Source organism: Vicia villosa, linkage group LG6 (genome assembly GCF_029867415.1).
Source record: "Vicia villosa cultivar HV-30 ecotype Madison, WI linkage group LG6, Vvil1.0, whole genome shotgun sequence".
NCBI classification, from domain to species: domain Eukaryota; kingdom Viridiplantae; phylum Streptophyta; class Magnoliopsida; order Fabales; family Fabaceae; genus Vicia; species Vicia villosa.
This window is the reverse complement of record NC_081185.1, coordinates 7,026,139-7,098,227: the sequence shown is the minus strand read 5'-3', so window position 1 is coordinate 7,098,227 and position 72,089 is coordinate 7,026,139.

Genomic DNA, 72,089 nt, shown 5'->3' with positions numbered 1-72,089 from the left:
TTAATATTATTATTAACAGGTTAATTATTAGGATCAATTTTTATTATTAAAATTTGTGGGGAATTATTGAGTTAAATAGGGCCTCTAAATTCATTCATATTTTTGTCAAGATTTTATTTCTCATTTATTAAATTATTTTTGTTTTTTATAAAATTCAAAGATTAATTATATAAAATATGAAATAAATTAGTCAAAGTGCATGGGCTTGGATTTAGGCTGTGTTTGAAGTCCCAACTATGCTGCAAGAAACGTAAATCGAACCGCGAGCCAATCTTGACAAGATAGGAAAATTTAGACGTGATTTGCAAATAAAATCCCTCCATTATGATTTCGAAGATTCACTTCAATTTGGGCTAACCTAAATTGTCGTGATATATATGTACGCAAGGGTTGCAGATTCGGGGGAACAAGGTTTTGCTGTCATAAACATTCATTATCGAGTGCAAAGTTTCAAGGAAAAACTCAAATTCGAACGTACGGTTTCAGGCCAATTCAAGGGATTTGAAGAGTTCTAACGCATCTCTGGACGTTTTCCTGAAGCAATACAGCCCGTCACAAGGCCGCAGTACTCAGAAACACGCGCCTATATGCTCACGGTTCGGTGTCTACGAGTTGATTCGATTTGATTAATTTGCGCATGATGAATCAATTTTGATTATATATTTACGTTCCTGATGTTGAATCGAAGCTTTCCATGTGGTTTAATTTCTGTTTGAGTCCATGAATCATTATCTACCATTGTTAGGTTATGAAGGTTCGAAATTAGGACTTTGAGATTTAGCCCAAATTGGAAGAAACTGAAGCCACCATCGTGTTCAGAACATGATTTACAATCGATCCATGCTTTTAAAATTTATTTATTGGTGTTATTTTGTGAGATTCGATTTGCAGGGGTGGCCATAGCTTTTCACGTATCTGCAGAAAAGAAGAAAAAAAACCATGCGAGGAAGAAGAACATAGGCCACGCTGACTTTTTGTTTAAAACTGTTAGCGTCATCTAATAGTTTAACTAGGATCCATTTTAATTCATTATCACCAAGCAAAGTTGGTCTAGTGGTAAACGGATCTGTTATAAGGTTTAAAGCGCACAGGCGTCAGTTCGAGCCCCACCTGCGCCATATATTTTCTTTGTTTTTTCTTCTTCTTGATTCTCTTTGCAGGTTCAGATCCAGTGCACGTGGCGCATCCACGCTTAGGATGCATTCTTCGTCATTAGCCTTAGGATCTCCTCAGAATTGGATCCGACGCACACAGGTTTGGAGGCATACGATAGACCTTCAAAGGGTCATCACACTGGATTACTACCAGGTTTTCTCTACATTTTATTATTAAAATGAAATGTTAATTAATTCTATTAGATTTAATTAATTTATTTTAATTAGTTATATTAGATTTAATTAATTTATTTAATTAGGATAATAACATTAGGATTAGGCCAATAACTGATATTAGGATTTTTCCCGATTATTCCGATTAGTCGACTTAATTATTTAATTAATTTTTAATTAATATTAAAAAATAAAAAAAACCCTAGAGAGGTTTACCCGATGCATTAGGGTTTGCCCAATCCCATTACCATTCTGGCAAAAACATCAAACCTTCAATTAATTCTCTCCTCGACCCGACTAAAGCTATTAGTCGCATTAGACGAGAGATAAAAATAATAAAACATTAACATTAATTCTCTTCTCGACCCGACTAAATCTATTAGTCGCATTAGACGAGAGATAAAAATACATAAATTAAAACACAATTAATTTGCTGCCCGCGATGATCGAATCTATCGATCTGAGTAACCAGCAATGCCCATTAATCTGTTAGCTATACTGATCAAATCTATTGATCACCGCATCTAACAGTAACATATTAAATCAGGGTTGTACGCCCAAAACATCTAAAACACTAAACCACGGTACTACGGATTTTCATCCATCCAACTGCGATTTTCAAATCAAATTCAAAACTGCGATAGGCCATTCAAAAAGCCTTCAACCTTCAATTCAATTCAAAGGCGTACAATCCTGTGCCCGAACTACGTTGACTCTGATTCTCCATAAGGAGATACGTAGGCACTTGGATAACCAAGGCGAGTCCCCCACCCTAAAATCTCAATTTTCACCCTATTCACAATTCTGTAGCCTTTAAACTTCTAAATTTTAGCCATAAACCTTTACCTTAGATTCAAAGCCAATAGGAAAGGGTTGAGGGTGCCTAACACCTTCCCTCGACCTGATTATAATAACTTACCCTGAATCTCTTAACTGCGTAGGGTTTCCTATTCGCCCTTCAGAATAGGTGGCGGCTCTATTTTTTAGGCAGGTTGCTACAGCTGGCGACTCTGCTGGGGAAATACACTATAGGTGAATTATTATGCTCCTAAGGCTTGGCAGGGTTTAGGTTTGGTAAATTATTTAGGTTTATGGCTAGCTATTAGGGTTTGGCTAATTTGCCAAAATTAGGGTTGTGGATTAGGTTTTAGGTTTTTTTCATTTCCATTTAAATATTTATTTATTTATTTACAATTTCCATTTACAGTAATTATAACAATTTAAATAAATATTCGTTTACTTTAATATTTGTTGCTGTATTGCAATTTTGGAGCTACAAATGGCAGGATTTGGGGATCAGGTTCTTATAAATATTTAAATTTAATTTTATTTATTTATTTACGGTTTTTTATTTACAGTAATTATTTATAGTAATTTAAATAAATGTTTATTTAAATGATTATTTGTTTTACTGTAAATTTTGGGGATATATAAATTGTTGTTAAACCTAAGCGTGGGAATTATAATAATGACCAGAGGGGAATTACATCGCCTACGAGTCTTGTTAAATTCCACTCAGAGTGGGTTGAATATCCGGAAAGGTCTGATACGAGGCTCGACCTTGTTGAGGGCTGGACTTGGTATTTGGCTGATCTCTCTGGGAACCTACCCCTAAAATTCGAACCTCATGGATAAAATTAGTTGTTCTAAAATCCAAAGAGACAAAAAGTCTCGGCGGCTACGAACGACCCCATGAGACCTTCTAGAACATACCAATGGGAAGGGTAGGCACCCTAAGCCGTTACGTCGGACCTATGAACCTAGGGCTTATGTGCTTATGTGCTTATTATATATGCAATTTATATACTGCGAATGCCTAGCATTTTAATTTTTGCAGGTACTCCTACGCGCCCCCTGGCCTGCCTGGACTCTATTTCTAAGACCATGTCCTTCCTACGAAGGACACTTTCATATATGCGCATTGATTGGTCTCCCGTTGGCCATGAGACCTAGTGACTGTCATGAACGGTCACTCTGCGCCCGCATCTACGCACTCCCTAACTTGTAGGGAGTTTCTTCTTAAATATTTGTATTTTTACAACTATGTGTCCTTCCCACGAAGGACATCTTTGTTAGCATACATCAATTGGCCTCTCGATGGCCATGAGATTCAGTGACTGTATTGAACGGTCACCCCGTGCTTTCTCCTACGAACTCCCTATCCTGTAGGGATTTCCTTCTATGTCCATTTGTTTTTACAATGACTTCGTCCTTCCCCTGAAGGACACCCTCATTAACGCACGTCTATTGGCCTCTCGATGGCCATGAGATCTAGTGACTGTCTTGAACGGTCATCCCGTGCTTATTCCCGCGAACCCTCTAACTTGTAGGGTTTGGATTTCCATTCATGCGTCTTCAATCCCTGGCCTGTAGGGATTTCACTTCATTCGATATCGTCCTTAGATAGGTTGTGTTCCACACAGAGAACCTGTCCACGAGGGACAAATTCATTGGTACACGTCGACTGGCCTCTCGATGGCCATGAGATTTGCGACTGTCTTGAACGGTCCCCAGCCGCTACCTTCTGCATACTCCCTGATCTAAGGGATTTCTATTGGCGTGTCATAGCATCTTTCTTGCAAGGATCTCACTAGGGTCTAATGTCGCCTCTAAGGCTACCCCTAGGATTATACATCATACGTCTACATTGCATACAAGGAGCTATAATATAAGGAGTCTCTCGCATATCCATGCATTCGCATTTTCATGCATTCATACATTTTCATCTACATTCACATTTCTATCTTCACCCACGTCCGCACCTACCGCGCTAGCCGATTTCCCGAGACTCGGACAAAAAATCAAAAGGATTATAAACTATGGAGAAAGGAGGATATAGTATTGAGAATGATCTTAGTCTTACTAAGGAGAAAAGGATGCCTTTCACCATGCCTTCCACATGGCCATACCTTTTCGCAATAGGATTATATAAAGGTTATCATCGAGCAAGGATTAGTTCAACAAAAGAGTTCCCTTATAGATGCACTCAAGGGGTATCTAGTCAAAAGGGGTTCGTCTTAGAACATATCAAACTTTCGAGGACGCTCTACGATAACCTGGGGGCAAGGATTAGTCCAACTGGGGCAATATCCTGAACAAAGAGGCATAACCACGATGGAGGGAACTCGACATATGTCAGCCCCACACCAAGAAAAAGGGTCATAGGTGGTACTATCCTCAGGAGAAGCAAAAGAGGTTCAGTCAAAGGAAACTCATGAAGTTCCGATACGACAAAAACCAACCGCTAACGATTTATTCCCGCCAGTATGACATGTCCGAAGAAAGTTCGAGGCTGCCCTCACGTCTACAAGTTTAAGAACCTAAGGAATGAAACAAGGTCAGTGGATCTACAAAGGAGATTATCCCTAGGATCAATAGGTGTTTACCGTGCTCACAATTTCAACTCTACGACCGCTAAGTGTTTCTCAAGATAAAAGTTGTATCTTCACATTAGTAATTCTAATGGGACAACCAGGCAGGTTTTGGAGTCAATTCATTCACTCACTACTATGACTTTCCAGTCACACACTCCTATTTTTAGGGTTATTAACAAACTTGAGGGAGAATGACGAATACAAATAACTAAGCCTAGCTAAACATATGCTTTCAAAGTGAGACCGAGCCGAGGATGTACAGGCATTGCTTCAATTCCCAAACAGTGGAGATATAAGGATGTTAATCCCTCGTTACCCCCTCGAGCCAGGAGTTGGAGTTTGTTTCTACTTTTCAAAAGAACCTTGATTTTAACCAGGGGCAGGGTAGATGTCAACTAATTCAATGATGTATTTTGGTTGCCAAGAGAATCAGTCAATCCAAGCATAAGGTTAAAGCATATCTTCTTCCTCGCATTCATCCAAGATTGAGGAAGCAATGGAGGTAACATTTACAACACCTTCTTTCTCATTACATTATTCAAGATCGAGGAAGTATCAAAGGCGAAGCTTACAAATCAAAATCAACATAGCAGTCACAATATTCAATATCCAAGGATCAATCTCAAAAGGAGTATTCAAAAGAAAAAGGAGAAAAGCGCCCGCTAAGTCAAAAATTCCATGAATAAAAAAAAATGACTTAGGCAAAATTTAGGGCATCCCGATGGATCAAATTCAAAAGAATTGGTTCATGCAAAAATAAGGGATAAAAACAAAGGCTAAATACAATGGATAATCTGGTGACTGCTAAATCATCAAAGCTTCGCATCCATGCTTGGATCTTCACCATATTTTCATCAATGCTTGGATCTCTATTAAGGCTTCTGCTCAACATCGAAACTGAAACGATTCTCCTGCAAACAAAGCACATCCATTGGATTAGTAGAATTTTTAGGATCTGGAGAACATCAAGGAGAAAGGGATGGGATAAATAAAATTTTGAGCCTTATATCCATTGTTTCTTAAAACATGAACCAGGCCAAGTTACAACATTTAAAAGTCCTAATTGAGGCAAGGTTAACCATGAAAGCATGTTAAGCAGGATTTGTTATACTGACTCCTATGTTTGTTAAAACTATCTCTAACCAATGTGCTTCTTCAAGCATTCTTTCCAAAACCATCTAGTCCTAATTCATAACGGACTTCGATTTCAAAACTTGCATACGCATTCCATTGGAGCTACTTCTCAAAAAGTACAACACCATCTACGAGTATACACTTAGCATCGAGGAAATCTCGAAATGGGTTAATCAAAGGTGATCATTTCTAATAAAGACCCTGGAGTCGGGGGAACCACATCTAGGGGGTTCTCCTAAACAGGGGCAAAAATTTCAAGGAGCACAGGGGCATACAATTGAACATCCTATTAACTAGGGGCAGTCTTCCTAAGGTTCAATCGACTTGGGGCACATCTCAAAGCAATCTCAAACAAGGGCATGTCAGACATGGGAAGAATTCAAATTCAGAGGATAGAACACTATGGATAACCTTCCATGACCTGGAGATCAGGGGCACACCCTTCAATCTAAACATCGAAGCATATGACAAGGCTATTCCCTGGGGCACTTCCTTCATAAGCATCTTTCTCCATGAAAATACTGGGGCAATGGATATCAAATCCGCAAGACACACAACAAAAGGAAAAAGGCATTCTCGCACTTTACAACATCGAACAAATTCTTTCTCCTAACTACGATCTTCCGAGCTCAAACAAGACAGGTATTGGGAAATCGCGCTAGCATCACACCCCATCCTAGCAAACAGACCTGCAACTCCAGCGAACTATATACGCTTTGGTTATTAATAACCTACCGTTGGAGCATCACACAAATACATACAAATCACGCATTACATACATTGGTTGATACATTACACCGTAACTCTTTATGTGGTCTTCTTCAAGACAAACATTCACATCCATTCAAAAGACCTTTTTCGGGTAATATTACAGAAGACATTACTTCGTTCCACTCATTACGTCAACCAAGCATACGCATATGCATAAGCATACATAAACATTACAAAGCCAGCATAAGCATAGTCAGGGTATAAGTGCAAGCATGGAATAAACAAGTTCAAAGGGTTTGAGGAGATAAAACCATGAGATTGCATCAGCATTAGCATACATGCATACGCATTAGCATTAGCATATACATATCACAAAAGCCCAATTTTTATTGGCAATCCAAACCATTACAAAGTCCAGTTCCCGTCTGGTAGTCAGTCCTCGTCTGACCGTTTCATCAATATACATACAACATATACATGTGTAAGCATTCACACATACGCATTATGTTAGAACAAGATTTGTTCTGATCAATTATCTTAGTTTTGATGATAACAATAATATGAATTTTGCTTAAGATAATATGGTACTCTAATCCAATGCAATTTCCCTTTCAGGAAATATATAAAAGAGTACGCATAATTCAGCGCTCAGAAGCTTTGTCTCAAAGGGTTCAGCATGCAACATCAGAACATGGTCTGGCAAGACATCAGAAGATGGTCGAAGCAGAATCAGAACATGGGTCTATGGAAGCATCAGAAGAACATGAGATCAGAAGCACTGAAGCTCAGAAGATGGTATCACGCAACAGAAGCACTTCAAGGTCAGAAGATCAGAAGATGCTATGCACCAAGCTGTTTGACTCTGATGATATTCAAACGTTGTATTCACAAACATCAGATCAGAAGAAAGTACAAGTGGCAAGCTACGCTGACTGACAAAAGGAACGTTAAAAGCTACTAAAGGCTACGTCAGTAGACACAGCGTGAACAAGGCTCGAGGTAGTTGACAAAAGCGTATAACATTAAATGCGATGCTGTACGGAACACGCAAAGCATTAAATGCACTCAACGGTCATCTTCTCCAACGCCTATAAATATGAAGTTCTGATGAGAAGCAAGGTTAACGACTCTGAACAAGATTACTCAAATTAACTTGCTGAAACGCTGAAAAATTCAAAGCTCAGAATCTTCATCTTCATCAAAGCTCACTACATTGCTGCTGTAATATCTTAGTGAGATTAAGCTTAAACGATAAGAGAAATATCACAGTTTGTGATTATAGCTTTTAAGAAGCATTTGTAAACTCTTGAATTGATTACATTAAGTTGTAAGGAACTAGAGTGATCTTGTTGATCTGTATACTCTAGGAAGTCTTAGAAGTTTTCTAAGCAGGTTGTAACTAGAGTGATCGTGTTGATCTGTATACTCTAGAAAGTCTTAGAGGGTATCTAAGCAGTTGTTCCTGGAGTGATCAGGTTGTGATCAGTAGACTCTGGAAGACTTAGTTGCTGACTAAGTGGAAAACCATTGTAATCCGTGCGATTAGTGGATTAAATCCTCAGTTGAGGTAAATCATCTCTGCGGGGGTGGACTGGAGTAGTTTAGTTAACAACGAACCAGGATAAAAATAACTGTGCACTTTATTTTTATCGTCCAAGTTTTTAAAGTCACACTTATTCAAACCCCCCCTTTCTAAGTGTTTTTCTATCCTTCAATTGGCATCAGAGCGCCGGTTCTAAGGTGCAAGCACTTAACCGTGTTTAGAAAAGATTCAGGAAGAGAAAAACGCTTCAGTAAAAGATGGTTGATGAAAGTGAAAAGTCTACACCTGCATCTACATCTGGCTCTGCTGAGCAATACAACGGTAACAATGGTTATACTAGACCGCCGGTATTTGATGGTGAAAACTTTGAATACTGGAAAGATAAACTGGAAAGTTACTTTCTTGGTCTAGATGGTGATCTATGGGATCTTCTAATGGATGGTTACAAACATCCAGTTAATGCCAGTGGCGTAAAGCTGACAAGGCAAGAAATGAGTGATGATCAAAAGAAGCTTTTCAGGAATCATCATAAATGCAGAACTGTCTTGCTGAATGCTATTTCTCATGCTGAGTATGAGAAGATATCTAACAGGGAAACAACCTATGATATATATGAGTCCTTGAAAATGACTCATGAAGGAAATGCTCAAGTCAAGGAGACCAAAGCTCTTGCTTTAATACAGAAGTATGAAGCCTTCAAGATGGAGGATGATGAAGACATTGAAAAGATGTTTTCAAGATTTCAAACTCTTACTGCTGGATTGAGAGTTCTTGACAAGGGATACACCAAGGCTGATCATGTAAAGAAGATTATCAGAAGCTTACCCAGAAGATGGGGTCCTATGGTGACCGCATTCAAGATTGCAAAGAATCTGAATGAAGTTTCTCTGGAAGAGCTCATCAGTGCCTTGAGAAGTCATGAAATAGAGCTGGACGCAAATGAGCCTCAAAAGAAAGGTAAGTCTATTGCATTAAAATCAAATATCAAGAAATGCACTAACGCTTTTCAGGCTAGAGAAGAAGATCCTGAAGAATCAGAATCTGAAGAAGAAGATGAACTGTCTTTGATCTCCAGAAGGCTAAATCAACTCTGGAAGACCAAGCAAAGGAAGTTCAGAGGCTTCAGAAGTTCAAAGAGATTTGAACGTGGAGAATCTTCTGATGACAGAAGATTTGACAAGAAGAAGGTCATGTGCTATGAATGCAATGAACCTGGACACTACAAGAACGAATGTCCAAATCTTCAGAAGGAAAATCCCAAGAAGAAATTTCATAAGAAGAAAGGTCTTATGGCAACCTGGGATGAGTCAGAAGATGATTCAGACTCTGAAGATGAGCAGGCTAACTGTGCGCTGATGGCGACAGAAGATGACGAATCAGAATCTACATCAGAATCAGATTCTGAAGAGGTATTTTCTGAACTTACTAGAGATGAGTTAGTTTCCGGTCTAACTGAACTTCTGGAACTCAAGTCTCAGATTAGTCTCAAATACAAAAAGCTGAAAAAGCTGTTTGAATTTGAAACAAAGAAGCTTGAGTTGGAGAATTCTGAATTAAAAGAAAAACTTTTAAAATTATCCAATAATGTTGGATCTCCTTCTGATTCAGAAAAATCCATTCCAAGTCTAAACCATATTCTGAAAGAATATGATTTAAGTTTCAGGAAGTTCTTATCTAGAAGTATTGGCAGAAGTCAGCTAGCTTCTATGATATATGCTGTGTCTGGAAACAAAAGAGTTGGCATTGGTTTTGAGGGTGAAACCCCATACAAACTTGAACCTGTTGATGAAATGAAATTCACATACAAGCCATTGTATGATCAGTTCAAGTATGGCCACTCCCATGATATTAGGCACACTTCACATGCTCAAAGTTTTCACATAACACACACCAAAAAGCATGTGACACAACCTAGGAAATATCATGAAACTCACATTAAAAATTATCATGCTGTTCCTCCTATTGCTTATAATGTCAAACCCAAGTTCAATCAGAACTTGAGGAGAACTAACAAGAAAGGACCCAAGAAAATGTGGGTACCTAAGGATAAGATTATTCCTATTGCAGATATCCTTGGCTGCAAAAAGGACAAAGCACAACATGTCATGGTACCTGGACTCTGGATGCTCTCGACACATGACGGGAAGAAGGTCTATGTTCCAAGACCTGGTGCTTAAGTCTGGAGGAGAAGTCAAGTTTGGAGGAGATCAGAAGGGCAAGATAATTGGTTCTGGAACTATAAAGTCTGGTAACTCTCCTTCCATTTCTAATGTACTTCTTGTAGAAGGATTAACACATAACCTCTTATCTATCAGTCAATTGAGTGACAATGGTTATGATATAATCTTTAATCAAGAGTCTTGCAAGGCTGTAAATCAGAAGGATGGCTCAATCCTATTTACAGGCAAGAGGAAGAACAACATTTATAAGACAGATCTGCAAGATCTTATGAGTCAGAAGGTGACTTGTCTTATGTCTGTTTCTGAAGAGCAGTGGGTCTGGCACAGAAGATTAGGTCATGCTAGTTTGAGAAAGATTTCTCAGATTAACAAACTGAATCTGGTCAGAGGACTCCCTAATCTGAAATTCAAATCAGATGCTCTTTGTGAAGCATGTCAGAAGGGCAAGTTCTCCAAACCTGCATTCAAGTCCAAGAATGTTGTTTCTACCTCAAGGCCATTAGAACTCTTGCACATTGATCTGTTTGGCCCAGTCAAAACAGCATCTGTCAGAGGAAAGAAATATGGATTAGTCATCGTAGATGATTATAGTCGCTGGACATGGGTAAAATTCTTGAAACACAAGGATGAGACTCATTCAGTGTTCTTTGATTTCTGCATTCAGATTCAATCTGAAAAAGAGTGTAAAATCATAAAGGTCAGAAGTGATCATGGTGGTGAATTTGAGAACAGATCCTTTGAAGAATTCTTCAAAGAAAATGGTATTGCCCATGATTTCTCTTGTCCTAGAACTCCACAGCAAAATGGGGTTGTAGAACGAAAGAATAGGACTCTGCAAGAAATGGCCAGAACCATGATCAATGAAACCAATATGGCTAAGCATTTCTGGGCAGAAGCAATAAACACTGCATGCTATATTCAGAATAGAATCTCTATCAGACCTATTCTAAATAAGACTCCTTATGAATTGTGGAAGAATAGAAAGCCCAACATTTCATATTTCCATCCTTTTGGATGTGTATGCTTTATTCTGAACACTAAAGATCATCTTGGTAAGTTTGATTCCAAAGCACAAAAATGTTTCCTTCTTGGATATTCTGAACGCTCAAAAGGCTACAGAGTATACAATACTGAAACATTGATTGTAGAAGAATCAATCAATATCAGGTTTGATGATAAGCTTGGTTCTGAAAAACCAAAGCAGTTTGATAATTTTGCAGATTGTGATATTGATATATCAGAAGTTGTTGAGCCAAGAAGCAACGCATCAGAAGCAGAGCTTCTCAGAAGCAAAGAATCTGAAGATCAAGTATCAGCTTCTCTGGAGGATCTAAGCATTTCTGAAGAACCATCTGTCAGAAGATCATCCAGACTCATCTCTGGTCATTCAGAAGATGTCATTCTTGGAAAGAAGGATGATCCAATCAGAACAAGAGCATTCCTTAAGAACAATGCAGACTGTCAATTAGGTCTTGTATCTTTGATCGAGCCAACTTCTGTTGATCATGCTCTAGAAGATCCAGACTGGATAATTGCTATGCAAGAAGAACTGAATCAGTTTACAAGGAATGATGTTTGGGATCTTGTTCCTAGACCAGATGGATTTAATATAATCGGTACAAAATGGGTCTTCAGAAACAAGCTCAGTGAGAAAGGTGAAGTGATAAGAAACAAAGCCAGACTGGTGGCTCAGGGTTATAGTCAGCAAGAAGGGATTGACTATACAGAAACCTTTGCACCAGTGGCCAGGTTAGAATCTATTCGTCTATTAATTTCTTTTGCCACTCAACATAACATCACTCTCTATCAGATGGATGTTAAGAGTGCCTTCTTAAACGGTTATATAGATGAAGAAGTTTATGTCCATCAACCTCCTGGTTTTGAAGACTCTATGTCTCCTAATCATGTTTTTAAAATAAAGAAATCATTGTATGGATTGAAACAGGCTCCCAGAGCTTGGTATGAACGCTTAAGTTCTTTCCTTCTGGATAATGGTTTCACTAGAGGAAAAGTGGACACTACTCTCTTTTGTAAAACCTTTAAAAGGGATTTTTTAATTTGTCAAATATATGTAGATGATATTATTTTTGGAACATCTAATGCTACACTTGGAAAGGAGTTTGCTGAGTCTATGCAGGCTGAGTTTGAAATGAGCATGATGGGAGAACTCAAGTATTTCCTTGGAATACAAATAAATCAAACATCAGAAGGAACGTATGTTCACCAAACCAAGTATGTGAAGGAACTTCTGAAGAAGTTTAATCTTCTAGACTGCAAAGAAGCCAAAACTCCTATGCATCCAACATGCATCCTAGGTAAGGATGAGGTAAGTAAGAAGGTAGATCAGAAGTTATACAGAGGTATGATTGGATCTCTTCTATATCTGACTGCTTCTAGACCTGACATTCTGTTCAGTGTTTGTTTGTGTGCTAGATTCCAATCAGATCCTAGAGAATCTCATTTAACTACTGTTAAGAGAATTCTAAGGTATCTGAAAGGTACTACTAATGTTGGCTTAGTTTACAGAAAATCTAAAGAATACAACTTAGTAGGATTCTGCGATGCTGACTATGCTGGAGACAGAATTGAAAGAAAAAGTACTTCAGGAAGTTGCAAATTTCTTGGAAGTCATTTGATCTCTTGGTATAGCAAGAAGCAAGCAACTATTGCTCTATCAACAACAGAAGCAGAATATGTCGCTGCTGCTGGTTGTAGTACACAGATGCTCTGGATGAAGAGTCAGTTAGAAGATTATCAGATATTTGAGAGTAACATTCCTATATTCTGTGATAATACTTCTGCTATATGTTTATCTAAGAATCCTATTCTTCATTCAAAAGCTAAACATATTGAGATTAAACATCATTTCATAAGGGACTATGTTCAGAAGGGTGTTATATCTTTAAACTTTGTTGATACAGACCATCAATGGGCTGATATCTTTACAAAAGCCCTGGCTGAAGATAGGTTTAAGTTCATTCTGAAGAACATCAGTATGGATTTATGCCCAGAATGAGAAGATGAGAAGTTCTTATGTATGAGTATCTTCTGAAATGAAAATGGATTATTTTTTTCAGAAGTTCTGATTGAAATCTTTTAGAAATTATGATTCGGTTATTACTAACGTTTCATTGTCTAAGTTGATTCAGAACCTCTTTTAAAGCAAAACAGCTGTAACGTTTTATCTCGGGATGGTAAACCTGTCGTTACTATTCATGGATAAACGTGCGTGCAGTTGAAGGGACGCCGACCATAGGTAACTGTGCTAGTCACCTCATTTGTCTTTATTATCTCTCCTCACGTCACGTAACATTAAATGCTATTCATCATTCGTTTCATTTTATTTTCTTTTAAATACTCTTCAAACACTTCTCTTTCCCTCTCATATTTTCTCTATTCACTCTATCTTTTTGCATTCATATCAAACCCTAGCTGTTCATTTTCTGCAAATCCATCATGAACTCTTCATCAAGCCCAGGAAATCATGAAAATGATCAAAACAACAAAAGAAAAGCTGTTGAAACATCACCTTCCAAACCCAAAAAGATAAAAATCACCTATGATCCTCTCAAGGTGAATCCATTCGAAGCAATGTTATCTGGAAACTATTCTAGACGTGTGTTTCATCCCCCTGGTGAAAGCCCTCCATCATCTCCATCTTTTTCCTCATCTTGTTTCCTTCTAGACTTAACTTCCTCTTCATCTAACCTTTCCTCTCCCTTAACCCATTCCGAAGAAATCTCTTCATCTTCACCCGCTGAGAATGTAGTCTCTGATAAAGATTGTGGAAGATCTGCATCAGAACCAAGTCTCCCTGACCCCTCGCCTGGAAGCCCAAGAAGCAGTCAATAAGGCGTTTCACTCCTTCATGGCATGCTGGCACAGACTTTGTCTTAGCTAGGGTTCTAGGTTTTGGTCTTTGTAGTTTTCTTTTCCTTCATGTAACATCTTTTGATTATTAATAAAAAGTTTCTTTGCTTTTACATTCCAGTAAATTTTATTTGTCGTTTTTATTCATCTGAATCTTTTGAAATATTCTTTTTGATGTTATGACAAAAAGGAGGAGAAAGATAAATGATAAATGATTTGATTAATCTATCAGTTGCTGGGTAAAGCTCCCACACATTCACTAACAAGAACTGCAAGTTCTATATGGTTTAAGTGTTTTGCAGGTATAAAGAAGTGAAGAAAATCTTCAAAGCAAACACCAGAAGCAAAACCATGGAAACTGAAGCAAGCTGAGTGCTATCAAGCTTCAGATACCAGAAGCAAGAAAGAAAAATGAATCAGAAGCACTGATAATAGAATTTGATCCATATTTGTCTATTTGATCTGACAAAATTCTATTTGCTCTGATACATTATTTTAGCCTATATGGCTCTGATACATATAATGTTATAGCTCTGATACATATAATGTGTTAGAATATACATTTTATGTTCTGACTCGTTCATGCTGACTTTTGTCGTTTAGTGTTTGTTCTGTAACATTTCAGGATGTAGAGATGCTCTGATGATGCTCTGGTACATTCAACAATGTTCTGATACAAATCTAGCATGAAGTGATGTTAGTAGACATTCAAGCTCTGAAGCTATCCGAGGGAAGCAGAAATTCAAAGCTGTGAATGTTCTAAAGATCCAGAAAACTCAAGTCAGAAGCTGTGAGTGTTCTAAGGATCTAAAGAAATTCTAGTTCTGAAGCTGTCCAATGGAAGCAGAAGTCAGAAGCTATGAATTCTCTGAAGGCAGAAGCTTATATGATCGTCTCTACCGAAATAATCAGGGAAGTCTTTTATTAAAGTTCTTCGAGTATTTATTTCAGGGGGAGATTATTTATCTCAGGGGGAGATTGTTAATCTCAGGGGGAGACATATTCATATGCTTATGCTATAGCTGTGTAATTTGTCTTTTGCCGTCTGTTCTTTCTGATCGCAAATTCATATCATTTATATATGTTTTTGTCATCATCAAAAAGGGGGAGATTGTTAGAACAAGATTTGTTCTGATCAATTATCTTAGTTTTGATGATAACAATAATATGAATTTTGCTTAAGATAATATGGTACTCTAATCCAATGCAATTTCCCTTTCAGGAAATATATAAAAGAGTACGCATAATTCAGCGCTCAGAAGCTTTGTCTCAAAGGGTTCAGCATGCAACATCAGAACATGGTCTGGCAAGACATCAGAAGATGGTCGAAGCAGAATCAGAACATGGGTCTATGGAAGCATCAGAAGAACATGAGATCAGAAGCACTGAAGCTCAGAAGATGGTATCACGCAACAGAAGCACTTCAAGGTCAGAAGATCAGAAGATGCTATGCACCAAGCTGTTTGACTCTGATGATATTCAAACGTTGTATTCACAAACATCAAATCAGAAGAAAGTACAAGTGGCAAGCTACGCTGACTGACAAAAGGAACGTTAAAAGCTACTAAAGGCTACGTCAGTAGACACAGCGTGAACAAGGCTCGAGGTAGTTGACAAAAGCGTATAACATTAAATGCGATGCTGTACGGAACACGCAAAGCATTAAATGCACTCAACGGTCATCTTCTCCAACGCCTATAAATATGAAGTTCTGATGAGAAGCAAGGTTAACGACTCTGAACAAGATTACTCAAATTAACTTGCTGAAACGCTGAAAAATTCAAAGCTCAGAATCTTCATCTTCATCAAAGCTCACTACATTGCTGCTGTAATATCTTAGTGAGATTAAGCTTAAACGATAAGAGAAATATCACAGTTTGTGATTATAGCTTTTAAGAAGCATTTGTAAACTCTTGAATTGATTACATTAAGTTGTAAGGAACTAGAGTGATCTTGTTGATCTGTATACTCTAGGAAGTCTTAGAAGTTTTCTAAGCAGGTTGTAACTAGAGTGATCGTGTTGATCTGTATACTCTAGAAAGTCTTAGAGGGTATCTAAGCAGTTGTTCCTGGAGTGATCAGGTTGTGATCAGTAGACTCTGGAAGACTTAGTTGCTGACTAAGTGGAAAACCATTGTAATCCGTGCGATTAGTGGATTAAATCCTCAGTTGAGGTAAATCATCTCTGCGGGGGTGGACTGGAGTAGTTTAGTTAACAACGAACCAGGATAAAAATAACTGTGCACTTTATTTTTATCGTCCAAGTTTTTAAAGTCACACTTATTCAAACCCCCCCTTTCTAAGTGTTTTTCTATCCTTCACATTATACAAACAACAGGGGCATGTGCATAACGCATAAGCATGATGCACACGCATTTACAAAACAAAATTCTACATAGGTAAATTTCGCGAAAACACTCGCGGATAACCCTATTGGTGGTACAGGTAAATTCTGCGATAACACTCGCAGATAACCCTGAAAACATAGGTAAATTTAGCGACAACACTCGCGGATAACCCTATTGGTGGTACAGGTAAATTCTGCGATAACACTCGCAGATAACCCTGATAACATAGGTAAATTTCGCGACAACACTCGCGAATAACCCTATTGGTGGTACAGGTAAATTCTGCGACAACACTCGCAGATAACCCTGGTAACATAGGTAAATTTCGCGACAAAACTCGCGAATAACCCTATTGGTGGTACAGGTAAATTCTGCGATAACCCTCGCAGATAACCCTGGTGACATAGGTAAATTTCGTGACAACACTCGCGAATAACCCTATTGGTGGTACAGGTAAATCCTGCGATAACACTCGCAGATAACCCTGGTGAAACAGGTAAATTCTGCGATGATATTCGCTGATAACCCTGTCGGTGCAGGTGAACTTGCTAGAATTATAGCAAGCAATCCTATTGGGGTCCAAATTGTGATGTAACTTGCCAGAACTATGGTAAGTGAGAGGTACAAATTGCGATGTAACTTGCCAGAACTATGGTAAGTGAGAGGTACAAACTGCGATGTAGCTTACCAGCACTATGGTAAGTGAGAAGTCCACAAACTGCGAGTAGCTTACCAGCACTATGGTAAGTGAGAAGTCCACAAACTGCGAGTAGCTTACCAGCACTATGGTAAGTGAGAAGTTCACAAACTGCGAGTAGCTTACCAGCACTATGGTAAGTGAGAAGTTCACAAACTGCGACTAACTTACTAGCACTATAGTAAGTAGGGGCTCGTAAACTGCGAAGGCTTGCTGGCCATAGCAAGCCAATTACACAACCAACAGAAGGTCCTCGCTTTTCCTTTTCAGTAACCTTTCCAGGAAGTCTTCTTCAAGACGTATTCCATCCTTTCTAGGAGCTTTTCCAGGCATACAAGATTTTTCAAATGTTTCTTCAATTGGGTTTATCACGTGAGTCCCTCGGCAGTGATATTCTCCAAAACATCGTCAATAACAAATAAAGGTTTTATTTTTTCTTTTTCAGAATTACTAACATACTTCAACTAACAATCATGCATCATTCAACTAACATACCTCATTCATACATTATGCATATACATACATGACTCTCATTTATTTTGAGAAGCTCACTGCATCAGGCATCGCATGCATCATAACATTGCATAAAATTCAGGTTGCCTTTTTAGGCCGCACTACAATCAAAGTAAGTGGTTCCTTTCGAAAGCATCCGCTTCACATCCTGAGAAATGGTATTTACCTTGGGTGACATCTTTAAGCCCATCTCCTACGGATTTTCTTCCCAACAAATGCAAATTTCAGGGCATTTCAGTGTCCAATCATCTTCTACCTTTAGATCACGATAGGCAGACGTGGCTATCTGACTCTTCAGGTTTAAGCAGATTGAACAGGGGCAGCTGTCATACCCCAAAATTTGCCCGACACGATTCGCGCCTATTGAATTATTTAAGGGTATTGAAATTAGGAGTCATAGGGTTTAACATACCTATTGTTAAACCTGATCTCTTATAAAACCTTTAATTAAAATTAGGTGTGCAATTAGCAGTATTTGGGCTCAATCATTTGGCCCAATCTATTTAACTGTGGGTTTTTTTTAACACTTTTAATAAACTATTGATTATTCTTTTTTTTTTTTTGGTTATTAGTGATTAGGATATTATTCAATTTAGGGTATTAGGTTCAACTACTTATTTGGGTTTTCTTAAATAATTAGGATCATTAGTTTTTTAATATAAGGGTTATTAGGATTAATCACTATTATGGTTACTAATATTACTGCTAATTATTATTGTTAAGACTAGTATTATTAGTTTCGATTAATATTATTATTAACAGGTTAATTATTAGGATCAATTTTTATTATTAAAATTTGTGGGGAATTATTGAGTTAAATAGGGCCTCTAAATTCATTCATATTTTTGTCAAGATTTTATTTCTCATTTATTAAATTATTTTTGTTTTTTATAAAATTCAAAGATTAATTATATAAAATATGAAATAAATTAGTCAAAGTGCATGGGCTTGGATTTAGGCTGTGTTTGAAGTCCCAACTATGCTGCAAGAAACGTAAATCGAACCGCGAGCCAATCTTGACAAGATAGGAAAATTTAGACGTGATTTGCAAATAAAATCCCTCCATTATGATTTCGAAGATTCACTTCAATCTGGGCTAACCTAAATTGTCGTGATATATATGTACGCAAGGGTTGCAGATTCGGGGGAACAAGGTTTTGCTGTCATAAACATTCATTATCGAGTGCAAAGTTTCAAGGAAAAACTCAAATTCGAACGTACGGTTTCAGGCCAATTCAAGGGATTTGAAGAGTTCTAACGCATCTCTGGACGTTTTCCTGAAGCAATACAGCCCGTCACAAGGCCGCAGTACTCAGAAACACGCGCCTATATGCTCACGGTTCGGTGTCTACGAGTTGATTCGATTTGATTAATTTGCGCATGATGAATCAATTTTGATTATATATTTACGTTCCTGATGTTGAATCGAAGCTTTCCATGTGGTTTAATTTCTGTTTGAGTCCATGAATCATTATCTGCCATTGTTAGGTTATGAAGGTTCGAAATTAGGACTTTGAGATTTAGCCCAAATTGGAAGAAACTGAAGCCACCATCGTGTTCAGAACATGATTTACAATCGATCCATGCTTTTAAAATTTATTTATTGGTGTTATTTTGTGAGATTCGATTTGCAGGGGTGGCCATAGCTTTTCACGTATCTGCAGAAAAGAAGAAAAAAAACCATGCGAGGAAGAAGAACATAGGCCACGCTGACTTTTTGTTTAAAACTGTTAGCGTCAACTAATAGTTTAACTAGGATCCATTTTAATTCATTATCACCAAGCAAAGTTGGTCTAGTGGTAAACGGATCTGTTATAAGGTTTAAAGCGCACAGGCGTCAGTTCGAGCCCCACCTGCGCCATATATTTTCTTTGTTTTTTCTTCTTCTTGATTCTCTTTGCAGGTTCAGATCCAGTGCACGTGGCGCATCCACGCCTAGGATGCATTCTTCGTCATTAGCCTTAGGATCTCCTCAGAATTGGATCCGACGCACACAGGTTTGGAGGCATACGATAGACCTTCAAAGGGTCTTCACACTGGATTACTACCAGGTTTTCTCTACATTTTATTATTAAAATGAAATGTTAATTAATTCTATTAGATTTAATTAATTTATTTTAATTAGTTATATTAGATTTAATTAATTTATTTAATTAGGATAATAACATTAGGATTAGGCCAATAACTGATATTAGGATTTTTCCCGATTATTCCGATTAGTCGACTTAATTATTTAATTAATTTTTAATTAATATCAAAAAATAAAAAAAACCCTAGAGAGGTTTACCCGATGCATTAGGGTTTGCCCAATCCCATTACCATTCTGGCAAAAACATCAAACCTTCAATTAATTCTCTCCTAGACCCGACTAAAGCTATTAGTCGCATTAGACGAGAGATAAAAATAATAAAACATTAACATTAATTCTCTTCTCGACCCGACTAAATCTATTAGTCGCATTAGACGAGAGATAAAAATACATAAATTAAAACACAGTTAATTTGCTGCCCGCGATGATCGAATCTATCGATCTGAGTAACCAGCAATGCCCATTAATCTGTTAGCTATACTGATCAAATCTATTGATCACCGCATCTAACAGTAACATATTAAATCAGGGTTGTACGCCCAAAACATCTAAAACACTAAACCACGGTACTACGGATTTTCATCCATCCAACTGCGATTTTCAAATCAAATTCAAAACTGCGATAGGCCATTCAAAAAGCCTTCAACCTTCAATTCAATTCAAAGGCGTACAATCCTGTGCCCGAACTACGTTGACTCTGATTCTCCATAAGGAGATACGTAGGCACTTGGATAACCAAGGCGAGTCCCCCACCCTAAAATCTCAATTTTCACCCTATTCACAATTCTGTAGCCTTTAAACTTCTAAATTTTAGCCATAAACCTTTACCTTAGATTCAAAGCCAATAGGAAAGGGTTGAGGGTGCCTAACACCTTCCCTCGACCTGATTATAATAACTTACCCTGAATCTCTTAACTGCGTAGGGTTTCCTATTCGCCCTTCAGAATAGGTGGCGGCTCTATTTTTTAGGCAGGTTGCTACACATATGATAGTCCACGTTTTTGGAGAAGGGAAAGAAATTGCAGAAATTGCATATGATAGTCACTATTTTTGGAGAAGAGAAAGAAATTCTAGAAATTGCATATAATAGTCCACGATTTTGGAGAAGCGAAAGAAATTCTAGAAATTGCATATAATAGTCCACGTTTTTGGAGAAGAGAAAGAAATTTCATAAATTGCATATGATAGTCCACGTTTTTGGAGAAGAGAAAGAAAATTCATAATTTGCATATGATAGTCCACGTTTTTGGAGAAGGGAAAGAAATTCCAGAAATTGCATATGATAGTCCACGTTTTTGGAGAAGCGAAAGAAATTCTAGAAATTGCATATGATAGTCCACGATTTTGGAGAAGAGAAAGAAAATCTAGAAGTTTCATATGATAGTCCATGGTTTTGGAGAAGGGAAAGAAATTCCAGAAATTGCATATGAGAGACCACGTTTTTTGAGAAGATAAAGAAATTCCAAAAATTGCATATGATGGTCCAAGTTTTTGGAGGAGAGAAAGAAATTTCATAAATTGCATATGATAGTCCACGTTTTTGGAGAAGGGAAAGAAATTGCAGAAATTGCATATGATAGTCACTATTTTTGGAGAAGAGAAAGAAATTCTAGAAATTGCATATAATAGTCCACGTTTTCGGAGAAGGAAAGAAATACTAAAAATTGCATATAATAGTCCACGTTTTTGGAGAAGAAAAAGAAATTTCATAAATTCAATATGATAGTCCACGTTTTTCGAGAAGAGAAAGAAAATTCATAATTTGCATATGATAGTCCACGTTTTTGGAGAAGGGAAAGAAATTCCAGAAATTGCATAGGATAGGCCACGTTTTTGGAGAAGCGAAAGAAATTCTAGAAATTGCATATGATAGTCCACGATTTTGGAGAAGAGAAAGAAAATCTAGAAGTTTCATATGATAGTCCATGGTTTTGGAGAAGGGAAAGAAATTCCAGAAATTGCATATGAGAGACCACGTTTTTTGAGAAGATAAAGAAATTCCAAAAATTGCATATGATGGTTCAAGTTTTTGGAGGAGAGAAAGAAATTTCATAAATTGCATATGATAGTCCACGTTTTTGGAGAAGGGAAAGAAATTGCAGAAATTGCATATGATAGTCACTATTTTTGGAGAAGAGAAAGAAATTCTAGAAATTGCATATAATAGTCCACGTTTTCGGAGAAGGAAAGAAATACTAAAAATTGCATATAATAGTCCACGTTTTTGGAGAAGAAAAAGAAATTTCATAAATTCAATATGATAGTCCACGTTTTTCGAGAAGAGAAAGAAAATTCATAATTTGCATATGATAGTCCACGTTTTTTGAGAAGGGAAAGAAATTCCAGAAATTGCATATGATAGTCCATGTTTTTGGAGAAGCGAAAGAAATTCTAGAAATTGTATATGATAGTCCACGATTTTGGAGAAGAGAAAGAAATTCTAGAAATTTCATATGATAGTCCATGGTTTTGGAGAAGGGAAATAAATTTCAGAAATTGCATATGAGAGACCACGTTTTTGGAGAAGAGGAAGAAATTTCATAAATTGCATATGAGAGACCACCTTGTTTGAGAAGATAAAGAAATTCCAAAAATTGCATATGATGGTCCACGTTTTTGGAGAAGAGAAAGAAATTTCATAAATTGCATATGATAGTTCACGTTTTTGGAGAAGCGAAAGAAATTCTAGAAATTGCATATGATAGTCCACAATTTTGGGGAAGAGAAAGAAAATCTAGAAGTTTCATATGATAGTCCATGGTTTTGGAGAAGGGAAAGAAATCCCGGAAATTGCATATGAGAGACCATGTTTTTTGAGAAGATAATGAAATTCGAAAAATTGCATATGATGGTCCAAGTTTTTGGAGAAGAGAAAGAAATTTCATAAATTGCATATGATAGTCCACGTTTTTGGAGAAGGGAAAGAAATTGCAGAAATTGCATATGATAGTCACTATTTTTGGAGAAGAGAAAGAATTTCTAGAAATTGCATATAATAGTCCACGTTTTTGAAGAAGGGAATGATATTCTAAAAATTGCATATAATAGTCCACGTTTTTGGAGAGGAAATTTTTTTTTCATAAATTTCATATGATAGTCCACGTTTTTGGAGAAGAGAAAGAAAATTCATAATTTGCATATGATAGTCCACGTTTTTGGAAAAGGGAAAGAAATTCCCGAAATTGCATATGATAATCCACGTTTTTGGAGAAGCGAAAGAAATTCTAGAAATTGCATATGATGGTCCACGATTTTGGAGAAGAGAAAGAAATTCTAGAAATTTCATATGATAGTCCATGGTTTTGGAGAAGGGAAATAAATTCCAGAAATTGCATATGAGAGACCACGTTTTTGGAGAAGAGGAAGAAATTTCATAAATTGCATATGAGAGACCACCATGTTTGAGAAGATAAAGAAACTCCAAAAATTGCATATGATGGTTCACGTTTTTGGAGAAGAGAAAGAAATTTCATAAATTGCATATGATAGTTCACGTTTTTGGAGAAGCGAAAGAAATTCTAGAAATTGCATATGATAGTCCACAATTTTGGAGAAGAGAAAGAAAATCTAGAAGTTTCATATGATAGTCCATGGTTTTGGAGAAGGGAAAGAAATCCCAGAAATTGCATATGAGAGACCACGTTTTTTGACAAGATAATGAAATTCGAAAAATTGCATATGATGGTCCAAGTTTTTGGAGAAGAGAAAGAAATTTCATAAATTGCATATGATAGTCCACGTTTTTGGAGAAGGGAAAGAAATTGCAGAAATTGCATATGATAGTCACTATTTTAGGAGAAGAGAAAGAAATTCTAGAAATTGCATATAATAGTCCACGATTTTGGAGAAGCGAAAGAAATTCTAGAAATTGCATATAATAGTCCACGTTTTTGGAGAAGAGAAAGAAATTTCATAAATTGCATATGATAGTCCACGTTTTTGGAGAAGAGAAAGAAAATTCATAATTTGCATATGATAGTCCACGTTTTTGGAGAAGGGAAAGAAATTCCAGAAATTGCATAGGATAGGCCACGTTTTTGGAGAAGCGAAAGAAATTCTAGAAATTGCATATGATAGTCCACGATTTTGGAGAAGAGAAAGAAAATCTAGAAGTTTCATATGATAGTCCATGGTTTTGGAGAAGGGAAAGAAATTCCAGAAATTGCATATGAGAGACCACGTTTTTTGAGAAGATAAAGAAATTCCAAAAATTGCATATGATGGTCAAAGTTTTTGGAGGAGAGAAAGAAATTTCATAAATTGCATATGATAGTCCACGTTTTTGGAGAAGGGAAAGAAATTGCAGAAATTGCATATGATAGTCACTATTTTTGGAGAAGAGAAAGAAATTCTAGAAATTGCATATAATAGTCCACGTTTTCGGAGAAGGAAAGAAATACTAAAAATTGCATATAATAGTCAACGTTTTTGGAGAAGAAAAAGAAATTTCATAAATTCAATATGATAGTCCACGTTTTTCGAGAAGAGAAAGAAAATTCATAATTTGCATATGATAGTCCACGTTTTTGGAGAAGGGAAAGAAATTCCAGAAATTGCATAGGATAGGCCACGTTTTTGGAGAAGCGAAAGAAATTCTAGAAATTGCATATGATAGTCCACGATTTTGGAGAAGAGAAAGAAAATCTAGAAGTTTCATATGATAGTCCATGGTTTTGGAGAAGGGAAAGAAATTCCAGAAATTGCATATGAGAGACCACGTTTTTTGAGAAGATAAAGAAATTCCAAAAATTGCATATGATGGTCCAAGTTTTTGGAGGAGAGAAAGAAATTTCATAAATTGCATATGATAGTCCACGTTTTTGGAGAAGGGAAAGAAATTGCAGAAATTGCATATGATAGTCACTATTTTTGGAGAAGAGAAAGAAATTCTAGAAATTGCATATAATAGTCCACGTTTTCGGAGAAGGAAAGAAATACTAAAAATTGCATATAATAGTCAACGTTTTTGGAGAAGAAAAAGAAATTTCATAAATTCAATATGATAGTCCACGTTTTTCGAGAAGAGAAAGAAAATTCATAATTTGCATATGATAGTCCACGTTTTTGGAGAAGGGAAAGAAATTCCAGAAATTGCATAGGATAGGCCACGTTTTTGGAGAAGCGAAAGAAATTCTAGAAATTGCATATGATAGTCCACGATTTTGGAGAAGAGAAAGAAAATCTAGAAGTTTCATATGATAGTCCATGGTTTTGGAGAAGGGAAAGAAATTCCAGAAATTGCATATGAGAGACCACGTTTTTTGAGAAGATAAAGAAATTCCAAAAATTGCATATGATGGTCCAAGTTTTTGGAGGAGAGAAAGAAATTTCATAAATTGCATATGATAGTCCACGTTTTTGGAGAAGGGAAAGAAATTGCAGAAATTGCATATGATAGTCATAATTTTTGGAGAAGAGAAAGAAATTCTAGAAATTGCATATAATAGTCCACGTTTTCGGAGAAGGAAAGAAATACTAAAAATTGCATATAATAGTCCACGTTTTTGGAGAAGAGAAAGAAATTTCATAAATTGCATATGATAGTCCACGTTTTTGGAGAAGAGAAAGAAAATTCATAATTTGCATATGATAGTCCACGTTTTTGGAGAAGGGAAAGAAATTCCAGAAATTGCATAGGATAGGCCACGTTTTTGGAGAAGCGAATGAAATTCTAGAAATTGCATATGATAGTCCACAATTTTGGGGAAGAGAAAGAAAATCTAGAAGTTTCATATGATAGTCCATGGTTTTGGAGAAGGGAAAGAAATCCCGGAAATTGCATATGAGAGACCATGTTTTTTGAGAAGATAATGAAATTCGAAAAATTGCATATGATGGTCAAAGTTTTTGGAGAAGAGAAAGAAATTTCATAAATTGCATATGATAGTCCACGTTTTTGGAGAAGGGAAAGAAATTGCAGAAATTGCATATGATAGTCACTATTTTTGGAGAAGAGAAAGAATTTCTAGAAATTGCATATAATAGTCCACGTTTTTGAAGAAGGGAATGAAATTCTAGAAATTGCATATAATAGTCCACGTTTTTGGAGAAGAAAATTTTTTTTCATAAATTTCATATGATAGTCCACGTTTTTGGAGAAGAGAAAGAAAATTCATAATTTGCATATGATAGTCCACGTTTTTGGAGAAGGGAAAGAAATTCCCGAAATTGCATATGATAGTCCACGTTTTTGGAGAAGCGAAAGGAATTCTATAAATTGCATATGATGGTCCACGATTTTGGAGAAGAGAAAGAAATTCTAGAAATTTCATATGATAGTCCATGGTTTTGGAGAAGGGAAATAAATTCCAGAAATTGCATATGAGAGACCACGTTTTTGGAGAAGAGGAAGAAATTTCATAAGTTGCAAATGAGAGACCACCTTTTATGAAAAGATAAATAAATTCCAAAAATTGCATATGATGGTCCACGTTTTTGGAGAAGAGAAAGAAATTTCATAAATTGCATATGATAGTCCACGTTTTTGGAGAAGGGAAAGAAATTGCAGAAATTGCATATGATAGTCACTATTTTTGGAGAAGAGAAAGAAATTCTAGAAATTGCATATAATAGTCCACATTTTTGGAGAAGGGAAAGAAATTCTAAAAATTGCATATAATAGTCCACGTTTTTGGAGAAGAAAAAGAAATTTCATAAATTTCATATGATAGTCCACGTTTTTGGGGAAGAGAAAGAAAATTCATAATTTGCATATGATAGTCCACGTTTTTGGAGAAGGGAAAGAAATTCCAGAAATTGCATATGATAGTCCATGTTTTTGGAGAAGCGAAAGAAATTCTAGAAATTGTATATGATAGTCCAAGATTTTGGAGAAGAGAAAGAAATTCTAGAAATTTCATATGATAGTCCATGGTTTTGGAGAAGGGAAATAAATTCCAGAAATTGCATATGAGAGACCACGTTTTTGGAGAAGAGGAAGAAATTTCATAAATTGCATATGAGAGACCACCATGTTTGAGAAGATAAAGAAAATCCAAAAATTGCATATGATGGTCCATGTTTTTGGAGAAGAGAAAGAAATTTCATAAATTGCGTATGATAGTTCACGTTTTTGGAGAAGCGAAAGAAATTCTAGAAATTGCATATGATAGTCCACAATTTTGGAGAAGAGAAAGAAAATCTAGAAGTTTCATATGATAGTCCATGTTTTGGAGAAGGGAAAGAAATCCCAGAAATTGCATATGAGAGACCACGTTTTTTGAGAAGATAATGAAATTCGAAAAATTGCATATGATGGTCCAAGTTTTTGGAGAAGAGAAAGAAATTTCATAAATTGCATATGATAGTCCACGTTTTTGGAGAAGCGAAAGAAATTGTAGAAATTGCATATGATAGTCAGTATTTTTGGAGAAGAGAAAGAAATTCTAGAAATTGCATATAATAGTCCACGTTTTTGAAGAAGGGAATGAAATTCTAGAAATTGCATATAATAGTCCACGTTTTTGAAGAAGGGAATGAAATTCTAGAAATTGCATATAATAGTCCACGTTTTTGGAGAAGAAAAAAAATTTTCATAAATTTCATATGATAGTCCACGTTTTTGGAGAAGAGAAAGAAAACTCATAATTTGCATATGATAGTCCACGTTTTTGGAGAAGGGAAAAAAATTCCCGAAAATGCATATGATAGTCCACGTTTTTGGAGAAGCGAAAGAAATTCTAGAAATTGCATATGATGGTCCACGATTTTGGAGAAGAGAAAGAAATTCTAGAAATTTCATATGATAGTCCATGGTTTTGGAGAAGGGAAATAAATTCCAGAAATTGCATATGAGAGACCACGTTTTTGGAGAAGAGGAAGAAATTTCATAAATTGCATATGAGAGACCACCTTGTTTGAGAAGATAAAGAAATTCCAAAAATTGCATATGATGGTCCACGTTTTTGGAGAAGAGAAAGAAATTTCATAAATTGCATATGATAGTCCACGTTTTTGGAGAAGGGAAAGAAATTCTAGAAATTGCATATGATAGTCACTATTTTTGGAGAAGAGAAAGAAATTCTAGAAATTGCATATAATAGTCCACGTTTTTGGGAAAGGGATAGAAAATCTAGAAATTGCATATAATAGTCCACGTTTTTGGAGAAGAGAAAGAAATTTCATAAATTGCATATGATAGTCCACGTTTTTGGAGAAGAGAACGAAAATTCATAATTTGCATATGATAGTCCACGTTTTTGGAGAAGGGAAAGAAATTCCAGAAATTGCATATGATAGTCCACGTTTTTGGAGAAGGGAAAGAAATTCTAAATATTGCATATAATAGTCCATGTTTTTGGAGAAGAAAAAGAAATTTCACAAATTTCATATGATAGTCCACGTTTTTGGAGAAGAGAAAGAAAATTCATAATTTGCATATGATAGTCCACGTTTTTGGAGAAGGGAAAGATGTTAGACGCTGGCCTTAGGATCTAGAGGGGGGGGGGGGTGAATAGATCGTTCACAGTTTTGCGGAGTTAAACGACTTTTCAGCGGAAGTGATTCTGAATCGACTCGCGTCTATTCCGAACCACTATCGAAACGATTGTATAAGTGTTTAAAACCAGTCGAAGACTTGAGATAAGTGATAAGAGTATATGTTGCAGAATCAAAGCGTTGCTCTTATTGAAAATCAGATTAACTTCTTGTATGATGGACAATATTTGCAATGCAGTAAAAGTGATAGAAACAAATATACAAACACTTGGTGATAATGATCAAATTGATGGTGATTCAATATGTGATGGATTGTGATGTTTATATAGGTTCTTAATTCACAATCTTAACACTCGAATCGTTGATCAATTTGCTATTATAACCAAATATGAACAGAATGTAAATGAAAAAGTAAAAGCGACAAGAACACGATATTTGTTTAGGCAGTTCGTCGATCGTCCTCGCTACGACTACGTCTGCCCCCAATTCCAAATTGAAATTGGGTAATCTTTCATTAATGTTGAAAGTAGTATATACAAAGAAGATAACAAAGCGATAAACGATAAACCAATTATGTCGATCCTTTGAATCTTCTTCCCCCTTAATCTTGAGCAAGATCAAGGTTATCCAAGAGCTTCACTTTGATTCCCTTCTACAGTGTCTTGATTCCTTGAACTCCCCGTTCCTCAATCGTTACACTCAGCCGAATCCTCAATGAACGTCTCTTGATAAAAACCCCCAAGAACCACCCGTCGTGGAGGACAAAACCCGCAGATTTTATTCACCAACAAACCCCACAAACCTTCACCCACTAGGAATCTTCAATTCCGTTCCATGGACGTTATCGAACTCATCACTAACCCGCAACGCAAGAATGATTATGTGTAATTGTGTTGGAGATGATGAAGAACGAAGATGAGAAGCGTTTGTGTATCTTTCAGTCGTTGGTGTTTTTTTTTGAATAATGAACCTTTGATAATATATATGATAGCTTAACAGTTGGAGATGAGAGAAACAGAATTTTTGGCATTCTTGATCAGTTAGGTCGACCTCTTGTAGAGCTTAGGTCGACCTAGCAGTGCTTGCAGAATTTTGCTCCCAGTTAGGTCGACCTGGTTAAGGAGTAGGTCGACCAGAATCCTCTTCAAATGCATTCTGGGGACATTTTCTCAGATTAGGTCGACCTAGTTGTTGTGTAGGTCGACCTAGCAGACTGGTATGTAAATTTCATCAATTTAGGTCGACCTAGATGATGTGTGAGTCGACCTAGCAGAAGTATATGGATTTTTCTCCATTTTAGGTCGACCTAGGTTGACAGTAGGTTGACCTAACTGCCGCTTTTCTGCATTCTTCTTGTTTTGCTTGTGTTGAGTCAACCTATAAGCATAATAGGTCGACCTGTTCTGACATGAGTGATCAATGCTTGCTTTTCTTTGAGTTTTCTGCTTCCACCTTGTTGCTTGTATGCTTATTGAGTTTGCCATGAATCAAAAACATCTTTGTGATTGTAATCTTGTATTCACATACTGTCGCTACCGCGAAAATTAACAGAGTCGCCACTAACATATTTATCCTGAAAAGGAAGGGAATGCCAGCAGACCACAAAACAAAACAACGGTCTCACGACCAGAGAAAAGGGTAAGGGAGTCGGTTACGCGAGGGGAAGGTGCTAGCACCCCTCGCGCCCATCGTACTCGATGGTATCCACGCTTGTGTCTAAAACTAAGGGTGTGTAACAAATCTACGCTAATCTGGACTAAAATGAATGCAGAATGTAGGGAAAAGAAAGTGTTATGCTCGCACGGGCCCTACCCCGCTGCCTACGTATCTGTTTTGCAGAATCAGAGCTACCGTAGCTCGGCTAACTAATTTCTGTTTGTTTTGTGTTTTTTAGGTGAACGAGTTACATTCACACTCCGCTGCTCGACCTTTGGAGGCTTATGCTTGGGAATGGAGCGGAAATAACAAGCTCTTAAGAAAAGAAAATCAAAGAGTGTGGTTTGTGTTTTAAAGAATGCATGAGGAAAACCTAAGCTAAGGGGGAAAGCTTGCTACCTAATGTTATCATACAAAGGTTACAAGTCTAAGCTAGCCTAACAACCTATGGGGAAAAGGGGGAAGCACACAAGAATATCACACAAACGAGCATCCGCTCGTAAAGCAAACAAACCAACGGTACTGACCGAATGGTAGAAAAGCGGTCCCGCCATAGCCAAGGGGAGCAGCTCAACCCAAGTCAACCAAGCATTAGACCTCGCGAAAATGATCGGGCCATAGACAAGAAGGCGGACCCTTCTCAGCAACCAAGCCGTCACGGATCGTAAAGGAAAACGGTGCGTGCGTACACCGAGCATCAACGTCGAGTGACATGAGCTATAGGAAAGGCGGGGGTCCGGCTACATGAACCCTTTTCCTGACATACTCGATAACAAGATCTTTTGCACGTTCGGAAGCGAGCAACACGAGGCGTGCGCATACCAAACAGACTCGATGAGACTAGGCGGGGGTTGATTACGAACCCTTGACCGCATGCCTTCCATGAGGACTTAACGGAGTGCCATATAGGACTTATTACACCGTGACTCCCTGCCGCAAAGCACAAATGTAAACACACCAACAAAAACAGAGCCTCTTTCGAGGGCTTGGCCAGATGCATGTCTAAGTCCTACTTCTCATGTTATAGGATGATGCGAGAAAGCGATAAAGTACAGAAAGAAGTAAAAGGGAATAGGGAACGATACCAAACGGATAGCAAATCCGCAGTGAGCTAGCAACGCAAGCAGAACTGAGAAACTTCACGTAATCTAACATCCAGCAAAGCCAGGAGTCCAGCATAAGCGTCAAAGCGATGCGGTGTGAAAATAAATCACAACCGCTATGTAGTGCGTATCAAACACAACCACATAAGCAACCTGCAAGAGAAACACAATCCAGACAATACAGGAATATACATCTCAATGAATGAGAGATCAGGTGAATCGCATCGGGAATAAATTCGTGTCTCACAAATAAAGTGGAACACGATGCAAATCAATCGCACCGGAATCGGATTCATGTCCCACAAATAAAGTGGAACACGAAGCAAACGAATCACAATCAAAGGCTCTCTCGAAGTACCTCGCACATCTCAACAACCAAATCAGTAATAACAAGACAAACGCGCACCGGCCATAGAAAATAATAGAAATTAAATTCTAATTAAATCCTAAACAAAAATCTAACAAGATTAAATTGTTTTTTATGGCATTTTTATCTATAAAGCAACGGAACAAAACTATGTACAAAGCAATTAAATTCTAACAAGGAAAACATTTTTTTAATTATTTTCATCATCTAAAACAAATATAGGAAACAAAAATCTAATTCTAACTAGAAAAGAATACATGTTTTTATTCTTTTTTTATCATGCAAAAATCTAACAAAACAATTGTTTTTATAGCATTTTATTACCTAAAAGAAATAGGAAACAAACTAGTTAAAAACAACTAAATCTAAGGTATAAAACTATACACACAGGGGGGTTTAATGTGGAAATCATGGTGCAGTCAATAATGTGGGCGCAGGCCCAAGGGAATATGGCCCAGAGAAGTGTTTTTGTTCAATGCAAGAAATGGAGGTTCGTTGGGCTCAATAAGGGGCGTGAAGAGCATTTTCGTGGCCCAAGTGATTATTCAAGCATTCAGATTATCATGATCCAACACAGATTTTTCTAGGTCTAGGATTGATCCATATTAGTATTCAGATTATTGATTTTTATATCATTTTCAAATTAATGATTCAATTGACACTCAGATTAACCAATTAATGCACATTTATGAATCCATTAACAACATATTATTGTCAATTAGCATTAAAATGAAAATAGGAAAAGGATTAGGTTTACGTGAGCCTTGGAGTTCTGAAGAACTCAACCTTCGTCTTCTCTCTTTGCGCGACAGCGCGACGGTGACGGAGATGTTCGTCTCCGATCAAAACTTATGCCTCTCATCTCACTCGCTCAAGACACGACGGAACTCTTCCCTCTCTGCTTTCGATTTGCCCTCATCTCTCCAACTCACTCCTCGACGGCGAAGAATAACATCAATACGCCTCTTCGATCCTGTTTTCTGAGCTGTTGTGGTTCATAGAGTGGATCAGTTGCGAAGATGATGATGATCTTGTACCACGATTTCACTTTCCACGGATTTGAAGTTGACGATGAAATCACAGATTGTAACATGAAGGAGTGGTTATCGTGATGAAGATTGAGAGGATCGAAGATTGAATTAGAGAGAAGATTGAAAAGAGGAAGCGGTTCTGGGATACAATAGAGATTTGAAGGAGAAAGATGATTGAAGTCCGATTGAAGAAAAAGAGGATGAACCAAATTGAACGGTTGAAGTTTCGAAGGAGAGAGTTCTTCGATTCTGTTACAGGTTTGTTAATCTTTTTGTGCAGTGATTGATGATGATGATGAATCTGCCGAGTTTTTTGGTGACGATTGAATGAAGATTTTTGTATCAGTTTATGCAGGTTATGGAGGTTTGAGAAAGGTTGAAGATGGAGTTTGATTAAGAACGATGAAGATTGAAGTATGAAGGTTCTGATGATTGTGAGATGAAGAAATTATGAAGGTGATGAAGATTCGATGATGGAGATTCAAGGAAACAGTTATGGTGATGGTTCAAGAAGGATCGATGGAGTAAGAATGGAGAAGGTGAATCAGAAGTTTGTTACGTTTCTGTTACAGGTTCTCTCCCTTTTTCTCTCTGACTTTTTTTTATTTTTGTTATCAATTGGTCTTCTTCTACCGAAATTCTCTTATCTCCCTCAGGCTCATCAATTCTGTTACGATTATCTTGCTTGGCTTCAACCGGTCTTGGTACCCTTTCGGTGTAATGTCATCAACATGTTGTAATTGGTTTTTTTCTCTTGATGCTGCAGGTCCGGTCCTTTTGAAATTATACGGCTCGATCCGGTTTAAGGTGAATAGACGAGTTGTAGTGAGTGAGATCCAGTAGCTTCTGCAGAACTTTGGTCTTATGTTGATTAGTGCAGGTTACCATGTTGAGCTTGGATGCAGGGCGATTCAAATGGCGTAATAGTTTTTTTTTTGTAATTGATTTGTAATGTGTTGGGCCTTATTGAATTGGAATGTAAGAACATGATTTTTCTGTAATGAGTTTATGTATCTTTTTGTAATTTTGTGGAGATTTGAATTTTGAATGAATAGATGTATAGAAACCATGCCTTACGACTTTGAATCGTGGGACTTGATAAGTGAACAAACTTTGAATGACTTTGCATTCCCATTTAAATCCTCAAATGAACCTAAATTCAATTTCTAACACCATTCACCTTGTATTGCAATGAACAAACAATTGAGAGAAATGATAATTTTTTTATCATAAACAATCCACACCCCCATTTCTTGCACCATGTATTATTAGCTTGAATTAAGTTCTTGTTGAACAAAATGCCTTGAACGAAGTTTGAATAATAAGATCAATTAGACCATCAAATCGACTTCATCCTTGAATCATTGGGACCTTAATTCAATCTTGATTCCTTAATTCAAACCAAACTTGTACAATTAAAAGTATAATGGTGCCTTGAACACAATGCTCTCCTTAAGCTCATAACTTTGTACCATGACTCAGTATCTTTCGCAATTCACCTTAGAAACCTCTTGACTTAACAATCTTAAGACAATAGAAACTCTTTAATTTTTCTTGATTTTTGAACGACGAAATAAACGTCTATGATAACTTATAGCATGTATAAAGAGGGCAAATTTTGGGGTGCAACAGCTGCCCCTATTCAAACTTCTTGAACCTGACGAGCGAGAAACGAAAGTTTCGAACCGTCGAGGTGGAAGGAGATTGAATACCAGAATGAACTCGAAAATTTGTGCTCTTGATCAATAGAAGATTCCATCTTGTAATAAGAAGGAATGTACCACCCCGCAAGCAGGGAGAAAAAACTTCAATTGACCTGGATAATTAAATAAGCTCCAACTTGCGATAAGAAGGAACGGGCACCCACAGGCAGGGGAAACACTTCAAATGATTTGGGCATCAAGAGAAGGAACATCTCGACTGATCTGAGTATCAGACGTAGCAGATGTCTCCGAACTTGCATCGGGATAGATGTCTTAAGTCGATCTGGGAATCGAGGGAGATACATCGGTTGAATCGGACATCAACGGGTAATAGGTATCTCTGATCTGGGAATCATGATCTGGGAATCAGGGCAGACATCTCTTCTGATGCAATTAAATCATCAGGTAGATATTCCAACTAATCTGGGAATTAGCGGCTAGCTCCTTCGTAAGACCACGGGGATCCGGAGGCGGTTCCTTCAACTGAACTGGTAATCAGGATAGGAACAATATCTCTTCCGAACTGTGTACGCCGGGGAAAGAATGCCTTTAAACTGATCTGGACATGATGCCAGAAAATAAGTAGGACAATCTTCATCTGAATGAAAAAGTCAATCAGGCAGATATCTCCATCTGATCTGATGATATCAGTGGCTTGCTCCTTCGTAAGATCTTGGGAGATCCGGAGGCGGTTCCTTCAACTAATCTGAATCTGAATATTAGGATAGGAACAGATATCTCTTCCGAACTGTGTACGCCGGGTAAAGAAAACGTCCTCAACTGATAGTAAGGTATCAGGACTGGGCAAACGAGTTTCTTCTTCTGAACGAACTAAATCGTCAGGGAGTAGATATTTCCAACTGATCTGATGTATCAGAGGGCTTGCTCCTTCGGAAGATCTGGGGAGATCCGGAGGCGATTCCTTCAACTGAGCTGAATATCAGGATAGGAACAAATATCTTCCACCGATCTGGGGGCATCGGGAATAGGAATGTCTTTGAACTGATCTGAGCTGTGTCAGAAAATAAGTAGAACAATCCTCCTCTGATTCAAAACATCAGGATAAGCGCCTGTAATGACTAGGCGAACATTACTCTCTAGGGAGCATTTGAATCTGGATAACTTTCCTGCAGAAAGAAACAACAGATATGATATGATTTATGCATGATGCATGTATGAATGTGTACGGAATAACGTTTCCGAGAAGGAAGACGCTATATGCTTTTTAGAATGCAATGCAAATGATGCATGATTCGAACGTTGCTTGGGGAGACAATGGAGGAGCACTGAATTGCTGAAGAATCCCGAAGAGAACATGGAACTCTGCGGGGAGAACAAGATGAGTGACCAAGAGTCACAAACTGCGAGCTGGCAAAGATGGATCAGAAATGTGCTGGAGATGATCAAATCTGGATGCGAGCTCTGTTTGGGGAATAAATCTTGCTTGAAGATAAGAACATCCCACTTACTTGCTTGGGGAATACCTTGGCAACTTCATTGGAGAAGCAAATTCTCGACATTCTGGGGATGCGGAGATAAGAGCAAGTCATGAAGACAACTCTGATGGGGAGTGACCAACTAGCTTGCGTATGACGCATTCCGCTGGGAAAATCCTTGAAGGAAACAGATTCTGCTGAGGATGCATGCGAATCTCTGCTGAGGAAAGACTCGGTGGGGAAGATGAATACTTCTGCACAAAGATCCACTGATGAGATGAGGAATCCGTTGGGGATAAGGAACTTGACATAAGAACCTCTTGTTAAGACAACTCCACTGGGGAATAAGATAACTCTCTTGGGGACAACAGGTCCATCTGTTGGGGAGAGAAACGCTCTACTGGGGAGAATGAGGGACTCGGGCAAGGAACCTCATTAAGAGCTTGTTGGGGAATCAAATACCATTCGATCATGATTCAACTGGGGATAAGACATTCTGCCGGGGAACAAGGCTTCTAGAGCATAGAGAATGCATCAAGATGTTCTTTGATGAGGATATAAGAATCTTGGAACAAAGAAAGTCTCATCCAGATATACTCAGCTGGGGAATGAGAATCTCTCATTAGGAAGCACTCGGCTGGGGATTAAGGATCCCTCATAGCTAGGTCCGCCAATATGCTGATGCGAAGCGCTTGCAAGGACGTACCTGCGAGACAAACAAATGAAAAATGCCCCAGGATATAGCATGACATCTTCACGAGGTTTCCTCACATGACAGAGGATAATGATGCTCATCCACAATGGTAAAATGCAAGAGCAACAAATTGTCATACATCTGGGCTTGAAAATTTCCAAACAGGCAATGGATTCAAAGAGCTGATAAGCAAGCAGTGATTAGAACACCAAACCAGTATCGGTCAGAGCATCCAACAGGAATTGGTTCTCCAAGAGAATGCCACCAGGAAGTGGGCTTAAGAGGTCAAACAAGTGTTGACTTCAAAGGGACCAAATAGATACTGGCTTTCACAGTGTTCTACATATTCATGTTGATTGTGAGGGTGCCAACAAGTATTGGACTTTCAGTCTCAGATTAATGCAGAGGATGACGACCCTGATGGTTCTCAAGTTCATAAGTTGTTTAGCTCACACCCGAACTTTAAACTGAACACCTCCTGATGAGGATAGAATGCCACTGCATAGTGTTTTGCCCCAGACTGTGAGGACTTTGAAGAAATTCGTCATGTAAGAACTTCTTGAAATTTGTGCTATCATAGCCAACTTGCCCCAGTATCATGAGCTTTGGAACCATGCCCCTGATTGACCTGTATTGGAAGTAGCTTCGACTGTGCTTGGGTGAATGCCCCTGATTACTCAACATTTTGAGAGATTCTTCGAATCTTGACCTGATTGCCTCAGATTAAGTGAAAACTTACTCGATAGAGTATTCAAACGCTTTTTTGCCCCTGAGGGTGATCAGACTTTGAAATATTGTTGCCTCTACTCAACGGAGTTCGGAAGACAACTTGTCCTTCGGGAGGATAAAACGTTTTCATCTGAAGTTCATGATGGAAACTTTCTTGATGCCAAGCACTTGTTCATATGCAAAGAATGTTTATTATGAGAAATATAATTCTAATGCAAAGAGTATGTTTGTCTCAAAGTTTAAAGAAACTTTTTGAAAGGATGTCGTAACATCAAGTTTTTTATGAAAGAAAGATGGTGTGATACCAACTCAAGCGTTTAGCGGATCTCCTAGGAGTCAGTTTACCGTAACATCATGTATAGTTTGCTTTCGAATTAACCCTGCTTCAATTAGGACTTTTCAGGGTTGTAACGTGGCCAGGTTCACAGTTTTAGAAAAAGGATTTTTAGGCTCAAATTATTTGGTGCCCACCCCTTTCGTGATGTTCTCCAGTCCTAAGTTCAGTTAACTCGACACGAGCATTCATCTTTCAAGAAGAGTCTGGAAATGATTGAGGAGTCAATGAGGTATTCGGGACACGACAATCACTTCACCTTTTTTGATCCCCTGATTTAACATCACACGACTTTGTCCTTGATTAACAATTTCATTATTATTTCCTTTTTTTTCTTTTTTTTTTCTTTTTTTTTCTTTCTCTTTTTTTTCTTTCTTTTTTTTCTTTTTTTCTTTCTTTTTTTTTTTTGACAAGTCGTGTGATCCCGCACTACCTCTGCTTTGTTTGAAGTGATTGTGACTGCCTGAATTCTTGGTAGATGAAGAATTACCATTGTGGTATCCTCATCGTTTAACCTTACGATATGAGGGATAACCACTGCGACTCTGATGTTGGTCTCAACCTCCTGATGTGAGGGATAAATTTGATGTCTCGACCTCCTGAGGTGAGGGATAACCGTTGTGGATTTAGCTTTCCTCAACCTTTTGAAAGATATCCATTGTTGTATCCTTAGATGTGCGCTCTTGATGAGTTCCGAATGCTCGACCAGGTTAACTGAACACTACCCGCCCCTGGGTTAAATGTGAGGGTTTTTCCATGAATAGAAAAGAAACTCCTACTTCGAAGGCTCAAAGGGGTTAACGAGGGTTTCACTCCCTTATATCTCCAGTGTTTGGGAATTTGAAACAATGCCTGTACATCATCAACAGGGTTCTACTCAAAAGCATACCATTTGAGGCTATTGGTATTATGTTCATCATCCTCCCTACGGAGTTAACATGCTTTATTAACAAGAGTTGAGTATCACAACAAGCATAAAAACATATAAGAGCAAAAGCGAATGGATTTTTTTTTAAGACAAACATATCCAATGCATTATGATTATAGTTCAAAAAATAAACAAGTTTTGCATGCAACAGTATTGAACAAAGCAAGAAAGCTTAAACATGAACATGCATGATGAATTAGGAGTTGCCAATGTTGAGGAGATCCTCTCCGTATGGACTTATTACTTCAAAAGATCCGCTGAGTCAAAGGAGAACTTCAATTCTGGCCTTCAAGTGCGAATGTGATAGCCTTTGAGTCAATCAGGTCTTGTACCTTGTCTCTGAATGACTGACAGCCTTCAATCAGATAACCAAGTTCCCCTGGAGCGAAAAGCACGCCAAGCGTTGCATATGTTCCCATAGAACACTTCAGATTACTTCCCAGCAGAAAATTCCGACAAAGTCATACAGAAATTGTAAGTGTCTAGCTTTTAGGGATTTGAGCCATGCAAGTTGTGCACAAACTCAAGATACAAGGCGTCTTGCTTATCCCTCGGTCGGGAGCCCCAAATATAGCGACTGGAGTTGTGAATGCTTTAGGGATTTGAGCTGCCAACGATGCGAACTCAAGAACACGGAGTCTTGCTTATCCCTCGGTCGGGAGCCCTAAATATAGTTGCTGAAGCAGAAAACACCATTATGAATGGAGGAAACTTGTATTGCTATCGGTGAGCAACAATAACCTCTGACGCTTGGCTATCAAAGTCATTACTTTGAACACACAATAGTTATTGTGAAGGAAACCTCTGGCAGTACCAATTGCAAGTGATTCTTATGAGTTACTTTCTCGAGGAAGAACAAACATTCTACTTGCAGTAGATGAAATGGGATTGACCAGCAGAAACCATTATGAGTAAACTCAAACATCTCTACGTCGAGCAAGTTCTGGACTCTTTGTACCGCAACACCTTGTAAAGCTTGACACATTATGATCAGGTTTCCCCAACATGGAAACACCGAGTATTGTCATCGAAATCAGGAGAGCTATCTGTGGTAAGAAGGACCCAAAGCAACGAATCTTAACCAACTGAAATTCCATTAAGCGAGGAAGCAACTGAACACCAGGCATTAAGATTACATCAGCCTGCTTCTTACTATTTCCGTCTCTGTTGACAAGAAAAGACTATTGACAAGGAAACTCCAAGATGAGCAGGTGACTCAGGATGTGAAGCAGAACCTTGAGAATAAGAGGTGTCTATATGAGCCACTTTTGATTACTGCTGGGCAGAAGATTCTGACGAAGTCACACGGAATTTGTAAGTGCTTTAGGGATTCGAACAATGCAAATGGTGCAATGCTCAAGATAGACAATGTCTTGCTTATCCCTCGTGCGGGAGCCCCAAACAACTTCAAAGACTTGCAGATCCTAACATCAAGACCAGGTGCCCCAGAATGGAATTCACACCTAGTGTCATCATCATCAAGCAGAGAACTTGCAAACATCAATACAGTACGGAACTTAACCAGTTACAAATAAAGCAACCGTTGAAGCAAATGAGAATAAGACCTGTCTTCAAAAAGAAACCCAATTGAGTTTTCACCTTGGATAAAATCCCCATAAAGTTGTTCCATGACCAATCTTTGAGCTCACAACAGTAACAAGTCAAGTGTGTGAGCCTGAAGAGAGTACCAAGTCTGAATAAGAGATCCTCGAGCTTGAACACCTGTTATGCATGAAATGTATGAGATGCATGATATGAATGCAATGCCATGTTCATTCGATTTCCAAGGAATTCTCATGTTTTGATTTTTAGCAAGAGATGAAAGAGCTTGACACGAGGAATGCAATGCCACTAACATATTTATCCTGAAAAGGAAGGGAATGCCAGCAGACCACAAAACAAAACAACGGTCTCACGACCAGAGAAAAGGGTAAGGGAGTCGGTTACGCGAGGGGAAGGTGCTAGCACCCCTCGCGCCCATCGTACTCGATGGTTTCCACGCTTGTGTCTAAAACTAAGGGTGTGTAACAAATCTACGCTAATCTGGACAAAAATGAATGCAGAATGTAGGGAAAAGAAAGTGTTATGCTCGCACGGGCCCTACCCCGCTGCCTACGTATCTGTTTTGCAGAATCAGAGCTACCGTAGCTCGGCTAACTAATTTCTGTTTGTTTTGTGTTTTTTAGGTGAACGAGTTACATTCACACTCCGCTGCTCGACCTTTGGAGGCTTATGCTTGGGAATGGAGCGGAAATAACAAGCTCTTAAGAAAAGAAAATCAAAGAGTGTGGTTTGTGTTTTAAAGAATGCATGAGGAAAACCTAAGCTAAGGGGGAAAGCTTGCTACCTAATGTTATCATACAAAGGGTACAAGTCTAAGCTAGCCTAACAACCTATGGGGAAAAGGGGGAAGCACACAAGAATATCACACAAACGAGCATCCGCTCGTAAAGCAAACAAACCAACGGTACTGACCGAATGGTAGAAAAGCGGTCCCGCCATAGCCAAGGGGAGCAGCTCAACCCAAGTCAACCAAGCATTAGACCTCGCGAAAATGATCGGGCCATAGACAAGAAGGCGGACCCTTCTCAGCAACCAAGCCGTCACGGATCGTAAAAGAAAACGGTGCGTGCGTACACCGAGCATCAACGTCGAGTGACATGAGCTATAGGAAAGGCGGGGGTCCGGCTACATGAACCCTTTTCCTGACATACTCGATAACAAGATCTTTTGCACGTTCGGAAGCGAGCAACACGAGGCGTGCGCATACCAAACAGACTCGATGAGACTAGGCGGGGGTTGATTACGAACCCTTGACCGCATGCCTTCCATGAGGACTTAACGGAGTGCCATATAGGACTTATTACACCGTGACTCCCTGCCGCAAAGCACAAATGTAAACACACCAACAAAAACAGAGCCTCTTTCGAGGGCTTGGCCAGATGCATGTCTAAGTCCTACTTCTCATGTTATAGGATGATGCGAGAAAGCGATAAAGTACAGAAAGAAGTAAAAGGGAATAGGGAACGATACCAAACGGATAACAAATCCGCAGTGAGCTAGCAACGCAAGCAGAACTGAGAAACTTCACGTAATCTATCATCCAGCAAAGCCAGGAGTCCAGCATAAGCGTCAAAGCGATGCGGTGTGAAAATAAATCACAACCGCTATGTAGTGCGTATCAAACACAACCACATAAGCAACCTGCAAGAGAAACACAATCCAGACAATATAGGAATATACATCTCAATGAGTGAGAGATCAGGTGAATCGCATCGGGAATAAATTCGTGTCCCACAAATAAAGTGGAACACGATTCAAATCAATCGCACCGGAATCGGATTCATGTCCCACAAATAATGTGGAACACGAAGCAAACGAATCACAATCAAAGGCTCTCTCGAAGTACCTCGCACATCTCAACAACCAAATCAGTAATAACAAGACAAACGCGCACCGGCCATAGAAAATAATAGAAATTAAATTCTAATTAAATCCTAAACAAAAATCTAACAAGATTAAATTGTTTTTTATGGCATTTTTATCTATAAAGCAACGGAACAAAACTATGTACAAAGCAATTAAATTCTAACAAGGAAAACATGTTTTTAATTATTTTCATCATCTAAAACAAATATAGGAAACAAAAATCTAATTCTAACTAGTAAAGAATACATGTTTTTATTCATTTTTTATCATGCAAAAATCTAACAAAACAATTGTTTTTATAGCATTTTATTACCTAAAAGAAATAGGAAACAAACTAGTTAAAAACAACTAAATCTAAGGTATAAAACTATACACACAGGGGGGTTTAATGTGGAAATCATGGTGCAGTCAATAATGTGGGCGCAGGCCCAAGGGAATATGGCCCAGAGAAGTGTTTTTGTTCAATGCAAGAAATGGAGGTTCGTTGGGCTCAATAAGGGGCGTGAAGAGCATTTTCGTGGCCCAAGTGATTATTCAAGCATTCAGATTATCATGATCCAACACAGATTTTTCTAGGTCTAGGATTGATCCATATTAGTATTCAGATTATTGATTTTTATATCATTTTCAAATTAATGATTCAATTGACACTCAGATTAACCAATTAATGCACATTTATGAATCCATTAACAACATATTATTGTCAATTAGCATTAAAATGAAAATAGGAAAAGGATTAGGTTTACGTGAGCCTTGGAGTTCTGAAGAACTCAACCTTCGTCTTCTCTCTTTGCGCGACGGCGCGACGGTGACGGAGATGTTCGTCTCTGATCAAAACTTATGCCTCTCATCTCACTCGCACAAGACACGACGGAACTCTTCCCTCTCTGCTTTCGATTTGCCCTCATCTCTCCAATTCACTCCTCGACGGCGAAGAATAACATCAATACGCCTCTTCGATCCTGTTTTCTGAGTTGTTGTGGTTCATAGAGTGGAGCAGTTGCGAAGATGATGATGATCTTGTACCACGATTTCACTTTTCACGGATTTGAAGTTGATGATGAAATCACAGATTGTAACATGAAGGAGTGGTTATCGTGATGAAGATTGAGAGGATCGAAGATTGAATTAGAGAGAAGATTGAAAAGAGGAAGCGGTTCTGGGATACGATAGAGATTCGAAGGAGAAAGATGATTGAAGTCCGATTGAAGAAAAAGAGGATGAACCAAATTGAACGGGTGAAGTTTCGAAGGAGAGAGTTCTTCGATTCTGTTACAGGTTTGTTAATCTTTTTGTGCAGTGATTGATGATGATGATGAATCTGCCGAGTTTTTTGGTGACGATTGAATGAAGATTTTTGTATCAGTTTATGCAGGTTATGGAGGTTTGAGAAAGGTTGAAGATGGAGTTTGATTAAGAACGATGAAGATTGAAGTATGAAGGTTCTGATGATTGTGAGATGAAGAAATTATGAAGGTGATGAAGATTCGATGATGGAGATTCAAGGAAACGGTTATGGTGATGGTTCAAGAAGGATCGATGGAGTAAGAATGGAGAAGGTGAATCAGAAGTTTGTTACGTTTCTGTTACAGGTTCTCTCCCTTTTTCTCTCTGACTTTTTTTTATTTTTGTTATCAATTGGTCTTCTTCTACCGAAATTCTCTTATCTCCCTCAGGCTCATCAATTCTGTTACGATTATCTTGCTTGGCTTCAACCGGTCTTGGTACCCTTTCGGTGTAATGTCATCAACATGTTGTAATTGGTTTTTTTCTCTTGATGCTGCAGGTCCGGTCCTTTTGAAATTATAAGGCTCGATCCGGTTTAAGGTGAATAGACGAGTTGTAGTGAGTGAGATCCAGTAGCTTATGCAGAACTTTGGTCTTATGTTGATTAGTGCAGGTTACCATGTTGAGCTTGGATGCAGGGCGATTCAAATGGCGTAATAGTTTTTTTTTGTAATTGATTTGTAATGTGTTGGGCCTTATTGAATTGGAATGTAAGAACATGATTTTTCTGTAATGAGTTTATGTATCTTTTTGTAATTTTGTGGAGATTTGAATTTTGAATGAATAGATGTATAGAAACCATGCCTTACGACTTTGAATCGTGGGACTTGATAAGTGAACAAACTTTGAATGACTTTGCATTCCCATTTAAATCCTCAAATGAACCTAAATTCAATTTCTAACACCATTCACCTTGTATTGCAATGAACAAACAATTGAGAGAAATGATAATTTTTTTATCATAAACAATCCACACCCCCATTTCTTGCACCATGTATTATTAGCTTGAATTAAGTTCTTGTTGAACAAAATGCCTTGAACGAAGTTTGAATAATAAGATCAATTAGACCATCAAATCGACTTCATCCTTGAATCATTGGGACCTTAATTCAATCTTGATTCCTTAATTCAAACCAAACTTGTACAATTAAAAGTATAATGGCGCCTTGAACACAATGCTCTCCTTAAGCTCATAACTTTGTACCATGACTCAGTATCTTTCGCAATTCACCTTAGAAACCTCTTGACTTAACAATCTTAAGACAATAGAAACTCTTTAATTTTTCTCGATTTTTGAACGACGAAATAAACGTCTTTGATAACTTATAGCATGTATAAAGAGGGCAAATTTTGGGGTGCAACACATACTCCCCCTTTTTGATGATGGCAAACCAGTAGTCGAGGCTTTGGTAGTAAGAGATAAAGACTCAACAATGCTCCCCCTTTTTGTTAGACGCTGGCCTTAGGATCGATTCACCCCCCCTCTAGATCCTAAGGCCAGCGTCTAACAAGTGGCATCAAGAGCTCTGGTTTATTCCGTGCTACGTGAAACACTTATTGGAAAGATGGCTTCCGGACCTAAAGGGGCTCACAATAGAGCTCCAGTTTTCAACGGTGAAAACTATGGCTATTGGAAGGATTGTATGTGTGTCCACATCAATGCAATTGATAGGAACATCTGGACAGCTATTGTTAATGGTCCCTTTCAGATCACCATGACAAATGCATCTGGTGCAGTTGTTCCAAAACCAGAAAATACTTGGGATGCTGAAGATGAAAAGAGATATGCATACGATTGGAAAGCGAGAAATATTCTAATCTCAGCTCTAGGAGTTGATGAATACTATCGCGTTTCCCATTGTAGATCAGCTAAAGCTATGTGGGACACATTGCAAGTTGCCCACGAGGGAACGGATGGTGTCAAACTAGCTAGGATCAATACGTTAACTCAAGAGTTCGAACTCTTCCACATGGAAGATGGTGAATCCATCGAAAACATGCAGAAGAGATTCGTTCATCTGAAAAATCGGTTAAATTCTCTTGATAGACCTGTTTCCAATGCAGTTGCTACTAACAAAATCTTAAGATGTTTGAACAGGGAATGGCAACCCAAAGTTACAGCAATAAAGGAAGCAAATGATCTAAACACTTTAGACATCACAACTCTATTTGGTAAACTAGAGGAACATGAACAACACCTTAAATGCCTTGACATGCATGAGAAAAGGACAAAGAAAGAAAAGAACATGGAGAAAGAGGTAGAGAAGAAGTCAATAGCTCTAAAAGCTTCGAGCTCCAAGACCTCAAAACGAGAGCCAAAGGATAGTGACACAAGTGATGACGAAGACTCCGATGATGAGGAAATGGGACTGTTTGTGCAAAGATACAACAAATATCTAAAGAAAAATGGAGCAAAACATTCCGACAAAGGCTTGATCAACTATAGAAAGCAATCAAACATGTTCAAACAAGATGACGACAACAAGGGAAAAATCAAAGGTCTTTGCTTCAATTGTGGGAAAGCCGGTCACTACAAACCGGATTGTCCATACCTTAAGAAAGAAAAGGAGAAGAACCAAAGCAAAGGTCATAACAAATCTAAAAGAGCTTACATAGCATGGGAAAGTGATTCATCTAGTGAAAGCTCATCAAGCGATGAAGAAGAATCAGCAAACCTATGTTTCATGGCTCATCAAAACAAGAAAAAGAAAGCTGTAAGTCATCTTAAACCTGAACTCGTAGATAAGGTATCTCATTCTCAACTAAAACTTGCTTTTGAAGAATTACATAGAGATGCAATTAAAGCTTTCAAACTTTTAGCCTCAAATAAGAAGATATTTTCATATCTTGAATCAAAAGTTGAGAAAACCGAAAAGGATATGGAAGCTTTAAAACAATCTATGCTAGACATTCAAAAGGACAAAGTTGAAATAGATCCTACATCATGGTTTGGTTGTGAGACATGTCACATTTGGCAAAAAGAAGTAAGAGATCTAAAAGCCAAGTTAGACAAGGCTCTACAACCAAAAGTGACTTTTGCGGTTGATCCAAATAAGTTCAAAAGATCGTATACTCCTTTATATAGTAAATACACTTTTGTACCAAAAGTATCAACTAGCAAAACTCCATATTCTCATCATATTACCTGTCATTATTGTTGCAAAAAGGGACATACCATTGAAAAATGCAAATTCAGGAGAATTTTAGTTCCTAAAGGAGTATTTCAATGGTTTCCTAAGTGCAACAAATTGTGTACTCACTACCAAGGACCCAATGAAAATTGGGGACCTCCCTCTTTAAATTAATCTTGCAGGAAAAGTGTCTTGACATCGCCGAAAGGTTGTGGTTCCTTGATAGCGGATGTTCAAGACACATGACTGGAGACCTATCTCTTTTCGTTGAGTTTCAAGCAAAGAAAAAGGGGTATGTCACCTATGGAGATAACAATCGGGGAGCCATACTTGGTAAAGGAAGTGTGGGTAACCCTTCTACCACTACTATAACTGATGTGCTGCTAGTAGAAGGTCTTAAACATAATCTTTTAAGTATAAGTCAATTGTGTGACAAAGATTTTAAAGTAATGTTTACAAATTCTGGCTGCACAATTGAACATACTAAGAAAAGAGACATTATGTTTAAGGGCTTAAGAGTAAACAACATCTACATGCTAAACTTGGATGAGGTATCTAAGTCTAGTACCAAGTGTCTAGTTGCTCTGAGCAAAGACTCATGGCTTTGGCATAGACGTCTCGCCCACATAAATTTTGACTTACTTAATAAGGTTGTCTCAAAAGATTTAGTAATCGGCTTACCTAAAATAAAGTTTTCAAAAGATCATCTATGTGATGCTTGTCAAAAGGGAAAGCAAACAAAAATCTCTTTTAAATCAAAGAACGTGGTTTCAACATCACGCCCTCTTGAACTACTTCACATGGATCTCTTTGGCCCTTCAAGGACTAAAAGCATAGGTGGAAACACCTATGGTTTTGTCATTGTCGATGATTACTCGAGATTTTGTTGGACAATCTTTTTACCTAGTAAGGATTAAACTTTTCCAGCTTTCACACAGTTTGCAAGATTATGTCAAAACAAAATGAACAACAAAATAGTTGCAATTCGAAGTGATCACGGTGGAGAGTTTGAAAACATTCTTTTTGAAAAATACTGTGATAAACATGGAATTGAGCATAACTTTTCAGCTCCTAGAACACCTCAACAAAACGGAGTAGTTGAACGTAAAAACCGGGTTCTAGAGGAGCTGGCAAGAACAATGCTGAATGAGGGTAATCTACCAAAGTATTTCTGGGCTGACGCGATTAGTACAGCATGTTATGTTTTGAATAGGATAATAATACGTCCTATACTGAACAAAACTCCCTATGAATTACTAAAAGGTAGAAAACCAAATGTATCTCATCTCCATGTATTCGGTTGCAAGTGTTTTGTTTTGAACAATGGTAAGGATAATCTTGGTAAATTCGATGCTAAAGCTGATGAGGGCATATTCCTTGGTTACTCACAATCTAGCAAAGCATATCGGATATATAATAAGAGATTACTTGTAGTAGAAGAGTCAGTACACGTGTCTTTTGATGAATCTTATGCAAAATATGTCGAGAAAGGTCTTTCATTTAATGGTGCAGGTCCGTCCACTGAAGACATTGTCAAGGATAAGGAAGACGAGAATGAAAGTATTGTAAAGAAAGATGCTGAGAGAGAGAAAGATGAGTCTCACAATGAAAATGAAAAAGAAAGCATCTCAAACAATGAAGAACTTCCCAAAGCCTGGACAAATGTGAAAGACCATCCAATTGACAATATAATAGGAGACATCTCAAGGGGCGTTACAACACGCTCAAAGATAAGTAACTTCTGTCATCATTTTGCTTTTGTTTCACATGTTGAGCCGAAAAACGCTAAGGATGCATTACTTGATGAGCATTGGCTAATGGCCATGCAAGAAGAATTAAACCAATTTAAACGGAATGATGTTTGGGACTTAGTCCCTCATCCGGGAGATCATCAAGTAATAGGCACTAGATGGGTTTTTCGTAACAAACTTGATGAAAACGGCGTTATTACTAGAAACAAAGCTAGATTAGTTGCCCAAGGTTATAATCAAGAGGAAGGTATTGATTATGAAGAGACATACGCTCCTGTAGCACGTCTCGAAGCTATTCGTCTCTTACTTGCTTATGCTTGTTCTAAAGACTTCAAACTATTTCAAATGGATGTTAAAAGTGCCTTTCTAAATGGCTATATAAATGAAGAAGTCTATGTTGCTCAGCCACCCGGCTTTGAGAATTACATGTATCCAACTCATGTCTATAAGCTGAAACGTGCTCTATACGGTCTTAAACAAGCCCCTCGGGCTTGGTACGAACGTTTGAGCAAATTTCTCCTTAGTCAAGGGTACTCTAGGGGTAAAGTTGACACTACTCTCTTTATTAAAAGAAAAGATAAAGATATTCTCTTAGTCCAAATTTATGTAGATGACATTATATTTGGGTCGACTAATGCAAAACTTGTCAAAGATTTTTCTAAGCTTATGCAGAGTGAATTTGAGATGAGTCTCATGGGTGAGCTAAATTTCTTCCTTGGCCTACAAATCAAGCAACTCAGTCATGGAACATTTGTGAATCAAACTAAATACTGTACGGAGCTGCTCAAAAGATTTGGAATGAGTGAAGCAAAAGAAATTGACACACCTATGGCAACAAATACTAATCTAGACAAAGATGAAAAAGGTAAAGAGGTTGACGTGAAATTATACCGAGGTATGATAGGTTCACTATTGTATCTTACTGCCTCAAGACCAGACATCATGTTTAGTGTGTGTATGTGCGCAAGATATCAATCTTGTCCAAAAGAATCTCACTTGAAAGCTGTCAAAAGAATTCTGCGATACTTACGTGGAACTACTACATATGGCCTATGGTATCCAAAGGGAAATGAGTGTCATTTGGTAGGATTCTCTGATTCAGATTTTGCTGGCTGCAAATCCGATAGAAAAAGCACCAGTGGAACGTGTCATCTATTCTCAAATTCATTAATAAGTTGGCATAGCAAGAAACAAGTATCGGTTGCATTATCTACTGCTGAGGCAGAATATGTAGCTGCTGGAAGCTGCTGTGCACAAATATTATGGCTCAAGCAACAACTTCTTGACTTTGGTATTAAGCTTGATCGCATACCTATCATGTGCGATAACACAAGTGCCATAAACTTGAGTAAAAATCCTGTCTTACACTCACGTACCAAGCATATTGAAATAAGACATCACTTTCTACGAGATCATGTAGAAAAAGGAGACGTTACATTTGAACATGTAGAAAGCAAGAAGCAACTAACTGACATCTTCACCAAACCTCTAGCAACGGAGCAATACTTCAACATTCGTAGGGAATTAGGGATACTCGATATCTCTAATTTGGGCTAATTACGTTTGTTCTCTCTTAATATTATTCCTTTACTTTATATATATATATATATATATATATATATATATATATATATATATATATATATATATGTTTTCTTTTGCTAACATTTTTCTTAGCGTAAAGGTAGTTCATCATCTAGCCAGGCGTCATTCCACATTGATTCAAGGCTGCCATTAAAGTTGAGAAAGCGGTAACGTTATTGTTGTTCACTTCCAAAAATATTATTGATACTATAATATGCTATCAATTAACATGCTTATAGTGACTTCATACATATATCGCTCTTGCTCATTTGACTCTCATGCTATAACTGGCTACCTTTTTATGAATGCTAGCATTTTATCTATGTTTCTCTCGTTACTTTTCTCTTTTCGCTGTATCTCTTTTTGATGTTGACAAAGGGGGAGATAGATGCTGAGTGTACGGGGGAGCTTTGTTGAGAGATTGCCTTGTCGAGAAATAGATGCTGAATGTACGGGGGAGCATTGTTGAGTCTTTATCTCTTACTACCAAAGCCTCGACTACTGGTTTGCCATCATCAAAAGAAATTCCAGAAATTGCATATGATAGTCCATGTTTTTGGAGAAGCGAAAGAAATTCTAGAAATTGTATATGATAGTCCACGATTTTGGAAAAGAGAAAGAAATTCTAGAAATTTCATATGATAGTCCATGGTTTTGGAGAAGGGAAATAAATTCCAGAAATTGCATATGAGAGACCACGTTTTTGGAGAAGAGGAAGAAATTTCATAAATTGCATATGAGAGACCACCTTGTTTGAGAAGATAAAGAAATTCCAAAAATTGTATATGATGGTCCACGTTTTTGGAGAAGAGAAAGAAATTTCATAAATTGCATATGATAGTTCACGTTTTTGGAGAAGCGAAAGAAATTCTAGAAATTGCATACAATAGTCCACAATTTTGGAGAAGAGAAAGAAAATCTAGAAGTTTCATATGATAGTCCATGGTTTTGGAGAAGGGAAAGAAATCCCAGAAATTGCATATGAGAGACCACGTTTTTTGAGAAGATAATGAAATTGGAAAAATTGCATATGATGGTTCAAGTTTTTGGAGAAGAGAAAGAAATTTCATAAATTGCATATGATAGTCCACGTTTTTGGAGAAGGGAAAGAAATTGCATATGATAGTCACTATTTTTGGAGAAGAGAAAGAAATTCTAGAAATTGCATATAATAGTCCACGTTTTTGAAGAAGGGAATGAAATTCTAGAAATTGCATATAATAGTCCACGTTTTTGGAGAAGAAATTTTTTTTTCATAAATTTCATATGATAGTCCACGTTTTTGGAGAAGAGAAAGAAAATTCATAATTTGCATATGATAGTCCACGTTTTTGGAGAAGGGAAAGAAATTCCCGAAATTGCATATGATAGTCCACGTTTTTGGAGAAGCGAAAGAAATTCTAGAAATTGCATATGATGGTCCACGATTTTGGAGAAGAGAAAGAAATTCTAGAAATTTCATATGATAGTCCATGGTTTTGGAGAAGGGAAATAAATTCCAGAAATTGCATATGAGAGACCACGTTTTTGGAGAAGAGGAAGAAATTTCATAAATTACAAATGAGAGACCACCTTTTATGAGAAGATAAATAAATTCCAAAAATTGCATATGATGGTCCACGTTTTTGGAGAAGAGAAAGAAATTTCATAAATTGCATATGATAATCCACATTTTTGGAGAAGGGAAAGAAATTGCAGAAATTGCATATGATAGTCACTATTTTTGGAGAAGAGAAAGAAATTCTAGAAATTGCATATAATAGTCCACGTTTTTGGAAAAGGGATAGAAAATCTAGAAATTGCATATAATAGTCCACGTTTTTGGAGAAGAGAAAGAAATTTCATAAATTGCATATGATTGTCCATGTTTTTGGAGAAGAGAACGAAAATTCATAATTTGCATATGATAGTCCACGTTTTTGGAGAAGGGAAAGAAATTGCAGAAATTGCATATGATAGTCCACGTTTTTGGAGAAGCGAAAGAAATTCTAGAAATTGCATATGATAGTCCACTATTTTGGAGAAGAGAAAGAAATTCTAGAAATTTCATATGATAGTCCATGGTTTTGGAGAAGGGAAATAAATTCCAGAAATTGCATATGAGAGACCACGTTTTTGGAGAAGAGGAAGAAATTTCTGAAATTGCATATGAGAGACCACCTTGTTTGAGAAGATAAAGAAATTCCAAAAATTGCATATGATAGTCCACATTTTTGGAGAAGGGAAATAAATTCCAGAATTTGCATATGATAGACCACGTTTTTGGAGAAGAGAAAGAAATTTCATAAATTGCATATGATAGTCCACGTTTTTGGAGAAGGGAAAGAAATTGCATATGATAGTCACTATTTTTGGAGAAGAGAGAAATTGCATCTAATAGTCCACGTTTTTGGAGAAAGGAAAGAAATTTCATAAATTGCATATGATTGTCCATCTTTTTGGAGAAGATAAAGAAATTCCAGAAATTGAATATGATAGTCCACGTTTTTGGAGAAGAGAATAAAATTTCATAAATTGCATATGAGAGACCACGTTTTTGGAGAAGTGGAAGAAATTTCATAAATTGCATATGATAGTCCACGTTTTCGGAGAAGAAAAAGAAATTTCATAAATTGTATATAATGGTCCATGCTTTTGGAGAAGTGAAAGAAATTTCATAAATTGCATATGATTGTCCATGTTTTTGGAGAAGATAAAGAAATTCAATAAATTGCATAAGATAGTCCATGATTTTAGAGAAAAGAAAGAAATTTCTTAAATTGCATATGATAGTCCACATTTTTGGAGTAGAGAAAGAAATTCTAGAAATTGCATCTCATAGTCCACGTTTTTGGAGAAGGGAAAGAAATTTCATAAATTGCATATCATAGTCCACGTTTTTGGAGAAGAAAAAGAAATTCCAGAAATTGCATATGATAGTCCATATTTTTTTGAGAAGCGAAAGAAATTTCATAAATTGCATATGATATACAATGTTTCTGGAGAAGATAAAGAAATTCAATAAATTGCCTATAATCGTCCATGATTTTGGAGAAGAGAAAAAGATTCTAGAAATTGAATATGATAGTCCATGTTTTTGGAAAAGGGAAAGAAATTCCTGAAATTGCAAATGAGAGACCACGTTTTTGGAGAAGTGGAAGAAATTTCATAAATTGCATATGATAGTCCACGTTTTTGGAGAAGTGAAAGAAATTCCAGAAATTGATATGATGGTCTATGTTTTGGGAGAAGAGAAAGAAATTTCATAAATTGCATATGATAGGCCATGTTTTTGGAGAAGGGAAAGAAACTGCATATGATAGTCAACGTTTTTGGAGAAGGGAGAGAAATTCCAGAAATTGCGTATGATAGTCCAGATTTTTGGAGTAGAGAAAGAAATTCTAGAAATTGCATCTAATAGTCCACGTTTTTGGAGAAGGGAGAGAAATTTCATAAATTGCATATGATAGTCCACGTTTTTGGAGAAGAAAAGGAAATTCCAGAAATTGCATATGATAGTCCATATTTTTTGAGAAGCGAAAGAAATTTCATAAATTGCATATGATAGACAATGTTTTTGGAGAAGATAAAGAAATTCAATAAATTTCCTATAATCGTCCATGATTTTGGAGAAGAGAAAAAGATTCTAGAAATTGAATTTGATAGTCCACGTTTTTGGAAAAGGGAAAGAAATTCCAGAAAATGCATATGAGAGACCACGTTTTTGGAGAAGTGGAAGAAATTTCATAAATTGCATATGATAGTCCACGTTTTTGGAGAAGTGAAAGAAATTCCAAAAATTGATATGACGGTCCACGTTTTGGGAAAAGAGAAAGAAATTTCATAAATTGCATATGATAGGCCACGTTTTTGGAGAAGGGAAAGAAACTGCATATGATAGTCAAAGTTTTTGGAGAAGGGAAAGAAATTCCAGAAATTGCGTATGATAGTCCACATTTTTGGAGTAGAGAAAGAAATTCTAGAAATTGCATCTAATAGTCCACGTTTTTGGAGAAGGGAAAGAAATTTCATAAATTGCATATGATAGTCCACGTTTTTGGAGAAGTGAAAGAAATTCCAGAAATTGATATGATGGTCCATGTTTTGGGAGAAGAGAAAGAAATTTCATAAATTGCATATGATAGGCCACGTTTTTGGAGAAGGGAAAGAAACTGCATATGATAGTCAACGTTTTTGGAGAAGGGAAAGAAATTCCAGAAATTGCATATGATATAGTCCACGTTTTTGGAGAAGCGAAAGAAATTCTAGAAATTGCATATGATAGTGTAGCAATCTGCCCTAAAAATTAATGTTTTAGAGTCGCCACTACCAAGGCGAATAGGAACCCTCGCGCAGTTATAAAGATTCAGGGTAAGATACTATTTCAGGTCGAGGGAAGGTGTTAGGCACCCTAAACCCTTTCCTAAGGTTTGCATTGTAGAGTCAAGGTTTGTGGCAAAAAGATAAAGAAAGATGACAAACAGGGTTAAGGCAAATAATTATCATAATTAAATATTTATAATTTAAATCGGGAAAAATGAGATTTATGGGGGAGGGGACTTGCCTTGTTGCCAAGTGCCTACGTACCTCCTTAGGGAGGATCAGAGTCTACGTAGTTCGGGAAAGGGTTATACGCCTTAGGATTGGAGTTTGATCTGATATGGTTTGAAGGCTTTTGAGTTGCCTTATCGTAATTTTGAAAAAGGTTTGGGAAGTGTTTTAAGGTTGTGGGCGTACAACCCTGATTTAATATGTTTTCGTTAGGTGCGATGATCAATAGATTTGATCATAATAATTAACGAATTAAATTGTGTATCACTAATTACTCTGATCAATAGATTTGATCGTCGCGGGCATCGAATGAAATGTATTTTAACAAGTTATTTTTACCATCAACTCTCATAACCGATAAATTCAGCTATTACACGATGACAAATTAATTTATGAATTAATTATTATCTCTTATCTAAGACGACCAATAGATTCAATCGGATCAATAAGAGAATTTCAAACAGGATAAATATTAGTGTTAAATTAAATTAATAAAATTAAATCAATTAATTTTCATCTCTCGTCAATGCGACTAATAATAATAATTGGATCGAGGAGAAAATAATTATATTCAAACAATTAAAAATTATTAATTCCTATCATTTATTTTTTATGTAACAAAGGGGGGTGTATTTAATTTCGAGGAAGGAAACAAAAGGGGTGTTGATAGCAAGGGCCTGGCCCATTAAGGAAGAAATCTGGTATTCCTGTGTGGCATTCGTGAGGGTTCATGGCGTGGGGTGCGTGTCTGGGAGCGTTGATCTAAAGCTAGGGTGATTTCTATGGCCAGATTATGAGGGATCATGGTACCCTATTTAGGCGCGCGTGTATTGAATCAGGAACAAGCTTTTCATAAAAAGAATGTTGGAGGGAGGGCTCGAACCTGCGACCCTCCACTTCCATACGCGCCTTTTAACCAACCCAACCAAATTACTCAATCATTTACCATATGCGCTCGTTATAATACATGTAAAAAACTGAAACAGACAAATGGAAAACGCGCGCGCAGTTCAAACAATCCAATAACGTGATGCCACATGATCGTCTTCCCCAAAGAAATCACAAAACCTGTAAAAATTTGCTACGAATTTGCTACGATTCTTTCATAGCGAACAGGCTTGGAAAATAGCGATTAACACACACAAGCATATAAATATGGCGCAACCATCCTATTCTTTTCGTCCCGACCATACGAACTTAACTACGTTCTTAATTAGCCCCAATTTTATCTCTAACAAAAAACCCCTAATTCAAACCCTAAAAGCTTCGCTCGGCCTCTAATGGCCGATCACGCTAGAAGGCACATAAACTTAATCAACACTCCAGAAACATTCATAACAATTATACAAAGCCAAACACATAATCAAAACATCATGGATATGCTCATATCATGCTAATCGATTCAAGATTCGTAGAGACTTACTTTGGCTTATTGGAGATTGTTTTTGGGGTGTTGAAGTCGTGCAATAATCCAAATAGACTCAGAGTGCTCCAAGGAACGTGCAGCAATGTTTAAATCTCTTTGAAACTCTTCCAATTCTTGAAACCGAAATTGAGTTTTCTTAGAGATTTTGTGTTCTTGTCAACTCTTCTCAAGCCAGAAATTGCAACCCTTATTCATGTGGTATATGTTAGATACTTATAGGCAACGATTTAGGTTAACAAAAAAGTCCAAAATCTCATTTGAATCCAATCTTGCAACTTTGGGAATTTTGATTAAAAATTTGATTTGGAAGCTTTCTAATTTAGTCAAATATTATACTATTTTTTTCTGAATTAATTGTGCACGAAAATATTTAATTATTTTGTCATAATTGTGATTGGAAATGATCAATGTGAATCTTTTTACCATAATATTTGATTCTTCTTCAATTATATTATTTTAAATCATTTTTAAATGAAATAAAAATCATATAAAAATTAAATAAAAGGTGAAATTCGTTGCATATGGTTTGGATAACTTGTGGATCAAGTTTGAGTCATAAAATATAGGCCCACTTGCAAGAAATTCAATTTGGACCTCCTTTATTTCACATTTGGTCCTCTAAAATTACACAACTTTGACCAAGCATATCTCACTCATTTTTTAAGCTATGAGGGAGTTCTAGGACTTTTTGGAAACCTCAAGAGGTCCTCTATAAGCCACTTTGGAACATATTTTTCAGTTGGAGCTTTTATCTTAATCATATCCCCTTTGACAAAAAACTGCTTTTGGAGGATGCTTGAAAAGGACCTGTAATCTTTTGCATTATACCTCTCAAATGAATCATTTCTAGCCTTGGCTTTTGAGAGGCAAAGTTGTAGAGAATCCAATTTCCTTCCAAATAGGCTTTGAGTGGGGAATTTTTGATGTTCCATGTGAAAGTTATGGCCAGTCAAAGTTGAGTTGACTTCCTCCTATAGAAACCCTAATTTGAACCTTTTTGTATTTGTTCATCTATGAGTTTCTACTGATAAATCATGATCAAATTTTGATCAAATGATGGATATGCACTTCTATAATTGATGTTTGATCAATGATTAGAGGTTTGGACCATGCTTTGATTGTGGTTGACTTTTAGGTTTAATTAGTTGACTGTGAATCTTGGAGTTTGTTTGAGCAGGTAACTTTTGGAGTAGGTCCTTGACTTTTGCCATAGAGTTATCCTAAGTCATTATGAACCATAAAACTTTTGCCTTGACTTATAGAATGTTGCTTGGATAGAACCCTAATTGTAGGTGGGATAAAGAAGGCAAATTTTGGGGTATGACAGATAATCCACGATTTTGGAGAAGAGAAAGAAATTCTAGAAATTTCATATGAAAGTCCATGTTTTTGGATAAGGGAAAGAAATTCCAGAAATTGCATATGAGAGACCACGTTTTTGGAGAAGAGGAAGAAATTTCAAAAGTTGCATATGAAAGACCACCTTTTTTGAGAAGATAAAGAAATTCCAGAAATTGCATATGATGGTCCACGTTTTTGGAGTAGAGAAAGAAATTTCATAAATTGCATATGATAGTCCACGTTTTTGGAGAAGGAAAAGAAATTGCAGAAATTGCATATGATAGTCAACATTTTTGGGGAAAAGAAAGAAATTCTAGAAATTGCATATAATAGTCCACATTTTTGGAGAAGGGAAAGAAATTCCAAAAATTGCATATGAGAGACCATGTTTTTGGAGAAGAGGAAGAAATTTCATAAATCGCATATGATAGTGCATGTTTTTTGAGAAAAGAAAGAAATTTCATAATTTGCATATGATAGTCCACGTTTTTGGAGAAGGGAAAGAAATTCCCAAAATTGCATATGATACTCCACATTTTTGCAAAAGGGAAAGAAATTTTAGAAATTACATATGATAGTCCACTTTTTTTGAGAAGAGAATGAAATTTTAGAAATTTCATATGATAGTCCATGTTTTTGGAGAAGGGAAAGAAATTCCATAAATTGCATAAGATAGTCAACGTTTTTGGAGAAGAAAAAGAAATTCCAAAAATTGTATATGATGGTCCATGCTTTTGGAGAAGTGAAAGAAATTTCATAAATTGCATATGATAGTCCACGTTTTTGTAGAAGATAAAGAAATTCCATAAATTGCATATGATAGTCCATAATTTTTTAGAAGGGAAAGAAATTTCATAAATTGCATATGATAGTCCATGTTTTTGGAGAAGGGAAAGAAATTGCAGAAATTGCTTATGATAGTCAACATTTTCGGAGTAGAGAAAGAAATTCTAGAAATTGCATCTAATAGTCCACGTTTTTGGAGAAGGGAAAGAAATTTCATAAATTGCATATGATAGTCCATGTTTTTGGAGAAGATAAAGAAATTCAAGAAATTGCCTATGATAGTCCATGATTTTGGAGAAGAGGAAGAAATTTCATAAATTGCATATAAGAGACCACCTTTTTTGAGAAGATAAAGAAATTCCAGAAATTGCTTATGATGGTCCACATTTTTGGAGAAGAGAAAGAAATTTCATAAATTGCAAATGATAGTCCACGTTTTTGGAGAAGGGAAAGAAATTACAGAAATTGCATTAGATAGTCAATATTTTTGGAGAAGAGAAAGAAATTCTAGAAATTGCATATAATAGTCCACGTTTTTGGAGAAGGGAAAGAAATTCCAAAAATTGCATATGAGAGGCCAAGTTTTTGGAGAAGAGGAAGAAATTTCATAAATCGCATATGATGGTGCACGATTTTGGAGAAGAGAAAGAAATTTCATAATTTGCATATGATAGTCCACGTTTTTGGAGAAGGGACAGAAATTCTAGAAATTTCATATGATAGTCCATGTTTTTGGAGAAGGGAAAGAATTTCCAGAAATTGCATATGAGAGACCACGTTTTTGGTGAAGAGGAAGAAATTTCATAAATTGCATATGAGAGACCACCTTTTTTGAAAAGATAAAGAAATTCCAGAAATTGCATATGATGGTCCACGTTTTTGGAGAAGAGAAAGAAATTTCATAAATTGCAAATGATAGTCCACGTTTTTGGAGAAGGGAAAGAAATTACAGAAACTGCATATGATAGTCAATATTTTTTAATAGAAAGAAATTCTAGAAATTGCATATAATAGTCCACGTTTTTGGAGAAGGGAAAGAAATTCCAAAAATTGAATATGAGAGACCACGTTTTTGGAGAAGAGGAAGAAATTTCATAAATCGCATATGATAGTGCACGATTTTGGAGAAGAGAAAGAAATTTCATAAATTGCATATGATAGTCCATGTTTTTGGAGAAGGGAAAGAAATTCCCGAAATTGCATATGATAGTCCACTTTTTTTGAGAAGAGAATGAAATTCTAGAAATTTCATATGATAGTCCATGTTTTTGGAGAAGGGAAAGAAATTCCATAAATTGCATATGATAGTCAACGTTTTTGGAGAAAAAAAGAAATTCCAAAAATTGTATATGATGGTCCATGCTTTTGGAGAAGTGAAATAAATTTCATAAATTGCATATGATAGTCCACGTTTTTATAGAAGATAAAGAAATTCCGTAAATTGCATATGATAGTCCATAATTTTTTAGAAGGGAAAGAAATTTCATAAATTGCGTATGATAGTCCACGTTTTTGGAGAAGGGAAAGAAATTGCAGAAATTGCTTATGATAGTCAACATTTTTGGAGTAGAGAAAGAAATTCTAGAAATTGCATCTAGTAGTCCATGTTTTTGAAGAAGGGAAAGAAATTTCATAAATTGCATATAATAGTCCATGTTTTTGGAGAAGATAAAGAAATTCAATAAATTGCCTATGATAGTCCATGATTTTGGAGAAGAGAATAAAATTTCATAAATTGCATATGATAGTCCATATTTTTTGAGAAGCGAAAGAAATTTCATAAATTGCATATGATAGACAATGTGTTATGTTAAGGGAAAGAAACTCTAGAAATAACATATGATAGTCCATGTTTTTGGAGAAGAGAAAAAGATTCTAGAAATTGAATATGATAGTCCACGTTTTTGGTGAAGGGAAAGAAATTTCATAAATTGCATATGATAGTCCACGTTTTTGGAGAAGGGAAAAAAATTGCATATGATAGTCAATATTTTTGGAGAAGAGAAAGAAATTCTAGAAATTGCATATAATAGTCCACATTTTTGGAGAAGAGAAAGAAATTTCATAAATTGCACATGATAATCCACGTTTTTGTAGAAGAGAAAGAAAATTCGTAATTTGCATATGATAGTCCACGTTTTTGGAGAAGGGAAAGAAATTCCAGAAATTGCATATTATAGTCCACGTTTTTGGAGAAGCGAAAGAAATTCTAGAAATTGCATAAGAGAGACCACGTTTTTGGAGAAGAGGAAGAAATTTCATAAATTGCATATGAGAGACCACCTTTTTTGAAAAGATAAAGAAATTCCAGAAATTGCATATGATGGTCCACATTTTTGGAGAAGAGAAAGAAATTTCATAAATTGCAAATGATAGTCCACGTTTTTGGAGAAGGGAAAGAAATTACAGAAACTGCATATGATAGTCAATATTTTTTAATAGAAAGAAATTCTAGAAATTGCATATAATAGTCCACATTTTTGGAGAAGGGAGAGAAATTCCAGAAATTGAATATGAGAGACCACGTTTTTGGAGAAGAGGAAGAAATTTCATAAATCGCATATGATAGTGCACGATTTTGGAGAAGAGAAAGAAATTCCCAAAATTGCATATGATACTCCACATTTTTGCAAAAGGGAAAGAAATTCTAGAAATTACATATGATAGTCCACTTTTTTTGAGAAGAGAATGAAATTTTAGAAATTTCATATGATAGTCCATGTTTTTGGAGAAGGGAAAGAAATTCCATAAATTGCATAAGATAGTCAACATTTTTGGAGAAGAAAAAGAAATTCCAAAAATTGTATATGATGGTCCATGCTTTTGGAGAAGTGAAAGAAATTTCATAAATTGCATATGATAGTCCACGTTTTTGTAGAAGATAAAGAAATTCCATAAATTGCATATGATAGTCCATAATTTTTTAGAAGGGAAAGAAATTTCATAAATTGCATATGATAGTCCATGTTTTTGGAGAAGGGAAAGAAATTGCAGAAATTGCTTCTGATAGTCAACATTTTCGGAGTAGAGAAAGAAATTCTAGAAATTGCATCTAATAGTCCACGTTTTTGGAGAAGGGAAAGAAATTTCATAAATTGCATATGATAGTCCATGTTTTTGGAGAAGATAAAGAAATTCAATAAATTGCCTATGATAGTCCATGATTTTGGAGAAGAGGAAGAAATTTCATAAATTGCATATAAGAGACCACCTTTTTTGAGAAGATAAAGAAATTCCAGAAATTGCTTATGATGGTCCACGTTTTTGGAGAAGAGAAAGAAATTTCATAAATTGCAAATGATAGTCCACGTTTTTGGAGAAGGGAAAGAAATTACAGAAACTGCATATGATAGTCAATATTTTTTAATAGAAAGAAATTCTAGAAATTGCATATAATAGTCCACATTTTTGGAGAAGGGAAAGAAATTCCAGAAATTGAATATGAGAGACCACGTTTTTGGAGAAGAGGAAGAAATTTCATAAATCGCATATGATAGTGCACGATTTTGGAGAAGAGAAATAAATTCCCAAAATTGCATATGATACTCCACATTTTTGCAAAAGGGAAAGAAATTCTAGAAATTACATATGATAGTCCACTTTTTTTGAGAAGAGAATGAAATTTTAGAAATTTCATATGATAGTCCATGTTTTTGGAGAAGGGAAAGAAATTCCATAAACTGCATAAGATAGTCAACATTTTTGGAGAAGAAAAAGAAATTCCAAAAATTGTATATGATGGTCCATGCTTTTGGAGAAGTGAAAGAAATTTCATAAATTGCATATGATAGTCCACGTTTTTGTAGAAGATAAAGAAATTCCATAAATTGCATATGATAGTCCATAATTTTTTAGAAGGGAAAGAAATTTCATAAATTGCATATGATAGTCCATGTTTTTGGAGAAGGGAAAGAAATTGCAGAAATTGCTTCTGATAGTCAACATTTTCGGAGTAGAGAAAGAAATTCTAGAAATTGCATCTAATAGTCCACGTTTTTGGAGAAGGGAAAGAAATTTCATAAATTGCATATGATAGTCCATGTTTTTGGAGAAGATAAAGAAATTCAATAAATTGCCTATGATAGTCCATGATTTTGGAGAAGAGGAAGAAATTTCATAAATTGCATATAAGAGACCACCTTTTTTGAGAAGATAAAGAAATTCCAGAAATTGCTTATGATGGTCCACGTTTTTGGAGAAGAGAAAGAAATTTCATAAATTGCAAATGATAGTCCACGTTTTTGGAGAAGGGAAAGAAATTACAGAAATTGCATTAGATAGTCAATATTTTTGGAGAAGAGAAAGAAATTCTAGAAATTGCATATAATAGTCCACGTTTTTGGAGAAGGGAAAGAAATTCCAAAAATTGCATATGAGAGACCAAGTTTTTGGAGAAGAGGAAGAAATTTCATAAATCGCATATGATAGTGCACGATTTTGGAGAAGAGAAAGAAATTTCATAATTTGCATATGATAGTCCACGTTTTTGGAGAAGCGAAAGAAATTCTAGAAATTGCATAAGAGAGACCACGTTTTTGGAGAAGAGGAAGAAATTTCATAAATTGCATATGAGAGACCACCTTTTTTGAAAAGATAAAGAAATTCCAGAAATTGCATATGATGGTCCACATTTTTGGAGAAGAGAAAGAAATTTCATAAATTGCAAATGATAGTCCACGTTTTTGGAGAAGGGAAAGAAATTACAGAAACTGCATATGATAGTCAATATTTTTTAATAGAAAGAAATTCTAGAAATTGCATATAATAGTCCACATTTTTGGAGAAGGGAAAGAAATTCCAGAAATTGAATATGAGAGACCACGTTTTTGGAGAAGAGGAAGAAATTTCATAAATCGCATATGATAGTGCACGATTTTGGAGAAGAGAAAGAAATTCCCAAAATTGCATATGATACTCCACATTTTTGCAAAAGGGAAAGAAATTCTAGAAATTACATATGATAGTCCACTTTTTTTGAGAAGAGAATGAAATTTTAGAAATTTCATATGATAGTCCATGTTTTTGGAGAAGGGAAAGAAATTCCATAAATTGCATAAGATAGTCAACATTTTTGGAGAAGAAAAAGAAATTCCAAAAATTGTATATGATGGTCCATGCTTTTGGAGAAGTGAAAGAAATTTCATAAATTGCATATGATAGTCCACGTTTTTGTAGAAGATAAAGAAATTCCATAAATTGCATATGATAGTCCATAATTTTTTAGAAGGGAAAGAAATTTCATAAATTGCATATGATAGTCCATGTTTTTGGAGAAGGGAAAGAAATTGCAGAAATTGCTTCTGATAGTCAACATTTTCGGAGTAGAGAAAGAAATTCTAGAAATTGCATCTAATAGTCCACGTTTTTGGAGAAGGGAAAGAAATTTCATAAATTGCATATGATAGTCCATGTTTTTGGAGAAGATAAAGAAATTCAATAAATTGCCTATGATAGTCCATGATTTTGGAGAAGAGGAAGAAATTTCATAAATTGCATATAAGAGACCACCTTTTTTGAGAAGATAAAGAAATTCCAGAAATTGCTTATGATGGTCCACGTTTTTGGAGAAGAGAAAGAAATTTCATAAATTGCAAATGATAGTCCACGTTTTTGGAGAAGGGAAAGAAATTACAGAAATTGCATTAGATAGTCAATATTTTTGGAGAAGAGAAAGAAATTCTAGAAATTGCATATAATAGTCCACGTTTTTGGAGAAGGGAAAGAAATTCCAAAAATTGCATATGAGAGACCAAGTTTTTGGAGAAGAGGAAGAAATTTCATAAATCGCATATGATAGTGCACGATTTTGGAGAAGAGAAAGAAATTTCATAATTTGCATATGATAGTCCACGTTTTTGGAGAAGGGACAGAAATTCCCGAAATTGCATATGAAACTCCACATTTTTGGAGAAGGGAAAAAGTTCTAGAAATTGCATATGATAGTCCACATTTTTTGAGAAGAGAGTGAAATTCAAGAAATTTCATATGATAGTCCATGTTTTTGGAGAAAGGAAAGAAATTCCATAAATTGCATATGATAGACAACGTTTTTGGAGAAAAAAAGAAATTCCAAAAATTGTATATGATGGTCCATGCTTTTGGAGAAGTGAAATAAATTTCATAAATTGCATATGATAGTCCACGTTTTTGTAGAAGATAAAAAAATTCCATAAATTGCATATAATAGTCCATAATTTTTTAGAAGGGAAGGAAATTTCATAAATTGCATATGATAGTCCACGTTTTTGGAGAAGGGAAAGAAATTGCAGAAATTGCTTATGATAGTCAACATTTTTGGAGTAGAGAAAGAAATTCTAGAAATTGCATCTAATAGTCCACGTTTTTGAAGAAGGGAAAGAAATTTCATAAATTGCATATGATAGTCCATGTTTTTGGAGAAGATAAAGAAATTCAATAAATTGCCTATAATAGTCCATGATTTTGGAGAAGAGAATAAAATTTCATAAATTGCAAATGATAGTCAATATTTTTTGAGAAGCGAAAGAAATTTCATAAATTGCATATGATAGACAATGTTTTATGTGAAGGGAAAGAAACTCTAGAAATAGTATATGATAGTACATGTTTTTGGAGAAGAAAAAAAGATTCTAGAAACTGAATTTGATAGTCCACGTTTTTGGTGAAGGGAAAGAAATTTCATAAATTGCATATGATAGTCCACGTTTTTGGAGAAGGGAAAAAAATTGCATATGATAGTCAATATTTTTGGAGAAGAGAAAGAAATTCTAGAAATTGCATATAATAGTCCACAATTTTGGAGAAGAGAAAGAAATTTCATAAATTGCACATGATAATCCACGTTTTTGGAGAAGAGAATGAAATTTCGTAATTTGCATATGATAGTCCACGTTTTTGGAGAAGGGAAAGAGATTCCAGAAATTGCATATTATAGTCCACGTTTTTGGAGAAGCGAAAGAAATTCTAGAAATTGCATAAGAGAGACCACGTTTTTGGAGAAGAGGAAGAAATTTCATAAATTGCATATGAGAGACCACCTTTTTTGAAAAGATAAAGAAATTCCAGAAATTGCATATGATGGTCCACGTTTTTGGAGAAGAGAAAGAAATTTCATAAATTGCAAATGATAGTCCACGTTTTTGGAGAAGGGAAAGAAATAACAGAAACTGCATATGATAGTCAATATTTTTTAATAGAAAGAAATTCTAGAAATTGCATATAATAGTCCACGTTTTTGGAGAAGGGAAAGAAATTCCAGAAATTGAATATGAGAGACCACGTTTTTTGAGAAGAGGAAGAAATTTCATAAATCGCATATGATAGTGCACGATTTTGGAGAAGAGAAAGAAATTCCCAAAATTGCATATGATACTCCACATTTTTGCAAAAGGGAAAGAAATTCTAGAAATTACATATGATAGTCCACTTTTTTTGAGAAGAGAATGAAATTTTAGAAATTTCATATGATAGTCCATGTTTTTGGAGAAGGGAAAGAAATTCCATAAATTGCATAAGATAGTCAACATTTTTGGAGAAGAAAAAGAAATTCCAAAAATTGTATATGATGGTCCATGCTTTTGGAGAAGTGAAAGAAATTTCATAAATTGCATATGATAGTCCACGTTTTTGTAGAAGATAAAGAAATTCCATAAATTGCATATGATAGTCCATAATTTTTTAGAAGGGAAAGAAATTTCATAAATTGCATATGATAGTCCATGTTTTTGGAGAAGGGAAAGAAATTGCAGAAATTGCTTCTGATAGTCAACATTTTCGGAGTAGAGAAAGAAATTCTAGAAATTGCATCTAATAGTCCACGTTTTTGGAGAAGGGAAAGAAATTTCATAAATTGCATATGATAGTCCATGTTTTTGGAGAAGATAAAGAAATTCAATAAATTGCCTATGATAGTCCATGATTTTGGAGAAGAGGAAGAAATTTCATAAATTGCATATAAGAGACCACCTTTTTTGAGAAGATAAAGAAATTCCAGAAATTGCTTATGATGGTCCACGTTTTTGGAGAAGAGAAAGAAATTTCATAAATTGCAAATGATAGTCCACGTTTTTGGAGAAGGGAAAGAAATTACAGAAATTGCATTAGATAGTCAATATTTTTGGAGAAGAGAAAGAAATTCTAGAAATTGCATATAATAGTCCACGTTTTTGGAGAAGGGAAAGAAATTCCAAAAATTGCATATGAGAGACCAAGTTTTTGGAGAAGAGGAAGAAATTTCATAAATCGCATATGATAGTGCACGAATTTGGAGAAGAGAAAGAAATTTCATAATTTGCATATGATAGTCCACGTTTTTGGAGAAGGGACAGAAATTCCCGAAATTGCATATGAAACTCCACATTTTTGGAGAAGGGAAAAAGTTCTAGAAATTGCATATGATAGTCCACATTTTTTGAGAAGAGAGTGAAATTCAAGAAATTTCATATGATAGTCCATGTTTTTGGAGAAAGGAAAGAAATTCCATAAATTGCATATGATAGACAACGTTTTTGGAGAAAAAAAGAAATTCCAAAAATTGTATATGATGGTCCATGCTTTTGGAGAAGTGAAATAAATTTCATAAATTGCATATGATAGTCCACGTTTTTGTAGAAGATAAAAAAATTCCATAAATTGCATATAATAGTCCATAATTTTTTAGAAGGGAAGGAAATTTCATAAATTGCATATGATAGTCCACGTTTTTGGAGAAGGGAAAGAAATTGCAGAAATTGCTTATGATAGTCAACATTTTTGGAGTAGAGAAAGAAATTCTAGAAATTGCATCTAATAGTCCACGTTTTTGAAGAAGGGAAAGAAATTTCATAAATTGCATATGATAGTCCATGTTTTTGGAGAAGATAAAGAAATTCAATAAATTGCCTATAATAGTCCATGATTTTGGAGAAGAGAATAAAATTTCATAAATTGCAAATGATAGTCAATATTTTTTGAGAAGCGAAAGAAATTTCATAAATTGCATATGATAGACAATGTTTTATGTGAAGGGAAAGAAACTCTAGAAATAGTATATGATAGTACATGTTTTTGGAGAAGAAAAAAAGATTCTAGAAACTGAATTTGATAGTCCACGTTTTTGGTGAAGGGAAAGAAATTTCATAAATTGCATATGATAGTCCACGTTTTTGGAGAAGGGAAAAAAATTGCATATGATAGTCAATATTTTTGGAGAAGAGAAAGAAATTCTAGAAATTGCATATAATAGTCCACAATTTTGGAGAAGAGAAAGAAATTTCATAAATTGCACATGATAATCCACGTTTTTGGAGAAGAGAATGAAATTTCGTAATTTGCATATGATAGTCCACGTTTTTGGAGAAGGGAAAGAGATTCCAGAAATTGCATATTATAGTCCACGTTTTTGGAGAAGCGAAAGAAATTCTAGAAATTGCATAAGAGAGACCACGTTTTTGGAGAAGAGGAAGAAATTTCATAAATTGCATATGAGAGACCACCTTTTTTGAAAAGATAAAGAAATTCCAGAAATTGCATATGATGGTCCACGTTTTTGGAGAAGAGAAAGAAATTTCATAAATTGCAAATGATAGTCCACGTTTTTGGAGAAGGGAAAGAAATAACAGAAACTGCATATGATAGTCAATATTTTTTAATAGAAAGAAATTCTAGAAATTGCATATAATAGTCCACGTTTTTGGAGAAGGGAAAGAAATTCCAGAAATTGAATATGAGAGACCACGTTTTTTGAGAAGAGGAAGAAATTTCATAAATCGCATATGATAGTGCACGATTTTGGAGAAGAGAAAGAAATTCCCAAAATTGCATATGATACTCCACATTTTTGCAAAAGGGAAAGAAATTCTAGAAATTACATATGATAGTCCACTTTTTTTGAGAAGAGAATGAAATTTTAGAAATTTCATATGATAGTCCATGTTTTTGGAGAAGGGAAAGAAATTCCATAAATTGCATAAGATAGTCAACATTTTTGGAGAAGAAAAAGAAATTCCAAAAATTGTATATGATGGTCCATGCTTTTGGAGAAGTGAAAGAAATTTCATAAATTGCATATGATAGTCCACGTTTTTGTAGAAGATAAAGAAATTCCATAAATTGCATATGATAGTCCATAATATTTTAGAAGGGAAAGAAATTTCATAAATTGCATATGATAGTCCATGTTTTTGGAGAAGGGAAAGAAATTGCAGAAATTGCTTCTGATAGTCAACATTTTCGGAGTAGAGAAAGAAATTCTAGAAATTGCATCTAATAGTCCACGTTTTTGGAGAAGGGAAAGAAATTTCATAAATTGCATATGATAGTCCATGTTTTTGGAGAAGATAAAGAAATTCAATAAATTGCCTATGATAGTCCATGATTTTGGAGAAGAGGAAGAAATTTCATAAATTGCATATAAGAGACCATCTTTTTTGAGAAGATAAAGAAATTCCAGAAATTGCTTATGATGGTCCACGTTTTTGGAGAAGAGAAAGAAATTTCATAAATTGCAAATGATAGTCCACGTTTTTGGAGAAGGGAAAGAAATTACAGAAATTGCATTAGATAGTCAATATTTTTGGAGAAGAGAAAGAAATTCTAGAAATTGCATATAATAGTCCACGTTTTTGGAGAAGGGAAAGAAATTCCAAAAATTGCATATGAGAGACCAAGTTTTTGGAGAAGAGGAAGAAATTTCATAAATCGCATATGATAGTGCACGATTTTGGAGAAGAGAAAGAAATTTCATAATTTGCATATGATAGTCCACGTTTTTGGAGAAGGGACAGAAATTCCCGAAATTGCATATGAAACTCCACATTTTTGGAGAAGGGAAAAAGTTCTAGAAATTGCATATGATAGTCCACATTTTTTGAGAAGAGAGTGAAATTCTAGAAATTTCATATGATAGTCCATGTTTTTGGAGAAAGGAAAGAAATTCCATAAATCGCATATGATAGACAACGTTTTTGGAGAAAAAAAGAAATTCCAAAAATTGTATATGATGGTCCATGCTTTTGGAGAAGTGAAATAAATTTCATAAATTGCATATGATAGTCCACGTTTTTGTAGAAGATAAAAAAATTCCATAAATTGCATATAATAGTCCATAATTTTTTAGAAGGGAAGGAAATTTCATAAATTGCATATGATAGTCCACGTTTTTGAAGAAGGGAAAGAAATTGCAGAAATTGCTTATGATAGTCCATGTTTTTGGAGTAGAGAAAGAAATTCTAGAAATTGCATCTAATAGTCCACGTTTTTGAAGAAGGGAAAGAAATTTCATAAATTGCATATGATAGTCCATGTTTTTGGAGAAGATAAAGAAATTCAATAAATTGCCTATAATAGTTCATGATTTTGGAGAAGAGAATAAAATTTCATAAATTGCAAATGATAGTCAATATTTTTTGAGAAGCGAAAGAAATTTCATAAATTGCATATGATAGACAATGTTTTATGTGAAGGGAAAGAAACTCTAGAAATAGCATATGATAGTACATGTTTTTGGAGAAGAAAAAAAGATTCTAGAAACTGAATATGATAGTCCACGTTTTTGGTGAAGGGAAAGAAATTTCATAAATTGCATATGATAGTCCACGTTTTTGGAGAAGGGAAAAAAATTGCATATGATAGTCAATATTTTTGGAGAAGAGAAAGAAATTCTAGAAATTGCATATAATAGTCCACAATTTTGGAGAAGAGAAAGAAATTTCATAAATTGCACATGATAATCCACGTTTTTGGAGAAGAGAATGAAAATTCGTAATTTGCATATGATAGTCCACGTTTTTGGAGAAGGGAAAGAGATTCCAGAAATTGCATATTATAGTCCACGTTTTTGGAGAAGCGAAAGAAATTCTAGAAATTGCATATGATAGTCCACGATTTTGGAGAAGAGAAAGAAATTCTAGAAATTTCATATGATAGTCCATGTTTTTGGAGAAGGGAAAGAATTTCCAGAAATTGCATATGAGAGACCACGTTTTTGGTGAAGAGGAAGAAATTTCATAAATTGCATATGAGAGACCACCTTTTTTGAAAAGATAAAGAAATTCCAGAAATTGCATATGATGGTCCACGTTTTTGGAGAAGAGAAAGAAATTTCATAAATTGCAAATGATAGTCCACGTTTTTGGAGAAGGGAAAGAAATTACAGAAACTGCATATGATAGTCAATATTTTTTAATAGAAAGAAATTCTAGAAATTGCATATAATAGTCCACGTTTTTGGAGAAGGGAAAGAAATTCCAGAAATTGAATATGAGAGACCACGTTTTTGGAGAAGAGGAAGAAATTTCATAAATCGCATATGATAGTGCACGATTTTGGAGAAGAGAAAGAAATTTCATAAATTGCATATGATAGTCCATGTTTTTGGAGAAGGGAAAGAAATTCTCGAAATTGCATATGATACTCCAGCTTTTTGGAGAAGGGAAAGAAATTCTAGAAATTGCATATGATAGTCCACATTTTTTGAGAAGAGAATGAAATTCTAGAAATTTCATATGATAGTCCATGTTTTTGGAGAAGGGAAAGAAATTCCATAAATTGCATATGATAGTCAACATTTTTGGAGAAAAAAAGAAATTCCAAAAATTGTATATGATGGTCCATGCTTTTGGAGAAGTGAAATAAATTTCATAAATTGCATATGATAGTCCACGTTTTTATAGAAGATAAAGAAATTCCGTAAATTGCATATGATAGTCCATAATATTTTAGAAGGGAAAGAAATTTCATAAATTGCGTATGATAGTCCACGTTTTTGGAGAAGGGAAAGAAATTGCAGAAATTGCATATGATAGTCAACATTTTTGGAGTAGAGAAAGAAATTCTAGAAACTGCATATAATAGTCCACGTTTTTGGAAAAGGGAAAGAAATTCCAAAAATTGCATATGAGAGACCACGTTTTTGGAGAAGAGGAAGAAATTTCATAAATCGCATATGATAGTGCACGTTTTTGGAGAAGAGAAAGAAATTTCATAATTTGCATATGATAGTCCACGTTTTTGGAGAAGGGAAAGAAATTTCCGAAATTGCATATGATACTCCACATTTTTGCAGAATGGAAAGAAATTCTAGAAATTGCATATGATAGTCCATATTTTTTGAGAAAAGAATGAAATTCTAGAAATTTTATATGATAGTCCATGTTTTTGGAGAAGGGAAAGAAATTCCATAAATTGCATATGATAGTCAACGTTTTTGGAGAAGAAAAAGAAATTCCAGAAATTGTATATGATGGTCCATGCTTTTGGGGAAGTGAAAGAAATTTCATAAATTGCATATGATAGTCCACGTTTTTGTAGAAGATAAAGAAATTCCATAAATTGCATATGATAGTCCATAATTTTTTAGAAGGGAAAGAAATTTCATAAATTGCATATGATAGTCCACATTTTTGGAGAAGGGAAAGAAATTGCAGAAATTGCTTATGATAGTCAACATTTTTGGAGTAGAGAAAGAAATTCTAGAAATTGCATCTAGAAGTCCACGTTTTTGGAGAAGGGAAAGAAATTTCATAAATTGCATATGATAGTCCATGTTTTTGGAGAAGATAAAGAAATATAATAAATTGCCTGTGATAGTCCATGATTTTGGAGAAGAGAATAAAATTTCATAAATTGCATATGATAGTCCATATTTTTTGAGAAGCGAAAGAAATTTCATAAATTGCATATGATAGTCCATGATTTTGGAGAAGAGAATAAAATTTCATAAATTGCATATGATAGTCAATATTTTTTGAGAAGCGAAAGAAATTTCATAAATTGCATATGATAGACAACGTTTTTTGTGAAGGGAAAGAAATTCTAGAAATAGCATATGATAGTCCATGTTTTTGGAGAAGAGAAAAAGATTCTAGAAATTGAATATGATAGTCACGTTTTTGGAGAAGGGAAAGAAATATCATAAATTGCATATGATAGTCCACGTTTTAGGAGAAGGGAAAGAAATTGCATATGATAGTCAATATTTTTGGAGAAGGGAAAGAAATTCTAGAAATTTCATATAATAGTCCACATTTTTGGAGAAGAGAAAGAAATTTCATAAATTGCATATGATAGTCCACGTTTTTGGAGAAGGGAAAGAAATTGAGGAAATTGCATATGATTGTGAATATTTTTGGAGAAGAGAAAGAAATTATAGAAATTGCATATAATAGTCCACGTTTTTGGAGAAGAGAAAGAAATTGCATAAATTGCATATAATAGTCCACGTTTTTGGAGAAGAGAAAGAAATTTCATAAATGGCATATGATAGTCCACGTTTTTGGAGAAGAGAAAGAAAATTCATAATTTGGATATGATAGTCCATGATTTTGGGGAAGAGAAAGAAATTCTAGAAATTTCATATGAAAGTCCATGTTTTTGGAGAAGGGGAAGAAATTCCAGGAATTGCATATGAGAGACCACGTTTTTGGAGAAGAGGAAGAAATTTCAAAAGTTGCTTATGAAAGACCACCTTTTTTGAGAAGATAAAGAAATTCCAGAAATTGCATACGATGGTCCATGTTTATGGAGTAGAGAAAGAAATTTCATAAATTGCATATGATAGTCCACGTTTTTGGAGAAGGGAAAGAAATTGCAGAAATTGCATATGATAGTCAACATATTTGGGGAAGAGAAATAAATTCTAGAAACTGCATATAATAGTCCACGT